General features: G+C 39.4%; 6 protein-coding genes and 1 long non-coding RNA gene across 8 annotated transcripts; 1 reads left to right on the top strand and 6 right to left on the bottom strand.

The window, feature by feature from the left end:
- Positions 1-6,315: 6,315 nt before the first annotated feature.
- LOC110892708 lies at positions 6,316-10,492 on the bottom strand. The gene is made up of 3 exons (XM_022139859.1): positions 9,508-10,492; positions 8,874-9,343; positions 6,316-6,339 (listed from the first exon to the last, which is right to left on the bottom strand). The coding sequence occupies exons 1-3, from the start codon at positions 10,490-10,492 to the stop codon at positions 6,316-6,318; spliced, it is 1,479 nt and encodes a 492-aa protein (XP_021995551.1).
- Positions 10,493-21,565: 11,073 nt separating this feature from the next.
- LOC110894629 (anthranilate synthase beta subunit 2, chloroplastic) lies at positions 21,566-25,554 on the top strand. 2 transcript variants are annotated; one of them, XM_035980891.1, is made up of 9 exons: positions 21,574-21,650; positions 22,588-22,672; positions 23,354-23,636; positions 24,197-24,267; positions 24,354-24,391; positions 24,480-24,590; positions 24,768-24,867; positions 25,004-25,139; positions 25,247-25,554. In XM_035980891.1, the coding sequence occupies exons 3-9, from the start codon at positions 23,355-23,357 to the stop codon at positions 25,349-25,351; spliced, it is 843 nt and encodes a 280-aa protein (XP_035836784.1). In that variant the 5' UTR covers positions 21,574-21,650; positions 22,588-22,672; position 23,354; the 3' UTR covers positions 25,352-25,554. The 2 variants fall into 2 exon arrangements, with proteins under 2 accessions (XP_021997542.1, XP_035836784.1); XM_022141850.2 differs by lacking the exon at positions 22,588-22,672 and having other exon boundaries at positions 21,566-21,650; positions 25,247-25,533.
- Positions 25,555-25,967: 413 nt separating this feature from the next.
- On the bottom strand, positions 25,968-27,563 carry LOC110894631 (probable ribose-5-phosphate isomerase 3, chloroplastic). Its single transcript, XM_022141851.2, has 2 exons — positions 27,442-27,563; positions 25,968-27,121 (listed from the first exon to the last, which is right to left on the bottom strand). Exons 1-2 carry the CDS (start codon positions 27,561-27,563, stop codon positions 26,128-26,130), a joined length of 1,116 nt encoding a protein of 371 aa, XP_021997543.2. The 3' UTR covers positions 25,968-26,127.
- Positions 27,564-46,187: 18,624 nt separating this feature from the next.
- LOC110896586 lies at positions 46,188-47,470 on the bottom strand. Its single transcript, XR_002568012.2, has 3 exons — positions 47,306-47,470; positions 46,717-46,770; positions 46,188-46,455 (listed from the first exon to the last, which is right to left on the bottom strand). It is a non-coding gene; the product is annotated as an uncharacterized LOC110896586 (long non-coding RNA).
- An 11,445-nt stretch (positions 47,471-58,915) lies between these two features.
- Positions 58,916-60,365, bottom strand: LOC110894632 (E3 ubiquitin-protein ligase PUB24). The gene has a single exon (XM_022141852.2). The coding sequence runs from the start codon at positions 60,219-60,221 to the stop codon at positions 58,995-58,997; it is 1,227 nt and encodes a 408-aa protein (XP_021997544.1). The 5' UTR covers positions 60,222-60,365; the 3' UTR covers positions 58,916-58,994.
- A 2,038-nt stretch (positions 60,366-62,403) lies between these two features.
- LOC110892709 lies at positions 62,404-63,225 on the bottom strand. Its single transcript, XM_022139860.1, has one exon. The coding sequence runs from the start codon at positions 63,223-63,225 to the stop codon at positions 62,404-62,406; it is 822 nt and encodes a 273-aa protein (XP_021995552.1).
- A 3,995-nt stretch (positions 63,226-67,220) lies between these two features.
- On the bottom strand, positions 67,221-68,632 carry LOC110892710. The gene is made up of 2 exons (XM_022139861.1): positions 68,146-68,632; positions 67,221-67,897 (listed from the first exon to the last, which is right to left on the bottom strand). The coding sequence occupies exons 1-2, from the start codon at positions 68,630-68,632 to the stop codon at positions 67,221-67,223; spliced, it is 1,164 nt and encodes a 387-aa protein (XP_021995553.1).
- Positions 68,633-71,617: the final 2,985 nt, after the last annotated feature.

The following is a 71,617-nucleotide window of genomic DNA, read 5'->3' as shown; positions in this document are numbered from 1 at the left end:
ATTCGTTAAAATCATATGTCATTCTTATATATAAGGATTCTTTAGAAGATTCCAAACCCAATTATATGATCTCTGAATCATGGGTTGAGAGCATCAATTAAGATGGTCATAATTTACCATACGTGGTAATATGGTGCCTACGAGCCCAGCTCACTTCCATATGAGCCATAAGGCAGAGGTAGCTATGACTCCCTGTCTGATGAGGGTAAAGAACTTGGTTCAAACCTTAAAAGTCTCGATTCTCTGAAATCATAGCTTAAAATTCAAATTGTCCATGTGACTAAGCCTTATGTGCTAATATATATTGTTATTGTTTACAATTAGGATAAATTTTAATTGAAATCCTAAATTAATACGATTAATAAGTTAACCAAATATGGTCTCTGATTACCATGGTTAACGAGTTACCCTAAGGGGTAATTCCTTAAAAAAAAACTCCCAAATAAAACATTGTCCTTGTTTTCTGCAACAGCTCAATCCAAATGGCTGACTCAAATGAAATAAATAGCCATCCAGTGGAGCAAAATGGGAACGGCCAGATTACGTTAACGGGTGCTGAATTAAAAGCGATCATAGACGGCGCTGTTACACAGGCTTTGGAAAGGCAATATGAGGAATACAGTGGTACTCGAAGTAGGACCCACTCTGCACCACATTCAAAGCCCAAGACACATTCTGAGGCTCATAGCAAGCCTCCTCCCAAAAAGAATGGACCCAAGAAAGATGGTGATGACCGTCAGTCCACCAACCATCAAAGTGACCCATCTCAACAATTAGTACTGCATCAAGAACCCCGTAACAAGGGTTGCACCTATAAGTACTTCGTGTCTTGCAAGCCCAGGGATTTTACTGGGGAAAAGGGGGCCGTCGACTGTATGACTTGGCTGGACGAGATGGACACGGTGGTAGATATCAGCGGGTGCGCTGAAAGGGATGTAGTTAAATTTGTGTCACAATCCTTCAAGGGTGAAGCGTTAGCATGGTGGAGATCTCTGATTGAGGCCACCGGAAAAATCCCATTGTATAATATGTCGTGGGATCAATTTGTCGCCCTAATCAAGGATAACTACTGCCCTCAACATGAGGTGGAGAAGATAGAATCTGACTTTCTATCGTTGGTGATGACGAACCTAGACTGTCAAGCTTACCTGACAAGCTTCAATACGCTGTCCCGGTTGGTTCCTTACCTGGTAACCCCGGAACCAAAAAGAATCGCTCGCTTTATCGGAGGTTTAGCCCCGGAAATCAAGGCAAGCGTAAAAGCTTCTCGGCCAGCTACCTTCAGGTCTGTAGCTGACATTTCCTTATCCCTCACTCTGGATGCGGTTAGGCAGAGATCGCTGAGGAATAAGGAGGCCGAGAAAAGGAAGCGTGAAGACGATGGTTCGCGGAAGTCGAACAAGAAGCACCGTGGGAGCGGTGACAACAAGAAAGGGTCGGAGTCGAGGAAGGATGGGCATAATTCTGGTGAAAAGCCCAAGTGTAAAATTTGCAAGAAGCAGCACTATGGAAAGTGCAGACTGGAGTCAAACTCTCAGACTCAGTCAAAACCCTTTGCTTGTGGAATTTGCAAGTCCACGGATCACAAAACCCTGGATTGCAAAAAGATAAAAGACGCAACGTGCTACCGTTGCAATGAAAAGGGGCACATCAAGACCAACTGCCCAAAGTACAACAAGAAGCCTGAGGAGGTTAAGAAGACTAATGCTAGAGTCTTCAAAATGGACGCGAAAGAGGCTGTGCAAGACGATAATGTCATAACAGGTACCTTCCTTGTAAATGATGTCTTTGCAAGAGTACTTTTTGATTCAGGCGCAGATAAGTCTTTCGTAGATCATAAATTTTGTGAATTGCTAAAATTACCTGTCAAAGCCTTAAAAGTGAATTATGAGGTAGAGTTAGCAGATGGAACCATAGAGACCGTCTCAACTATGTTAGATGGATGTGTTATATCCATTAAGAACCATTCTTTTCCTCTGTCTCTACTTCCGTTTAAGTTGGCTGGTTTTGACATAGTACTGGGTATGGACTGGTTATCTCACAACCAGGCCCAAATTGTATGCAGCAAGAAGCAGGTAGTGATAAAGACTCCGACTGGCGAATCACTTACCATTCGGGGAGATACCCAGTATGGGCTGCCTGAGCAGGTGACTATGCTCAAGGCTTCAAAAGGTTTAAAGAAGGGCTGTGTCATCTACATGGCACAAGTAATTATTGATGACCCTAAACCAAAGATAGAAGACATCCCTGTTATTTCTGAATTCCCGGAAGTTTTTCCGGAAGAACTACCCGGTTTGCCACCAGATAGGCAAGTGGAGTTCAGGATTGATATCATCCCCGGAACGGCACCAGTTGCCAGGGCACCTTATAGGTTGGCACCCACCGAGATGAAAGAATTGAGGACACAGCTAGACGAATTGTTAGCCAAAGGTTTCATCAAACCTAGTTCGTCCCCTTGGGGAGCGCCAGTTCTGTTCGTAAAAAAGAAGGATGGGTCGATGCGTCTGTGCATCGACTATCGTGAGCTTAATAAGGTCACGATCAAGAATAGATATCCTTTGCCTAGGATCGACGACTTATTCGATCAGTTACAAGGAGCCAGTTATTTCTCGAAGATTGATTTGAGGTCAGGCTACCATCAGCTGAAGGTTAGAGGTGAAGACGTGCATAAAACAGCATTTAGAACTCGTTATGGTCACTACGAATTCCTAGTGATGCCTTTTGGGCTCACTAATGCACCGGCTGCATTCATGGATCTCATGAATCGCGTTTGCAAGCCATACTTGGATAAATTCGTTATCGTCTTCATCGACGACATTCTCATTTATCCTAAGAACCAAGCCGATCATGAGAAACATCTCCGATGTATTCTCAAACTTTTGCATCACGAGAAACTCTATGCCAAATTCTCCAAGTGTGAATTTTGGCTTCGGGAGGTCCAATTCCTTGGACATGTGGTCAGCGAGCGTGGTATCCAGGTGGATCCCGCTAAAGTTGAAGCGGTTATGAATTGGCAAGAGCCGAAGACGCCTACGGAGATCCGCAGCTTCCTGGGATTGGCAGGATATTACAGGCGCTTCATTGAAAATTTTTCAAGGATTGCTGCGCCCCTAACTTCCTTGACCAAGAAAAAGGAAAAGTTCGTTTGGGGCCCTAAACAGCAAGAGTCCTTTGAGATTCTGAAGCAAAAGTTGAGCAACGCTCCTGTACTGACTTTACCTGAAGGCACTGAAGAATTCGTAGTTTACTGCGATGCTTCACACACCGGTATGGGGTGTGTGCTTATGCAGAAAGGCAAGGTTATTGCCTATGCGTCACGACAATTAAAGGTGCATGAAAAGAACTACACCACCCATGATTTGGAATTGGGTGCCGTCGTGTTCGCGCTGAAATTGTGGAGGCACTATCTTTATGGAATCAAGTTTGTGATCTATTCTGATCACAAGAGCCTCCAGCATTTGTTTAACCAGAAGGAATTAAACATGAGGCAACGCCGTTGGATGGAGACCTTGAATGATTATGATTGTGAAATCAGATACCATCCCGGCAAGGCGAATGTAGTCGCCGATGCCTTGAGTCGTAAGGAAAGGGTGAAACCCATCCGAATCAATGCCAAAAGCATAGAAGTGAGGAACAACCTAATGGAAAGGTTGTTAGGTGCACAGAAGGAAGCTGTGTTGGAAGCCAATTACCCGAATGAAAAGTTAGGAGTAACTGAGGAGCAGTTGACTCTTAGCAGAGACGGAATTTTAAGATTAAACGGACGAATATGGGTTCCAGTTCATGGAGGACTACGAGATGTTATCCTCCAGGAAGCCCATAGCTCCAAATATTCCATTCACCCTGGAGCTGATAAGATGTACCAAGATCTGAAGGCAAATTATTGGTGGATAGGCTTGAAAAAGTCGGTAGCCGCCCATGTAGCCAAATGCTTGACTTGTGCACAAGTCAAAGCTGAGCATCAAAAGCCGTCAGGCTTGCTACAACAGCCTGAACTTCCCGAGTGGAAGTGGGAATGTGTAACTATGGATTTTATTACCAAGTTACCCAAGACGAGGAAAGGAAATGATACAATATGGGTTATAGTTGATCGACTGACTAAGTCAGCACATTTCTTACCCATCAAAGAGACTTATAGCTCAGATATGTTAGCCCAGCTATACGTTGATAAGATTGTAGCCTTGCATGGCATACCTGTGTCTATTATCTCTGATAGAGATACTAGATACACGTCACATTTTTGGAAGAGTTTCCAACAATCTTTGGGCACACGTCTAAATTTTAGTACGGCTTATCATCCTCAGACTGACGGTCAGAGTGAACGTACTATTCAAACGTTGGAAGACATGTTGCGGGCGTGTGCGATCGATTTGGGTGATAGTTGGGATAAGAACCTCCCACTAATCGAATTCTCCTACAACAATAGCTGCCATACCAGTATTAAGGCTGCGCCCTTCGAGGCATTATATGGTAGGAAGTGTAGATCGCCCGTCTGTTGGGCGGAAGTAGGGGATGTCCAGTTAACAGGACCAGAGATAGTGTTCGAAACAACGGATAAGATTGTCCAGATTCGTGACCGTCTCAAAGCTGCCCGAGATAGGCAGAAGAGTTACGCTGATCCAAGGCGTAAGGATTTTCACTTCGAAGTAGGTGACAAAGTCCTACTTAAAGTGTCACCCTGGAAGGGGGTGATGCGGTTTGGTAAGAAAGGCAAGCTAAGCCCGAGATACATAGGACCTTTCGAGGTTGTCGAACGTGTCGGGTCAGTTGCCTACAAGCTGAACTTACCAGAAGAGCTCAGTGGAATTCACAATGTGTTCCACATCTGCAATTTGAAGAAATGCATCGCTGATGAATCACTGGTAATGCCACATACAGATGTGCGTATAGATGAGAGCCTGAAATTTGTGGAAAAACCATTGTCGATTGAAGATCGACAGGTTAAGAAGCTTCGTAGGAAGCATGTACCTATTGTAAAGGTCAAATGGGATGCCCGTAGAGGTCCCGAGTATACGTGGGAAGTCGAATCCACGATGAAAGAAAAGTACCCTTATTTATTCCAGTAAATCTCGGGTCGAGATTTATTTTAAGGGGGTGAGGATGTAACACCTCGGAAATTCACGTCCTATAATGTGTGCACACGTGTCAAATGTTTAAACGTGTGGAAGAAATATTATAGAAGGACTAAAGTTGACAAACATGCAAAGTATGTGAATATACGTATTCTAAGTGTCAACTGTGAATAAACATAATGTACATTAACCCTACACGATGCTCATACCTCCAAACGAATAAATCATGGATCATACGAAGCTAAAAGTGAGAGAGTTCAAATTACAGGGGCTAAATGTGTCAACATGTTTAAATTATACCTCTGAGTGACCTTTTGACAAACCCGAAGCCTTGTAACGGTTAATTATGCTCACTAGAATACACGGTTTAAATTTCGTAAAGTTTCGGTAACGTATGAGAAAGTTGTGATCTGATTCGTGTGCGAGGGGTTAAAGTGTCAACATTGAAAATTAGGCCTTTTCGGGTAACAATAAAAGTTAACCGGGGACTTAACAAAGTGGGAAAATGTCTTAAAGCCCTTACATGTTAATTTCAAGGGCTCAATGTGCAAAACAAGACATGAAAACGACCTTTAGAAGGGCCAGGGACCAAAACTGCAATTAAATAAAAGTTTTGTTGGATGACCCTAGGGGCTCGCGTAGCGCGAGCACTAACTACTCATGCAGTAGCGCTACACCACTGCCATGTCTGGACAGAAACTGATTTTCTTTGATCTTTTGCCTGCCATAGCCTGTATGCTCGACCTTTAACCAAGTTTCCTCATCCCTTGACCCCTAAAAACAACCCCTAAACTTGTAGGACACCTGTGGGAATGTTGTGGTGAGTCCTAGACTTGTTTGTCAATCATCTATGGTGTCTTAGTCCACTATATAAAGGACCTTCAAGTCACAACCTTTCCTCACACCATTTACAAGCAATCTGAGCATTGGAGGAGCTTACAAGCAGATCAAGGGCCTTCCTAATCAACCATTAATCATCTAATAAGTTGCCTAACCCTTCTAAATTAATTCTAGCTGTATAAATAGCTTAAAAGTCAATATATCGTGCTTAACGGTTGACTTCGTGATTAAGTGTCGATAGCTCAGTCGTATGTCAAATTAAACGTAGCGTTAGATAGGTAATTATATGGGTATTAAACCCTTATAAGGGCAAGTACCAACTCCAGACCTAACTAGGTCGTTTGTCGGGTCAAACGTTGACCGAAAAAGTCAACAGAATTACAAAATACGATTTAATGCACGATTAATGATCCGAGAGGTGTGTAACCTGTTTTAACCTTAATATAACATGGTAATAAGTATAAAAACTTGTCTACGCTTGCCCGACTCGACAAATTTCTGTTTAAACCCGGTTCGGAACCGAAAGGCGCAAAACCTTGACTTTTGCTTTGACTTCGGTTCTGACCCGTTTTAGTTTGATTCGAAGATGCCTTAGTGCTTCATTAGGGTAGGGTTGCATGATAGGATAAGTCTCTGTACTTGTTTCGTTGATTATCCGAGGCATGCACACGTTCCCGTTAATCGCTTAAATTGAACCATAATGCCCTTATGACCATACAACGAGAATTTTGAAAATGTAGAAGTACAATAATCTTAGTTACTGATCATTAAACATGTACGTAAATTTTCACGTCAATCGGAAGTCTAGATTAAGAGATACGCGCATTAGCGTAAATAATAAGCTTTTTATTAATTAAACGGCGCGATTAGCGCATAGCCTATCTAAACCCGATTTTCGGTACCAAAACTTTTACCCACTGATGTTAAATAATATTTTGGGATTTTTGAAGATTTTTAATTATTTTTAAACTGATCTTAAGCTAGGCTTATCGCATTAATTCGGTTAATACCGAATATGACCTTTTAGGCCATAAAACGAGTTTTACGAGTCCGTTTGATACCAATCCAATTGCCACTGATTTAAAATAATAAATAGAGTGTTTTGAGCCTGTTATGCTGATCAGAAAACTCAGAATGGTATTTTAAACCGTACGTCGCTTAAAACGGCTTCATACGCGTATTAAACGCATAATTTGGGTTTAAAGCCATTTTGGGTAATGAGACTCTTCACCAACTGTTGTGGTCTGTTAAAATTAATAATTTTGCTGATTAAATCAGACCCGTATCTCAGAAGTATTATAAATCTCTTTTATAACCCTTAAAATGACCGAAATACCCCTACGGGGCATATTTAGGGATTAAACTCGTTATGGGCATTATGGAAGATATCATAATGATATCACAACATAATTAAAGCGTATTAACTTAGGAAACCTGTTCGCGACCCTTTCGGTTACCCGTTATGCATTATACGCGTTCGGTTCGGTTTATGTAACTAGTTTGCATAAACTAGCCGAAACGGGTCAAACGATATCATTTTTATCTCAAAACCCAGAATGTGAATAGTAAACCCATATTAAAAAAGTCATCAAACTTGTCGGGTCTAAATCATATTCTATCCGGTCTTCGCTTAATCGTGCGTACGAACCGTATCGTTAAAACTGACCGGTCTAAGCTTAAGCCTAAATAAAGACCCGTTAGTATTCTAATAAGGTTATATTAAACCTTCGTTCCAGATTAGGAGAACCAGTAAAAGCTACGTGCATTTTGCTTATTGTGATTAATACTTGCATCAGGTAAATACTCTTAACTTATTTTCCCTATACGGGCTTGGGTTACGGTACATAGCGTACCGCTTGATCGAGCATCAAATCTCCACGCTTAGTGGGTAGTTGAATAATTTGATCGGCTCGTTTAAACAGTCTTGTTTACTTTACAGCCTTTGGGGGGTTAATGACCATGTCCCGGATATCCCTGGCATCATCTTACGAGATGGCCACGACCTGAGCACGGGGTGTAGGCGTACTCCCGTGTATAACTCACTTAAAGTGGTGTGTCTATTGATCTTTAACCCGGACAAGATCCGGGCTACTGAACGCATAAGTAACATGTAATTCGTTCACAAGATTATAATATTAAATAATTCTCCCAAGTTAAATAAATGTTTATGCCTTGTGCATCCAAACCAATTTTTAATCATTTTCCAAAATGAGTCGGTTGATTGTATTTACCAGTGTAAACTGACGTATTTTCCCAAAAAGACTGAATGCAGGTACTAAGCGAAATTGGCTGGATTGTCTCTTAAGCATCAATAAAAAGTCTCGCAAGCTTAGGATGCCAGAAGTCTGTTGAACTATAAATGTTATTTTGTTTCGATCCTACTGTGGATAAACACCGGATATTGTGACTTTGATTACAATAAATAAATTCGGTTGTATCTTATTTTAAATTTGCTTCCGTTGTGCATTATTATATTGTGTTGTTTGACTATTACGTTGCCAACCACGTCACGATACTCCCCCACCGGGCCCACCGGTGACACGTGGAAATCGGGGTGTGACATATAACGAATTTGTCTAACATGGGCCGACAAACTCGATTCATAAGATCCATGAATGCGGCAGGCGCGTTCGTTAATCCAAAGGACATTACTAAGAACTCATAATGCCCGTATCGCGTTCTAAAAGCCGTTTTCGCCACATCCTCATCTCGCACTCTTAACTGATGGTACCCGGACCGCAAATCTATTTTTGAAAACCATCTTGCCCCTTGTAACTGATCGAAGAGATCATCGATTCGGGGCAATGGGTATCGGTTTTTCACTGTCAGTTTATTCAACTCTCGGTAATCGATGCACATGCGCATCGAACCATCTTTCTTTTTGACAAAAAGCACAGGCGCTCCCCATGGCGACACACTCGGGCGTATAAAACCCTTGTCGAGCAATTCTTGTATTTGTACCATTAACTCCCGCATTTCAGTTGGGGCCAACCTATAAGGGGCCTTGGCTACGGGTTTGGCATCAGGGTACAATTCAATCTTGAAATCCACTTCGCGTTCTGGTGGAAGCCCCGGTAAATCTTCCGGAAAAACATCAAGAAACTCGTTCACGACTTCAACCTCTTCTATCTTAGGGGTATTCTGCTTAGTATCCACCACGTAAGTTAGAAATGCCTTGTTTCCATTTCGTACGTACTTGTATGCTTGGACTATAGAACAAAGCTTCGAGTTGATATTCCTTTCCCCTTGTATGCTTACTCGTTTTCCTTCCGATGTTAACACATGAATTATCTTCTTCTCACATTGAATTTCGGCCTGATGTTTAGCTAGCCAATCCATGCCAACTATAACCTTAAATTCCCCCAAAATCATGGGAATAAGGTCAATGGCAAACTTCTCGTCTTCAATGATTATTTCACAATCTCTACAAACTTCGTGCAACAAATAACTCTTACTATCGGCTATTTCTACTTCTAATGGTACATGCTTTCGATTTTAAAGGAGGGGTGTGACACTAATTCACTTGATACAAACGATCTACTGGCACCGGTATCAAATAACACGTACGTAGGCATCGAGTTCAATGAGAATATACCTGATACAACATTCGGGTGGTCCTTCGCTTCCTCGGTTGTGATCTGAAACATCCTCCCCTTAGCTCTTGGGGCTTCCTCCTTTCTTGCTTCCTTATCGGTTTTCTGTTGAAGCTTGGGACACTCAGCCTTAATATGACCCGGTTGGAAACAGTTGTAACACGTTCTTGAAGGATTAGGACACCTATAGTATGGGTGTCCCTCTTGACCACAATTGTAACAGCCCTTCTTCCCTTTCAAACACTCCCCCGTGTGTAACTTTCCACACGTTTTGCATTTCGGAACACTACCCTTCGCCTTATCCTTCTTGCTTTGATCTTGAAATTTTGGTTTCTTTGAAGGGCTCGAGCTGGAAACATTTTCAGATACTCTCTTTTCGCCTCTTTCTGCTTGTCTTCTTATTTCAATTTCCCTATCTCGGGCCAAGTCAATGAGCTCATTCAAAGTTTCACATTTAGCGGGAATTATGAACTCCCGATATTCAGCCTTCAACATACCGTAATAACGGTTTATCTTCATTCTTTCCGTTCCTGCTATATCTTTACAGAACTTCAGCTTGTCAAGGAACACGTTGGTGATTTCATCAATGGTTTCATCTTTCTGACGAAGATGTAAGAAATCTTCTTGGATCTTGTCAATGGCAGATTGCGGACTGTGGTACTTTAGAAAAGGTTCCTTGAACTCTTGCCATGTCAAGACTTGAACTTTTTCTTCCCCAATCTCCTTACTATAGACATCCCACCAATCTTTAGCTCGGAGTTGTAGCAAACCGGTGGCGAACATCACTTGATCCTCCTTCTCACAATGACTCCTTATGAACACCGCTTCAGTACTTGCAATCCACCTTTGGCATGCTATAGGATCAATTTCTCCTTTGAACGGTAACGGGTTGCACGCCATAAATTCTTTGTATGTGCATTTGCGAGTTCCTTTCTTTCCTTGCACTTCGCTAATCATTCCCTTCAACTCTTCCATCTTACCCGCCATCATTGTTTCCCCTTTTTCCTTTATTTGTTTAATTAAAACTTTTATTCTTTTTAACAAGTTTAGTCCCTTCACTTTCTTAGTTTGTTTATTTATCATTCAACTTTTCTTCCTATCAAGTTACTAGTATAACTACTTAACTAGGTTAAATATAACTTGTCTAGACATTTCAAATAACATAAATAAATTGCATATTTTGGGGTGTTACACTACCGGTCGACCGAACAGGCTGTCCGAATGGATTGTCCAGCCGAACGAACAAGCCGTCCGATCGAACTTACCGTTCGATCGACCAGGCTGTTCGACCCATCAACACTTGTTTCCATTTCATGCATTACTCATCGTTACGCTATCGAACTATTCAGGCTAACCCGACTCTCAAGCGCTCCCTTCAATCCATCAATCGCTGTGAGTATACTCGAACCCTTTTTGCTTTAGCACTTTTGGGTGTTATGTACGTTACTTATCTAAATCACAATCGAACACACTACTCAACTATTTAAACGCTAACCGTCCTGCATGTATTACGTGACTAAATGAATGCTTGTTGTTATGTTTACACGTGGAATGCTGTCTACCTGCCTTAACGACGTAGTACTATAGTTTGGACTCAGCACCCGTTCACACGGGGGTTGTTAAGGACAATTACTTGTATGGATTATGGTGGTAATCATGTATTGCGAACTGTCTCGGACAGTCAACCCGCAGTCATTGGTATCGATAGATCCATGTCGAGAATTAACATGCTTCGTTTTCCTCTGTGTACTTGCTGGTTATGCGTAAACTATTTCGAACTCTATATGCTATTATCAAACTTGTATGCTCACCTTTACATTATATGTATTGACTTTATTTTAACGTATGTGACAGGTGTTTAAGATGCATTCTTTCTAGGGAAGCGAGGCTAGAATAAAGCGTCTAGAGCCCCCAACAAATAGTTGTCTGTAGCAGTCAAACTAGGGGTCTTTAGAAGTAGAAACAATATTTTATTTTATGTAAATCTGAGTTGTCGGAAGAGTATACTTGACTGATTGTTATCTGCAATAATTTATTTTATTATTTGGGATACGGTATGGGACGTATCATTTAACTGAATAGTATTAATAGTTGTTGTGGAAACTTCTAGACAATCTGTTTCGCTCAGTGCCATGCCCCGATGATTCCGCCATCGGTTGGGGTGTGACAGAATGGTATCAGAGCCATAACTATAGGGAATTAGGCTAGACACGACCTAGTCCGGGTCGCTGTCTTAGAGACCTAGACTATAGTTAGGAACCAACAGACCAAGCTTATGTGCTATATTCTGTTACTCTTCGGTATCATTGCACTCGAATTCTCAATTAAAGTCAAGCGATTTGGTCGGGATTAGGTGTGAAAACCGCAAACTCTCGACCGAATTACTTGGCCAATGCTGATTTTATCAGATTATCAATGATTTGCTCATTATTTTCAATAACAAACGAGGAGATTATACCAAATCAGGAGTGAAATCCATATTTTGATGAATAATCTCCTCTATTTTACTAAAAACAAGGAAGAAATTGCTAAGCTAGGGGTGAAACCCTAACCTTGGCAACTTGTTCCGATTTTCATTTTCTCACCAAAGCCTCGACGGACTCCAATGACCTGAACTCACGAGTATGACCTAGGGAATGCGTGCGGAATGCCCAAGAATCGAGGCAGAAACACGATCCCGAAAGTCAAAAAGTGACGACAAGTCTACTGCGAATAGTCGAATCGCTTTGGGTAGTCAATGTCTAATAGCCGCAGACAATCTATCTCTTGATTTTATGTGTTTCGATTCTGAGCATCGCAACTGCGTCACTCTGATAATTCGTCGATTTTATGTGTTTTGTGTATAATTATCTGTTTACGTGTTTAAATTTTTGGAGAACTATTCGATTTTCGCTATCACCTCGATCAACACACGAATCGCATTGCTATTCTATCTCAAGACGATAACAAGTCGCTGCAATCTAGACGACATTATGCTATACTATACGATTATGCTATGCTACTCGATATGCTATTCGCAATCGCTATGAACGAACGACACGCGTGCTTGGAAGGATAGGTTTATGTATTCTGACTGCATCTGTGCTTAAATGTGTATGTGCTTATGTGCTTCTGTGAATATGTGCCCTACGTGCTTATGTGGTTCTGTGGTTATGTGATTATGTGCTTTTCGTGCCTATGTGGTTATGTGATCCATGCTTTATTCGTGTTCTTAAGCTATAGTTAGTCTAGACGTGTGAGGTGAGATTCGATTTGTTGTGTCCGAGACCTACGACGATGTCTATTGTAGACTATGTCGTCATCTGGACACCGAACCCCTCTTACTCGCCAAGAAAAGAGAGATAAGCGTCCCGCTGCTATCATCGCCAAGCAAGTGGCTAAAGCTGTAAGCGAGGTGTATGAAAACGTCAGCAAATGGTCTGAGGAATCGAGAACAGATGCTCCTAGAGATGCTAACAAGACTGCTTTCAGCTTCAAACAGTTTAAGGCATGCGGACCAAAAGAGTTTACTGGAGAAGATGGCCCTACCGCCATGTTTCACTGGTTTGATTCGATCGAAGTCACTCTGCGCCAAAGCGGCTGTCCTGAAAATCTCTGTACCCTGAATGCAACTGGCGTCTTCCAGTCCCGAGCTTTAGACTGGTGGACGGCCGAACGAAACAAACGCGGAAATGATGCAGCTTATGAGCTGACTTGGGAAGAGCTAAAGGCCATTATGATGGACGAATTCTGCCCTCCCCATGAACGCCAAAAGCTGGAGGACGAGTTTTGGAACATCAAGCAGAAGGACGGAGACAACGCTGCTTTAACTGCTCGCTTCAAGCAGCTTAGCATTATCTGTCCCGATCAGGTCAAGACGCCAGACATAGCCATCAAGAAGTACATCCGAGCTCTACCCGACTGTGTTGCCGACTTTGTTCATGCCGCCAAGACATCATCAATCGAGGAGACTTACTTGCTTGCCGCCGAGATCAATGACAAGCGGGTAAAGTCTGGTTTCTGGGATAAACCATCCAAGTCTCTGCATCAAGTTACTACTGCACCTACCGCCGACACCACCTCTGCTCAGCCCTCCAAGTCATCACGCCGAAAGAAAAAGCACAACAACAGCAGCTCCAGCAACAAGAACTGTGCTGTCACAACCACTGCTGCCCCTCTTCAAGCCGTACCGGCTCAGCAGCAGATGCACCACCGACCGTCTCCAGTGACCAATGCACCGCCAGCAAAGCGTGCATACACAGCCCCCCACCCGCTCTGCCCGACATGCTCATATCATCACCCGGTGGGACTCGCCTGTCGTTTCTGCGCTCACTGCAACATCTACGGTCATTTCACTGCGAACTGTCGCTATGGTCCTCGTCAAGCCCCAGTTCAAGCCACTGCTCACCAAGCTCTACTCCCAGCCCCTCAAGGCCAACAAGCAGCTCAAGCGCCCGCGGTCAATGCTCGAGTCTGCTTCGCATGTGGTGACCCTAACCACTTTGCGAACATGTGCCCGAATCAGGTTGTGAAGCAAGAGCCTCAGCAGCAGCAGTAGCAACAGCCTCAGCAGCAGCAACAAGCAGCCCGTGCCAAAACCTTCAACATCAATGCCCGTCAGGCCCAGGCTGACAACAACGTGGTTAATGGTACGTTCCTTGTGAATGGTATTTATGCATCGTGTTTGTTTGATACGAGAGCCGATAACTGCTTTGTGTCGTTTGAATTCGAGAAGCTCGTTAGTCGTAAGCGCTCTTATCTCCTCTTGTCATTCGAAGTCGAAGTCGCTACTGGAAGAACTGTCGCCGTTAATTCTGTTCTCCATGATTATACTCTCGAGCTCAACAATCACATCTTCCCAATCGACCTTATTCCGATGCAGCTCGGAAGCTTCGACGTCATAGTAGGCATGGACTTTCTTTGCAAAAACCATGCTGAAGTTGTGTGCTTTGATAAAATGATTCGATTCTCGCTCGCGAATGGTGATCTGCTATGTGTGTACGGTGAAACGGCTTCGAAAGGTCTCAAGCTCATGTCATGTGTCCAAGCTAGCAAGTACCTCCGCAAGGAATACAGAGCTTTCTTGGCTAACATTGTAGTAGCGGAGAAGGAAAAGAAAAAGAAAGCCGAAGTTAAAGATGTTCCAGTGGTTCGTGAATTTCCTGAGGTGTTCCCTGATGATCTTCCTGGACTACCGCCAAGTCGTGATATCGACTTTCGTATTGACCTCATTCCTGGAGCTAACCCCGTTGCCAAAGCCCCTTATCGACTTGCGCCATAAAAAATGCGGGAACTCTCGAACCAACTCCAGGAATTGCTTGAAAAATGCTTTATTCGCCCGAGCACCTCTCCATGGGGCGCGCCAGTCCTTTTCGTCAAAAAGAAGGATGGGTCGTTCAGGATGTGCATCGACTATCGGGAGTTGAATAAGCTAACTATCAAGAACCGTTACCCTCTGCTCGAATCGATGATTTACTTGACTAGCTGCAAGGTGCTACGTGTTTCTCGAAGATCGATCTATGTTCAAGTTATCATTAGTTGCGCATCCAGGAAGACGACATCCCCAAAACCGCTTTCCGAACTCGCTATGGCCATTATGAATTCGTTGTTATGCCTTTTGGTTTAACCAACGCACCCGCAATTTTCATGGATCTGATGAATCGCGTGTGTAAACCATTTCTAGACCGTTTCGTAATTGTTTCATCGACGATGTCTTGATCTATTCCAAGTCGAAGGACGAACACGCGCAACATCTACGTTTGGTTCTCGAGCTACTCCAGGGGAACCAACTCTATGCCAAGTTCTCCAAGTGCGAATTTTGGTTGGAGGAGGTTCAGTTTCTGGGTCACATCGTTAATAGTCAAGGTATACATGTTGATCCCGCAAAGATTGAAGCAGTTAAGAGCTGGATTACGCCTAAGAACCCATCTGAAGTTCGTTCTTTCCTCGGACTAGCGGGCTATTATCGACGATTTATCGAAGGATTCTCTAAGATCGCTGTGCCGCTTACCGCTCTTACCCATAAAGACAAGCCTTTTGTTTAGGGAACCGAACAAGAGTCTGCCTTTCAAACCCTAAAGCATATGCTTTGCAATGCTCCTGTTCTCACGCTGCCCGACGGAAACAACGACTTCATTGTCTATTGTGATGCTTCCAACCTTGGTCTTGGTTGCGTTCTCATGCAACGGGATAAGGTTATAGCTTACGCATCTCGTCAGCTCAAAATCCACGAGAAGAACTATACCACCCATGATCTCGAGCTAGGCGTAGTTGTCTTTGCATTAAAGATTTGGCGACACTACCTGTATGGTACCAAGTGTACGATCTTCACCGATCACAGGAGTTTACAACACATCATCAATCAGAGGGAACTTAATATGCGTCAACGCCGATGGGTAGAACTTCTCAACGATTACGACTGTGAGATTCGTTATCACCCAGGCAAAGCAAATGTTGTTACTGACGCGCTCAGCAGACGGAGTTATATGCTCAGCATTCGCAATACCCAAACCCAGCATGACCTCGAAACCCTTATTCGCGAAGCTCAACATGCTTGCTTTAATGAACGCACTCTGAAGAAAGATAGAATCTATCACGATGGAGCCCAGCTTGTGAGCAAATCGAATGGGATCTTCTATTATCTAGAACGAATTTGGATCCCTAAGCGGACCGATTTGCGAAAGATTCTGATGGATGAAGCCCACAAATCCCGATATTCTATTCACCCCGGTGCTGATAAAATGTACCAGGATCTTCGCTACAAGTACTGGTGGTCGGGCATGAAAAGGGATATCGCTCTCTATGTTGGAAGTTGTCTGACTTGTGCAAGAGTTAAGGCTGAACACCAAAGACCTTCTGGCTTACTCGAACAACCGCTAATACCTATATGGAAGTGGGAGAGTATAGCTATGGATTTTATAACCAAACTTCCGCCCACGCCATCAGGTTATGACAATATTTGGGTAATAGTCGATCATCTGACCAAATCAGCCCATTTCTTGCCAATACGGGAAGACTACAAGGTAGAACGATTAGCCCGAATCTACACCAACGAGATCATTTGTAATCATGGTACACCTCGCGACATCATCTCTGACCGTGATGCTCGGTTTACCTCGCGATTGTGGGAAACGTTTCAAGCAGCTCTTGGCACGTCGCTTAACTTAAGTACCACATTCCATCCTCAAACCGACGGACAGACTGAGAGAACGATCCATACTCTTGAAGACATGCTCCATGCGTGTGTCATAGACTTCGGTGGTAATTGGAATAAATACCTGTCCCTAGTCGAATTCTCGTACAACAACAGTTATCATGCCAGCATCCAAATGGCACCATTCGAGGCCCTATATGGAAGAAGATGTCGTTCGCCTATTGTGTAGCACGAGATCGGTCACTCGCAACTAACCGGTCCCGAGTTACTACAAGAAACGACTGACAAAATCCTCCAGATTCGAGACAACTTGTCAAAAGCCCGGGATAGACAGAAAAGTGACGCCGATAGAAGACGCAAGCTCCTTGAATTTGGCGTTGGTGACTACGTACTCCTAAAGGTATCACCTTGGAAGGGTGTGGTCAGATTCGGCAAGAAAGGGAAACTAGCGCCTCGATATGTTGGACCTTTTAAGATTCTGGAAAGGATCGGAAAAGTCGCCTACAGACTCGAACTACCGGATGAGCTTAGTAACGTCCACCCGACTTTCCACGTGTCAAACCTCCGAAAATGCCTAGCTGATCATAATCTGATTGTGCCCCTCGACGATCTTCAAGTAAACGAAACGCTACACTTCGTGGAAAAGCCTGTCGAAATCATGGATCGCCAAACCAAGCAACTCAGACGCTCGCGCATCCCATTCGTGAAAGTCCGATGGGAAGGCAAACGAGGCGCGGAGTTCACCTGGGAACTCGAAAGCGACATGAAGGCCAAGTACCGGCATCTGTTTAAATGAAGATCCGAAGCGTCAAATTGGTAAAATAATTCACGGTGTTGTGCAGCTTTCAGCCTAATTTCGGGACGAAATTCCCTAAACAAGGGGAGGCTGTAACACCCCGTGTTTTCGAATGTCAAAGTCAAAGTCAAAGACCAAGTCAAGTTGACTTCTTTGACTATAAGTAGTCTATTTCATTTTTTATTTTAGTTGTATTATGTGGAGTAAGTGTTATTAATCAAGGAATCGAAGTAATCGAATGTTTAATCAACGCAATCCGCTTAACGACCTTGAATAGCAGGACGTAACAATGCGATAAAGTCAATTAATCAGTAATCAAGCTAATCAAATCATCATCGAACTCGAAACTCGACTCATGCGAACTTCGGTGTATTATGCGTGTGTGTGTGCCTTATGTCTTAATTGTGCGTGTTTACTTTATGTTATGTGGGTGGTGGCCAATCGAATCAAATCGAAACTCGAAAAGCCATCGAACGCAATCACATCGAATCGAAATCGAAGTCGGACATGAAATATAGATGCTTATATGTAGATATAGTGGTTGTGATTAAAAGTAATTTGAATAGGAAACTCTATCGTATTCAAATCGTCTTCAATCGAAATTGAAATATCAAAAATCGTCGCCCGAATGCTCAAATCAGGCTGTTGATCGATCAGGTTGTCAGCCGATTGAACAGCCCAACCGATCGGACAGACCGTCCGATCGAACAGGCTGTCCGGGATCGGGATGCCTAGCCGATCGGCCAGCCCTTTTCACTTTGGGAAGCCTATAAATAGCCCTGTCATTGTCATTCTTTCCACTTTTGGAAACTCTCTGACCGACCAGCTCGTGTTCTTCACCTTTTCTCAGATTTCTCTCAATCCTGGTAAGATTTCGTCCTAAATCTTGTACGTTTTTTATCTATGCACACTTCTACACCTTTCTATCTTTCAAATCTTGATTTCTAACCGTGAAATCATCAAGATCTAAGTGTTCTAGGATGATGTCATCATGGTGTTCTTGAAGAACTTCATGTTTTGGCTTCATTCCACCAAGAATCACTTGGATCTAGCCGATTTCCACATAAATAAACAAAGATCTATCTTAGATCTAAACATTACGCGGTGTGAAGGAGTGAAAGATGGATTTTCCAACCTTCTTTCAACTCTTTTACACTCAATACCTTCAAACCGGTAGAAACGGAGCTTGAACCAACTCACTAATCATTCTAACAGTTAAGTGGTTCAAGATTCGGATTCTATCTACGAGGTTCACCGATTTCGGGATAAACGTTAAACTATCGTTCCGAACAGTTCATAGGCCGGATTTGGGTGATTCCTACCCGAGCAGGTGAAGCAAGTAAGAACGAGGGTTCTATGGTTCAACTCGTTGTCAAAGTACTTCGATATAATGTCAAAACTATCAGAACTGCCAAGTGTTAAACGAACAGGCCGACCAGGTCAGGATGCTGACCGATCGGACAGGCTGTTCGAACGAACAGCCCAGCCGATCGGACATGTCAGCCGATCAACCAGGCCAGCCGATCGGCTGGCACATGGCCCCACACTTTAACAAAACTCATGAAGTCTGGTATTGAACGAAGTGCTATTCGATCGAACCACGGTTTGATTAGAATTACTATTCGGATCATGAGATACTATGCTTCAACACTTAATCGATTTTCAACTCATTCGATGCATTGGAGTGCCACCCGATCGAACATGCCGTCCGACCAGGTGACACCCTGCTAAGAACACATTGCTGAAGTACCTAACCGATCGGTTGAACTAGCCGATCGAACGACCTATTCGATCGATCGGCCTGAAAGGTAAGAATACTTCAATGTTTTCAAATACTACAACAAAAACTTCAAAAGTTCAAACCATCATAGACAAACACATCCTACTCAAAGGAAGAAACAATCCACTCGAACAGCCCAGCCGATCGAGCCTACCGGTCGACCGAACAGGTTGTCCGAACGGATTGTCCAGCCGAACGAACAAGCCGTCCGATCGAACTTACCGTTCGATCGACCAGGCTGTTCGACCTATCAACACTTGTTTCCATTTCACGCATTACTCATCGTTAAGCTATCGAACTATTCAGGCTAACCCGACTCTCAAGCGCTCCCTTCAATCCATCAATCGCTGTGAGTATACTCGAACCCTTTTTGCTTTAGCACTTTTGGGTGTTACATACGTTACTTATCTAAATCACAATCGAACACACTACTCAACTATTTAAACGCTAACCGTCCTGCATGTATTACGTGACTAAATGAATGCTTGTTATTATGTTTACACGTGGAATGCTGTCTACCTACCTTATCGACGTAGTACTATAGTTTGGACTCAGCACCCGTTCACATGGGGGTTGTTAAGGACAATTACATGCATGGATTACGATGGTAATCATGTATTGCGAATTGTCTAGGACAGTCAACCCGCAGTCATTGGTATCGATAGATCCATGTCGATAATTAACATGCTTCGTTTTCCTCTGTGTACGTGTTGGTTATGCGTAAACTATTTCGAACTCTATTATTAAACTTGTATGCTCACCTTTACATTATATGTATTGACTTTATCTTAACGCATGTGACAGATGTTTAAGATGCATTCTTGCTAGGGAAGCGAGGCTAGAATAAAGCGTCTAGAGCCCCCAACAAATAGTTGTCTGTAGCAGTCAAACTAGGGGTCTTTTGAAGTAGAAACAATATTTTATTTTATTTAAATCTGAGTTGTCGGAACAGTATACTTGACTGGTTGTTATCTGTAATAATTTATTTTATTATTTGGGATACGGTATGGGACGTATCATTTAACTGAATAGTATTAATAGTTGTTGTGGAAACTTCTGGACAATCTGTTTCGCTCAGTGCCATGCCCCGATGATTCCGCCATCGGTTGGGGTGTGACAACCACCTCACCCCGATAGCCACCACCGCCGCCGCCACCCACTCGCCACCGTTATCACCCACAGCTGCGACCAACCGCCAACGCCACTCGCCGTCGCAACCCACCCCCATCGTCGACGCCACCACCACCAACCGCCGCCGCCACCACCAACCGCCACCTTTGCTTCCACCCACCACCAACGGCCACCTTGTCGCCACCACCACTCGTCGTCGTCGCCGCACCGCCACTCGCCACCACCACCCATCGCCGCAGCCGACACCCACCACCGCCACCTATAACCACCCACAATCACTACCACCGACCACCACCACCACTCACCGCTAATTTTATTACTCCGTTTTTCTTGTCTACCGAACAATACATAATAATAATTCATTCCATTCACATGATAACCAAATAAGATATGGAATGGTAATGATCCATTGCATTCCCTCGTTTATTCCATTACCTCGTCCATTACATTCCTTCGTCTATTCCATTACCCCATACCAAACAGATATTATTATTGTTGTTGTGATTCGGTTTACATGACTAACGACAGGTTTAATAATAAAGTTGTATGAAAAAGGAGATGGTTTTACAAAAAAAAATATTATTAAAATTCATTTTTAAATATTAAAATATTAAAATATATCAAATATATCAAAATTCATTTTTAAATATTAAAATATATCAAAATGTTTGAAATACAATGTTTATTCATTTATATTGAAATTTTAAAAAGTTAACAAGTTAATCTGTAGATCATGTATAAGTTATATTATCTATACATATATAAGTTAAATTAAAACATATCAACAAGTTAGTTTAATGATTTATAAAATATAAGTTCTTATAAATCTTTATTTTTATGAGTTTACACAAACACACTAATCTATATCTTCATTTTATTAGTTGAAAGTGTTTTTTTTTTTTTTTAATAAAAAGTTGTTAAAACACATTAGCAATTGCATTTTTTTCTTTTTTAAATTGAATCACAGAAAAAGGTAAATTTGTAAATACTTAAAGTTAGTAAATTCATATCTTCCTTACATTATTTATTAAATTTTAAAATACTTCCTAATAAAAATTATTAATAAATTCATACATCAAAAGATACAATGCACTTGGTAAATCCGTTAAACAAATTCATCAACCATTTTAATAATAAAGATACTAAAAGTATAACTTTATTACTTTACCATTTAATTCAAAATATTTTTATATTTATATATACTTCTAACATATTAAGTCCCCAATTCCCAACAAATTATTTACAGTTTCATCTTCCCTAGTTCCCTCCCAACAGACAGAACTTCAACCAGCCATTGCAACATAAGGTAACAAATTCTTTTGTTTTTCGATATATATGTATGATTGATTGGTTATAGTTAAACGATTGTTAGTTACTTTTGTTAATCGATGATTAGTTAGGTCATCTTGTGTGTTTGGAAAAATTCTGTACAATAGTATATACTTTTGTAATTAACGTTATAACTGTTTTGAGTATAAAGCGTATTATATAATTACGTAACATTATGTAATCACGTAATCATGTAATTGTATGTAAAACCCGTAGGATATTAGAAGTATAACTTTTTAATGATTTTTAATTAAGATATTAATCATTTTAATTAAGATATTAGAAGTATAACTTTAATGATTTTTCAATTTATGTAGTTCTAATTCACTGTATTGATTTTTATAAGCTCTTATGTTACGGAAACTAATACATTGTTGTCATGCACTATGCACCTAAATTTAGATTTTTTAAAACTTAACTTTCATTGAAAACACCAAACAGAAGGCAACCTAAATAGGATAATCACCAAGACGGAAATAGGAAGCCGAAAACCATATAAACCTATATTTAGATGTAAAGTCTTTTAAAACTGTGCCATTATAGTTAATATATATTTCCTAGTTCTACTCCCCATAAAAGAAATTGTACAAATTAACTAAAATACATTAAGCCTAAAATTACCAATGTCCTACCCGAACCTGACCTATTAGCATCTCTAATCCCTAGCATGTCGCGTGCGTGTTTTGTTGCTAAAAAAGGTTATCTTGTTCCCACATCCCTTTTCACTCTATCTATGTATAGAGGGAGATAGAGAATAAGTCCCCAATCCCCAACAAATTAATAAATAAAAACACTCATAAAACATTAAACAAATAAGGCAATATACTAATTATAAAATAAATTAACTAAAATACGTTAAAGTTAATAGTTTGACCAAATTGAATTTTCTGAAAACAAACACTATTAAAGTTCAGACCCCCAACAAATTCTGTGCAAGCTTCATCTTCCCCAATTTCATCTGAGAACACAGAACAGAGCTTCCATTGCAACCAACACAAGGTCACTTCTCTCTCTCTCTCTCTCTCACACACACACACACACCAAAACCTGGTTGTTGTTTTTTTTTTTTTTAATAAATTGTTTATGGCTTGATTATAAGAACAAAAAATAGGTTTTTAATAAACGGGTCATGTTTGGGTTGATTTGTTCAATCCACTTAATTAAACAATTAAACCTGTTTTCAATTCGTTTATTAAATGTTAGAAATATGGACCCTAGCTGTGTGAGGATTTAGGAATAACATCTTGTGTATAATAATTGGTTAATCAGATAATTAGTAAAAATCATAAGCATAGTTGAATAAGATTATTATGCTCAGATGTTCTAGGTTATAGTTTATTCAGGTATACTGGTTAAGATTTTATCAATGACTTAGATAGTTCCACATTCAGTGGTAAACAATAACACCGCGCATGTTAAGGGGCATAATTTTATGTTTAGCAGGGTAGGGTTTGCTATTCAGAAGGGGGTAGCGGCGCAACTTGTTGCTCGTCTACCTGCCATTAGTCTGTAATCGTATCTGTTTTAAATCGTTTCGTATTTATTTATTAATGAGAATTTTGAATATTGTTAAAAATAAAGCAATGCATTTTGTCAAATGCTTGAGTATATTCTTTCTGTTTGGATCGAATATTTGATGTTAGCCTATAGTTTGTCAAGGCGTTGGCTTTAAACTTGCAGGATGATGATGGTGGCTTCTACATTGCCTCAAAACTCATCCATTCGAGTTAGATCTTCATTGCTGCCACAGAATACCCAATCTCTCAACAGGGCCCCACAGTTCCTCCCTGTAAATGATGTTACGATGCGCGGTGCACGGTCAAAGGAAGCTAAAGTTTTTCCAAGATTATGCCATGCTGTTTCCGAAAAACAATCTTCGAACTCGATCGGTGCCATGGCCAAAAATAACAGTCCTATAGTTGTCATCGACAATTATGACAGCTTCACTTATAACCTTTGCCAGGTGAATTAATAAACATGTTTGTTGTAATTTTTTTGAGTAAAATTCCATTTTTGTCTCTGAGGTTTGGCCAGTTTTGCGACTTTGGTATAAAGGTTTGTTTTTTCGCATCTGGATTCAAAAGGTTTGACATCTTGCCATTTTCATTCGGTCCGTTAACTCCATCCATTTTTCTCCGTTAAGTCAAGGGTATTTCCGTTTTTTTTTTGCTAACTTGAAGGGCAATTTGGTCGTTTTCATTTTATGTAAAAAGACCATATTGCCCTTTGAGTTAACAAAAAAGACGAAAATACCCCTGACTTAACGAAGAAAATGGTTGACGTTAACGAGCCGGATAAAAATGGCAAGATTTCAAACCTTTTGGATCCAGATGCGAAAAAACAAACCTTTTGGACGAAAATCACAAAACTAATCAAACCCCACAGACGAAAATGACATTTTACTCTAACCTTTTTGTCATGTATCACTGCTTTCTAAACAGTTTCATGTGGCGGTTTGCTTGCTTGCACACAACTATTTGTTGACTTTTATAATATATACTAATGTGTCTCTATAATATACAGTATATGGGAGAGCTGGGCTGCAACTTTGAGGTTTACAGGAATGATGAGCTTACCGTTGATGAATTGAGGAAGTAATCACTCTAATAGCTTCATCATCTATGTATTTTAACTGGATACTAGTCAACTGATTTTGGGTATCTAATGTTCTGTTTTATAGGAAAAATCCGAGAGGTATTCTTATATCACCGGGACCAGGTAAGAACATGATTGTTCCTATTTCGTTTCCGGGACTTTACCGTCACAATATCAATCTACTTCATACAGTACAATTCCCTTTCCACAGGCGCACCGCAAGATTCCGGCATATCATTACAGACCGTGCTGGAACTTGGACCTGAAGTACCTCTGTTTGGTGTATGCATGGGATTACAGTGCATTGGTGAAGCGTTTGGAGGTTAACTTTTTGAATTATAGTCATTAGCTTCTTTCTTTGTTTCTTGTTTTCTGAATAAAAGATGATTCAGTCTTCTTAACGGCTGTATGTTTGCTTATTCTTGCGTGATCTTTACTATTACTGAATTTTTTTATATATAATTTTGTCGTCTGTGCTAACAAGGTAAAACTTTTATAGGGAAAATTGTGCGGTCTCCTTATGGTGTCATGCACGGAAAAAGTTCACTGGTTTATCATAATGAGGGCGGGGAAGATGGTTTGTTCGCAGGCATATCGAAGTACGTTCAGTCAGTTCCGACATTTGATTGTAGTTGTTTTTTTGGATATATTAAAACTATAGTTTCTGCACTATAGAACCTTTTTAGCCTTAAAGGGGGTTATACTCTTACTAATTTTGTTTGCATTTTTGTCCAGCCCGTTTACCGTTGGTAGATATCACAGCCTCGTGATCGACAAGGAAAGCTTTCCTAGTAATTCACTTGAAATTACAGCATGGACCGAGGATGGGCTTGTAATGGCTGCTCGCCATAAAGTGTATCGACATTTGCTGGTACAATTTTTTTTTTTTTTTTTTTTGGCATAAGGGTTCATTTGAGAATGTTGTTTTGTTTTCTCATATATGATTGAATTCTTGATATGATGTCGTCTTGATCGCAGGGTGTGCAGTTCCATCCGGAGAGCATTATAACGCCCGAAGGCAAAACAATTGTTGCCAACTTCATCAAGCTAATCGAAAGCAAGGAAGCTGTTTCTGCTCCTTAGTTTGATCAACAACTGCAGTATATTTGGTTGATCATATTTTGAAACTTTGGTGATTATGGATCAACTTTGTTTAGAACGTTATGTTTCAAATGAAATTTAGGGGTTGCCGTTCTTGATACGGCCCATAATTAATGGTTGAAATAACCCGTTTTTGGTTTGTTACATCCAACCTCTTTAATAAACAGGCTGTGTTTAGTGTTAAATAGATTGACCCCTCAACCTCTTCATTACCCATTTATCCTTTTAACTAGACATGTACAAAAAAACCGGTTCGAAAGAAAAAACCCAAATAACCGGATCTGGTTTGTAAAAAAAAACCGGTTTTTTGAAAAACCGGTCACAAACCGACTCGACCCGGCGGATTGTGGATACCAATTCGTTATCTCGATATTTGAAACCGGTTAAAAACCAGTTTTGTAGAAAAAAAACCCGGTTTTTTTCTTAATCCCAAACCGGTTTAAAAACTGATTCGAACCGGTTGTTACCGGTTTGGGTTCACATCTCCTCTAACCATTTTAAAAACCTAACCGGTTTTTTAATAATCGGTAACCGGACCGGTATTCAAAAAAAAAACTGATTTGTCTCTAGATAACATGTTTGACTATACTATACGGGATTACAGAAGTTTTTGACACCGTTGCCTCAAAAACACAATTTCGGATACACAAGTCAAAATGATTTGGGACATAAACCTCTAAATACATGAGAAAGATAAACATCTCAACACTGTCGCACATTCATCTGATCTTTCAGTTACTAAACACATGAACAACATCTCACTTACTCTTCACACTAACACCATCTTTTCCGGCGATGATAACCGCGGTGGTCATATCCAGAAACAACCCATGCTCCACCACTCCTTCAAAAGCCGAAATCTCTTTTCCGGCAGCCCAGGCGTCCTTAATCGCAGTCTTGAAATACAAATCCACAATGTAGTTCATGTTATCAGTAACATAAGGCTTCCCATCATCACTCAACCTCAACTTTGCATCACACCCTTCTTGTTTAAACAACTCTTGCAGCCTGATCAAATTATACTTCCAACAAAACTGCACAACCTCAACCGGCATTGCCAACCCGCTCCCACCAAGGCCCGAAACAAGCTTCGAGTCATCGACAACTACTACAAACTTATCCGAAGCTGCTTCAACCATCTTCTCCCTAAGGAGTGCACCACCTCTGCCTTTAACCAAGTTAAGATCAGGGTCAACTTCATCTGCTCCATCGATTGCAAGGTCGAGCTTCGGGTGATCATCGAGGACCGATAAGGGGATACCGAGCAATGCAGCTTGTTCTTGGGTCCGTTTCGATGTGGGAACGCCTATGATGTCTTTTAGCTCGCCTGAGGCGAGTAATTCACCGATTTTCGATACCACAAAGGCGGCGGTGGAGCCTGTACCGAGGCCAAGGACCATGCCGGATTGGACGTACTCGACCGCCTTATCGGCGGCGAGTTTTTTGAGGTCGTCTTGGGTTAGTGGTTGGATAGGGGATGGGGAGGAGAAGGCTTTGAAGGTGAGGTGTTTGGGGGGTTGAGAGGGAGGAAGTGGGTGCGGGTGGTGGTGGTGAGGGTGGTGTTGTGGTGGCGGAGGAGGGTGGAGGAGGGTGGACGGGAGAGGAAGGATAGGGAAGACATGGTTGACGGAAGTGGTAGGTGAATGTGGTGTTGGGTTGCTGACAAATGGATCTGTTCTGGTTCTGATTATCCGATGATTAATCAAGTGATTGTTTGTAGTTCCAATTTGTCCTTTATTGAAAAAGGGTCTCCTTTTTTTTTTTTTTTTTTTTTTTTAAGAATGCAATTTTCAATTTGGCAATCAGACTTTGTTTCTTCACGTTTTGACCCATTTTTAAAAAAGAAAAAAGCTTGTTTATATATCAACTAGTAGCAATAAGATCCGTGCGCGTTGCTGCGCGTTACATCGCAAACATCGAATGAATTAGTCCAAACGTTATGTGATGTGTTAACGATATAAAAACACGTGTTTCGACGTATCCGATTGAACTCAATGTAAACTATTCTGTCAACCCCTCTGGTCTCAGACGCAACAGTTCCAAGTCTTGCAGCTTCGGGCCTACCAACAAACCCTCCACCATTACTCTTCAGATATGTTCGGCGAGGTAAGCATTCAACATCAGAGGCTCTTGATTCAGAACCTGCCTCTACATCTGGTACGTCCATACTTCCACCACCTGACACTGAACCCATCTCCCAATTGCCAGAAACTGTTACCTATGATCCTCCTGGTGCACCATATCCTGATATACCTATTTCCTTCCGAAAGGATCCTAGACATACCACCCGTTATCCCATCCAGGATTATGTTTCTTACACTCACCTCTCTGCAGAATCTCATGCCTTCACCACTTCCCTTGATTCCTATCCGATTCCCAAAAATGTGATGACAACTCTTGCTCATCCAGGACGGCGTCAGGATATAGAAGAAGCAATTGGGGCTTTACGAAGTAATTATACATGGGATCTTGAGCCGCTTCCTCCTGGTAAGTGTGTTGTTGGTTGTCGCTGGGTTTTCACTGTTAAACTTAACCGTGATGGTTCTCTACATCGTCTGAAAGCTTGTCTGGTAGCTAAGGGCTACTCTCAGGCTTATGGTATTGATTATAACGAGACTTTCTCCCCAGTTGCCAAAATGCTCCATGTTCACATTTTTTTTGCTCTTGCTGCTATTTATCATTGGCCGCTCCACCAGCTTGATGTCAAGAACACCTTTCTTAGCAGTTCTTGAGGAGGAGGTTTATATGGAGCAACCACCAGGGTTCATTGTTGAGGAGGAGGCATCCAAGGTATGCAAACTGCGTCCTTCTCTATATGGCCTTAAACAGTTACCAGGGCATGGTTTGGTTGGTTTTTTAATGTTATGGGAGAATTTGCAATGGTTCGTAGTACATATGATCACTTCATATTCTTCAGACATTATTAGGGACGAAAGATCATCTTAGTTGTTTATATAGATGATATCATAGTTACAGGGGATGATGAAGATGGGATTACCACGCTCAAACAATTCCTTTGGTCTTAGTTTTAGATTAGCGACTTCGGCGATCTATGGTACTTCTTTGGCATAGAAGCATCTCGTTCCCTACAAGAAATACTTCTCTATCGACGAAAGTATGTCCTTGATATGCTAACTAAGTATGGCTTACTGGGTTGCAAACCGGTTGACAGTCCTATGCTTCCCACAAGGAAGCTCCTTCAAGAGGACGAAAGTCTAATGAAAGACCCTGAGCTATACAGACGATTGGTTGGAAAACTTAGCTACTTAACTGTGACCCGACCAGATATCTCATAGGTCGTCAATGTCCTAAGTCAGTTCATGGCCACTCCATATACGGGACACAGGGATGCTGCCATTCATGTCTTATGCTATCTCAAGAGCACACCAGGTCTAGGGATCTTATATTCTGATCAGGGTCGTTATCGTGTGGGCGATTTTACAGAAGATGGAAATGGGCGTATATCTGGATTCTCAAACACAGACTGGGCAGGTTGTCCTATTTCTCGTCGATCCACCTATCACACCCCGATATTTCCACGTATTACCGGTGGGCCCGGTGGGGAGTATCGTGACGTAGTTGATATCGTCATAGTCAAACAACACAAATTTAAATGCACAGCGGAAGCAAAAGATAGATTCATTTCAACCGAATAAATTGTAATATTAAGTATCACAAGATAGTTGAAAATGATCCACAGGCGGATCGAAAGAACAAGGAAATTGTTCAACAGACTTTAACATCTAGAGCTTGCGAGACTTGATTATTGATGCTTGGAGTAGCCAGCCAATAGTATAGTACCTGCACTTAGCCTTTTTGGAATACGTCAGTTTACACTGGTAAATACAACTTAACTGACTCATTTTGAAAAGAGTTTGAAAATTTATTTGAATGCACTTAGGCAAAAATATCTTCTATAACTTGGGACAATTATTTTAAAATAATCTTGTATACAGTTTTACTTATTTGTCGTCCATTAGGGCCGGTTTGTAGGGCCGGACAAGATTAACTGACACGCCACAGGTATAATGCCCATAAGGTTGATTCCTTTAAGTGGATTACCAGTTTTTACATAATGCAACTGTCAGGTGTACGCCTACACCCCATGCTTAGGTCGTGGCCATTTCTTTGAATGATGCCAAGGATATCCGGGACATGGTCATTTAACCCCCAAAGGCCATACACCAAATAACACGGATTAAACGAGATATGTAAATGCATTAATCACAATCCGATTTAAATGACTACATACCCGAACAAGCGGTATTATTATAATACCGTATCCCAAGCCCGTATAGGGAAAATAAGTTAAGAGTATTTACCTGAGCAAAGTATAAATCAAATACAACAAGTGCACGTAGCTTTTACTGGGCTCCTAATCTGGAACGAAGGTTTTTAATAACCTATTAGAATCCTAACGGGTCTTTAATTAAGCCTAGACTTAGACCGGTTAGTTTTAAAAGAAGATACGGTCCGAAACACATGATTAAGCGAGGACCGGATTAGAATGTGGTTTAGACCCGACAAGCTTGGATACTTGTTTAATATGGGTAAACTAAACACATTCTGGATTTTGAGATGAAAATGATAAGGTTTGACCCGTTTCGGCTAATTTATGCAAACTAATCACATAAGCCGATCCGAACGCGAAAATGCGTAACGGGTAACCAAATGAGTCATATGCAAGTTTCCTAAGTTAATATGCCTTAGATATGTTGTGACATCCGTAAGATATCTTCTATTATGCCCAAAACGATTTTAAACTCAAACTATGCCCCGTAGGGGTATTTTGGTCATTTTAAAGGTTATAAAAGAGTTTAAATATCAAAATGAGTTACAGGTCTGATATAATCAGTAAAAATATTTAATTTAACAAGTTATAACAGTAGGGTATTACTTATATGTGAATTTTATCATTTATAACCAAACTATGCACCGTAGGGGCACTTTGGTAATTTCACATAAGCTAAAAAGGTCAAAACAGGAAATCTGAGTTTAAAGCTTTTGCTTACTGTTAAAATATAAATATTTACTGAAAATATCAGTAGGCATCAAACCTTATATGTTTAAAATAGTTTTAATACATACTATGCGTTAAAAATGCTTAAAAAGGCGTTTTTAAGCGATTTCCTGGTTTTATAAGAAAAGCTGATATTTTTATTATCCAGAAGGCTTAAAATATTCTATTTATCATATTGGATCAGTAGAAGAAGGTTTGGTATCAAAAAGATTTGTAAAACTCATTTTATAGGCCGAAAGGGCAAAACCGACAATAACCGAATCAAGCATAGAACCCTATGTTATGCTCAGCCTAAAAATAAATAAAAATCTTCAAAAATCCCAAAATATTATTTTATATCAGTAGGTAAAAAAGTTTGGTATCAAAAATTGGGTTTAGATAGGCTATATGCTAATTATGCCGTTTAATTAATAAAAAGGTTTTTCATTTACGCTAATGAGCATAACTCTTAATCTAGACCTCAAACTGATGTCATATTTTAGGGACAAGTCTATAAATCAGTAACTAAGGTTTCTATTCTTTTATATTTTCAAAATCATGTTTTAAGGTCAAAAGGGCATAATAGTCAATATTTAAGCATTTAACGGAAACATGCATATGAATCAGATAACTAATGAACCAAGTTGTATAATCACAGAGGGTTATACTAACATGTAACCTGGTCCTAATAAGGTTCTAAGGCATTTCTATACCATGCTCTAATGGGTCAGAACTGAAAGTCAAAGCAAAAGTCTACTTTTCCGACTTCCGGTTTCGAACCGAGCTTAAACTGAAAATTGCCGAGTTGAACATGTTTAGACATGTTCTTACATTAATTACAAAGTTATATTAATGACAAAACAGGTTGCATAGCTTCTACATTGCTAATTATGCATTTATGCCAAAATAAGCTTTCTGTTGACTTTTTATAATTACCTTTGACCCGACAATTGACCTAGTTAGAGTGGGAATCAGAGGGTGCCCTTTTAAGGGTTTATTACCCACATAATTACCAACTCATAGGTACTTTCAATTCGAGATTTGACTGGACAAATATTGATTAATCTCGAAGTCAAACCTTAATTACGATGGTTTGACTTTAAGCTAATTAACTAAGCAAAACTGAATTACAGAAGGTTAATGACACTTACCAACGTCCTATGCACGGCTAATGATCACTAGGAAGGGTCTTGAGCTCCAGGAACCTCCAGAAAAAGAGTTGTGAAAGTTTTGAAATGAAGTGTTCAAAGTTTGCAAGTTTGGAGCTCTTATATAGGAACTTTGATGCCATTAGATCATGACAAATAAGTCTATGGGATGATTCCTGATCATCCCAAGTGTCCCTAGGCCCTTCTAAACCATCAAACAAGCCCCGGGTATTAAAAACCAAGCTTCTAAGTCGGTTAAACGGCTTTAACAAGCACCTGCCTGTGTTTTCCGATGCTGTAAGGGTCACGCGGCCCACGTAAGGTCCATAGGGGACTTACGTGGCCGGTATGAGGGTCGGGTCCAGGTCACATAAGTTTCACTTATTTGCAATTTCAGCCCCTGGTCCTTCCAAACATGGTTTTCACTTTATTCTTTGCATTTTCACCCCCTTAAATTGACTTTTAAGGGTCTTAAGACTTATCCAAACTTCGTTAAGTCCTCGGTTAACCTTGTGATCACCCGTAAGGCCTTAAATTACAACGTTGACGCTTTTAACCCCTCGCATACGAATTTTATCATAACTTTCTCATACGATAACGAAACTTTGTGAAATTTTTATCACACATTCTAGTGAGCATAATTTATCGTTACAAAGCTTCGGGTTTGCTAAAAGGTCACTCAGAGGTATACTTTAAACATGTTGACACATTTAACCCGTGTAGTTTGTAATCTCTCACTTTCTTCCACAATTAGCTTCGTATGATCCATGATTCATTCGTCTAAGGGTATAAACATCATGTAGGGTTATTTAAAGATATATTTATCCATTGTTGACATTTTGAACCCTTTTATTCACGTAGTTTCTTTGTTTGTCAACTTTAGTCCCTCTAAAGTAATTCTTTACACGTTTTAAGCTCATGACACGTGTTAATATATTATTGGACATAAATTTTCGAGGTGTTACATCCTCACCCCCTTAAAAGAAATCTCGACCTCGAGATTTACTGAAATAAATGAGGGTACTTTTCTTTCATTGTGGACTCTACCTCCCACGTGTATTCGGGACCTCTGCGGGCATCCCATTTAACCTTGACAATTGGCACTTGCTTCCTTCGAAGCTTCTTAACCTGTCGATCCTCGATCGACAAAGTTTTTTCCACAAATTTCAAGCTCTCATCAATATGCACATCTGTATGTGGTATGACTAGCGATTCATCAGCTAGACATTTTTTCAGATTGCAGATGTGGAATACATTGTGAATACCACTGAGCTCTTCGGGTAAGTTTAACTAATAAGCCACTGTTCCTACACATTCGATGATCTCGAATGGTCCTATATACCTTGGGCATAACTTACCTTTCTTACCAAATCGCATCACCCCCTTCCAGGGTGATACTTTAAGCAAGACTTTATCACCAACCTCAAACTTTAGAGGTTTTCGCCTTTTATCAGCATAACTTTTCTGCCTATCCCTGGCAGCTTTCAGGCGGTCACGAATTTGGACAATCTTGTCCGTCGTTTCAAGGACTATATCAGGTCCTGATAACTGAGCTTCTCCTACTTCTGCCCAACAAATAGGCATTCTGCATTTCCTACCATATAATGCCTCAAAAGGCGCAACCTGAATGCTTGTATGGTAGCTATTGTTATAGGAGAACTCGATCAATGGCAGGTGGTTATCCCAACTACCACCTAAGTCAATCACACATGCACGAAGCATGTCTTCCAAAGTTTGGATGGTACGCTCACTCTGTCCGTCCGTCTGAGGATGGTAAGCCGTACTAAAATTTAAGTGCGTGCCCAAAGATTGTTGGAAACTTTTCCAAAAATGTGAGGTGTATCTAGTATCCCTGTCAAAGATAATAGATACTGGTACGCCATGAAGAGATACAATCTTATCTACGTACAATTGGGCTAATATGTCGGAGCTGTGAGTCTCCTTGATGGGTAGGAAATGTGCTGACTTAGTCAATCTATCTACTATCACCCAAATAGTATCATTCCCTTTCTTTGTTTTTGGCAACTTGGTGATAAAATCCATTGTCACCATTTCCCACTTCCAGGTGGGAAGTTCAGGCTGTTGTAGCAAACCTGACGGCTTTTGATGTTCAGCTTTGACTTGTGCGCACATCAAACATTTAGCTACATAGGCGGCTATAGACTTCTCCAAGCCTATCCACCAATAATTTGCCTTCAGATCCTGGTACATCTTATCAGCTCCAGGATGAACGGAATATTTGGAACTGTGGGCTTCCTGGAGGATGACATCCCGAAGTCCTCCATAAACTGGAATCCATATTCATCCATTTAACCTCAGGATTCCGTCCTTACCATAGGATAACTGCTCCTCAGTTACTCCTAGTTTTTCATCAGGATAGTTAGCTTCCAATACAACTTCCTTCTACGCAGCTAACAACCTTTCATTCAAGCTATTCTTTATCTCAATGCTCTTGGCATTGATATAGGTTTCACTCTCTCCTTCCTGCTTAAGGCATCGGCGACTACAATCGCCTTGCCAGGATGGTGTCTTATCTCACAATCATAATCATTCAAAGTTTCCATCCACCGTCACTGCCTCATGTTTAAGTCCTTCTGATTAAACAAATGTTGAAGGCTCTTGTGATCAGAATAGATCACACACTTGGTTCCATACAAATAATGCCTCCACAGTTTTAGTGCGAATACAACGGCACCCAACTCCAAGTCATGGGTGGTGTAATTCTTCTCGTGTACCTTTAACTGACGTGAAGCATAGGCAATAACTTTGCCTTTCTGCATAAGCACACATCCCATCCCGGTGTGTGATGCATCACAATATACTACAAACTCATCAATTCCATCAGGCAACGTCAGTACTGGAGCGTTGCTCAACTTCTGCTTCAGAACATCGAAAGATTCTTGCTGCTTAGGCCCCCCAGTCAAACTTGCTATTCTTTCGAGTTAGAAGAGTCAGGGGTGCTGCAATTCTTGAGAAGTTTTCAATAAATCGCCTGTAGTATCCTGCCAGTCCTAGAAAGCTGCGAATCTCCGTAGGTGTCTTTGGCTCTTGCCAGTTCGTAATAGCTTCAATCTTAGCGGGATCCACTTGGATACCACGCTCACTAACAACGTGTCCAAGGAATTGGACTTCTCGAAGCCAAAATTCACACTTTGAAAATTTGGCATAAAGCTTTTCTTGTTGAAGCAGTTTCAGAATGCAACGGAGGTGCTTCTCATGGTCAGCTTGATTCTTTGAGTAAATGAGAATGTCATCGATGAAGACGATGATGAACTTATCTAGATAGGGCTTGCAGACGCGATTCATGAGATCCATGAATGCGGCAGGTGCATTAGTGAGCCCAAAAGTCATCACTAGGAACTCGTAATTGACCATAACGAGTCCTAAATGCAGTCTTGTGCACATCTTCATCTTTAACTTTCAGTTGATGATAACCTGACCTCAAGTCGATCTTTGAGAAATAACTTGCCCCTTGTAGCTGATCGAACAGATCATCGATCCTGGGCAAAGGATACCTATTCTTGATAGTAACCTTATTAAGCTCACGGTAATCGATGCACAGACGCATCGACCCATCCTTCTTCTTGACAAATAGGATTGGCGCTCCCCAAGGAGACGAACTAGGTCTAATGAAACCTTTAGCTAGCAAATCATCTAGTTGTGTCCTCAATTCCTTCATCTCTGTTGGTGCCAACCTATAAGGTGCTCTTGCAACAGGTGCTGCTCCGGGGATGATGTCAATTCTGAATTCTACTTGCCTATCTGGTGGTAAGCCAGGTAGTTCTTCAGGAAATACCTCAGGGTATTCAGAAATGACTGGAATATCTTCAACCTTGGGCTTCTGCTCATCAATAGTCACCTGTGCCATATAAATGACACTACCCTTCTTCAGACACCTAGATGCCTTGAGTATAGACACTTGCTCAGGTAATCCATACCGGGTATCTCCTTGAATGGTAAGTGACTCACCAGACGGAGTCTTGACCACCACTTGCTTCTTATTGCAGACGATCTGGGCTTGGTTATTAGATAACCAATCCATGCCTAAAACTATGTCAAATCCTGCTAATTTCAAAGGAAGCAAGGATAATGGAAAAGAGTGGTTCCTAATGGATATAACACATCCATCTAACACAGTTGAGGCTGTTTCTATGGTTTCATCAGCTAATTCAACCTCATACTTCACGCTTAAGGTTTTAACAGGCAATTTCAACAATTCACAAAACTTATTGTCTACAAATGACTTATCAACACCAGAATCAAACACCACTCTTGCATAAACATCATTTATGAGGAAGGTACCTGTGATCACATTGTCTTCCTGAACAGCTTCCTTTGCATCCATCCGGAAGACCCTTGCATTGGTCTTCTTGACTTCCTCAGGCTTTTTAGCATATTTAGGGCAGTTGGTCTTAATGTGTCCTTTTTCATTACAATTATAGCACGTAGCATCCTTAATCTTCTTGCAGTCTACTGTTTTGGGCTCCTTAGACTTGCATAACCCACATGCAGGTGGTCCTGACTGAGACTTGGTCTTAAGCCTGCATTTTCCAAAGTGGCGTTTTTGGCAAGTCTTGCACTTTGGCTTTTCCTCTGTCTGCTGATTACCTCTGTTGGACCCAGACTCCTTCTTGTGGTCCGGATTACCTTTGTGCTTCTTCTCAGATCTTCGTGAGGTATCATCCTCACGCTTCCTCTTACCCTCTTCGGAGTTCTTTAGCGATCTTAGCCTGACCGCATCTAAAGTAAGAGACAGAGATAGATCAGCTGCTGACCTAAACGTAGCAGGTCTTAAAGCCTTAACACTGGCTTTGATTTCTGGGGCTAAACCCCCAATGAAGCGAGCAATCCTTTTGGGTTCCGGGGTTGCCAGATACGGAACCAGCCTAGACATGGTATTGAAACTGGTGAGGTAAGCTTCACAATCTAAATTCTTCATCACCAATGACAAGAAATCTGACTCATTCCTTTCAACCTCATGCTGAGGGCAGTAATTCTCTTTAATGAGAGCAACGAACTGATCCCATGACAGATTATATAGTGGGATCTTCCCAGCAGCTTGAATGAGAGACTTCCACCAAGCTAATGCCTCTCCCTTGAATGATTGGGATGCATACTTCACTATATCCCTTTCAGCACAACCGCTGATGTCAACTACTGTGTCCATCTCATCTAACCAGGTCATACAATCAATTGCCCCTTTCTCCCTAGTGAAATCTCGGGGTTTGCAGGAAACAGAGTACTTATATGTAACACCTCGAAAATTTGCGTCCTATAATGTATTGACACGTGTCATGAGTTTACATGTGGTAATAGATACTAAATAAGGACTAAAGTTGACAAACATTGAAAGTATGTGAATCCGAGGGTTCAAAATGTCAACAAGGGATAAATATACTCTACAGTAACCCTAAATGATGCTCGTCCCTTCAAACGAATAAATCATGGATCGTACGGAATGAAATGTGGAAGAAAGTGAGAGATTACAAACTACAGGGGTCAAATGTGTCAACATGTTTAAGTTATACCTCTGAGTGACCCTTTAACAAACCCGAGACTTTAGAACAGTAAATTACGCTCACTAGAATGTACGATATAAATTTCGCAAGGTTCCGTTTTAAAATGAGAAAGTTATGACCAGATTCGTATGTGAGGGGTTAAAAGCGTCAACATTGAAAGTTAGGACTTTTCGAGTAGTAATAAACTAACCGAGGACTTAAAGGCGCGAGTAAAAGTAACGAGGCCCTTATACGTAAATAAAAGAGGCCCAAAGTGCAAAGTTACCCCTTCGAACGGCCAAAGGCCAACTGCAATAATGAAAAAGATTTGAAAATCTTGTTAACAGGTCTCAGGCGGGCCGCGTAAAAGTAGCAAAGGGTCTTACGCGGGCCGCGCTGACAGTAAAGATATGGGCTCTGACATTGAGATTCAGGCGGGCCGCGTAAAAGTTGAATGATCATTTACGCGGGCCGCGTCTGCCTCCCAAATGCAGAAAATTCGGACATAAGCACTGTTGAGTGTTTTAACCGACTTATATCATTATTGCAAGAGCATGGGCGCCCCCTAAGCGGCCCCTAGCACTCAGGGACACATGTTGATGATCTAAGAACACTTGTAGCACTTGTTGTCAAAGATCTAAGGACTTATGAACACTATAAAAGGCCACTTTGTTACAACAAGTTCTTGACACCTTCAAACAACACTTCTGATCAATTCTGGAGCTCAAGTGTCTTCATTACTCATCCCTGGTCGTGCATAGGACTCTTAATAGGAGACCAGTAAAAGATACTTGCATTTGTTTGTTGAGATTATTACTTGCTCAGGTAAATACTCTTAACTTATTTTCCGTTATACGGGCTTGGGTTACGGTATATAAAACACCGCTTGGTCGGGCAATTGACCCTAACTCATTAGTAGTTGGGTATTATCAATGTGACCCGTTTAAAAATTGGTTTTGTTGGCTTTACGCCTTTGGGAGCTTAATGACCATGTCCCGGATATCCTTGGCAGCATTTTACGAAATGGCCACGACCTTGACACGCGGGTGTAGGCGTACACCCGACAATGTGTCTATATTTATAAAGGTATAACCGTTGGTTTTCCCGCCACGGCTTTATGCTATGTGGCGTGTCTATTAACCTTAAACCCGGCACGACCCGGGCGACTGAACGCATAGTGAACATGTAATTCTTTTACAAGATTTAATTGATTAATTATCCCAAGTTATAAAGAGTTTGTGCCTTGTGCATTCAAATAAATTTTATTAAACCTTTTACAAAAGTGTCGGTTGAATGTATATACCAGTGTAAACTGACGTATTTTCCTCAAAAAGATTAAATGCAGGTTCTACACGAAATAGGCTGGCCACTCCTTAGCATCGTTAGAGTCTCGCATGCTTGGGATGCCACTATCTGTTGAACAATATTTCTATTTTATTTTGATCCCCTGTGGATTTATTTCGACTACTTGTGATACTTGGATATTACATTCGATGGTTGAAATATATCTATCTTTATGCTTCCGCTGTGCATTTAAATATTGTGTGGTTTGACTATATTGTTGCCAACTACGTCACGGTAATCCCCCACCGGGCCCACCGGTGAAACGTGTGGAAATCGGGGTGTGACAGGTTGGTATTAGAGCCAACGTTGAGTGAATTAAACACTATCCTTATGTGTTTAATCTCAATGACACAATTACACATACTCGAGTCTAGACAAGAACATAGGGCAAATTCGAATTGTTGTTCTAGTTTGTCTTTTATTGTTTGTTGTTGATTTAAAATTGCTTAAGCAGGAAATATGCCACCAGCAATCAGAAGAGGAGGAAGAGGCAAAGGGCCGATCACTACTCACAATGATCACGAGGCCGGACCTTCCAACATGCGAGCTCCTTCCAGCACAAGGAGTGAAGAACCTCAGAGGCGTAGAAGGAACCTCTTTGAGCCCGCTAGACGGTCTACCTCACACAGTTCGACGCCTTCATACCATCACTCTTTTGGGCCAAACTCAGAAAATGAGCCCAGTAACCCTCAACCTTCGTTCATACCTCTCCAGCGTTCTGTTTCGCACCGTTCCTATGGCGACCCTACTCCTTTCTTCCAAGGCCAGTTCAACCCGGCAGATTATGTTCAAGAACCAGTAGGTTTTAACCCTTTAGGACCAGAGGACCATTTCTCCGAAGATAATGCGATGGATATGGACGAGGATACGGATCCCATCGAACCTGCAAGAGGTACCCCCAACCATCCTATCGAGATCTCTGATGGGTCATCCTTCCATGGAACACCCTATCAGGGTCCAGACAGTTACCAGGCGAGGTTTAACCAGTGCGAGTGGTACTTTGCACCCTCTCACCATTCTTCACCTCACCAGCAACATCAACAGTAACAGGATCCTTCCGAGGATTCGTGTTTCGTGGCAGTTACGCCACCGCCTCCACCACCACCAGTTCAACAGGCACCTCCGGATCCGCCAAGGCGTAGGAGATCAGGCGCGCGGATATCCGCACGAAGAGGGGATTTTCATTTCAGCACCCCTCGACACTCCAGTGGCAGTCATTTTCCGCCACTGCCAGAAGACCCACAAATGGGTGAACCTTCGAGCCACCCTGCAGAGGTGAATTCCGCACCAGTTGCGCCACCTCCGCCACCATTTGGCTATGATAACCCGATACCAGCATACGTTGGATCCACAGCATATAACCCATTTGAGTTGCCGACTCACACCCACTATAATTACGCAGATGCCGACCCATACTTGGTAGCGGCCAATTACAACACCCTCCATCCCGAAGGACCTTATGGAAATCCTTGGGGATTGGGATACGCAGCTCATGGGTATTCAGCACTTGCTAGACCTCCGGTTCAACAACCGTCACAGCAGCCACGTTTTTCCCCACCGGAGCAGGAAGAAATCCTTCACCGTTTAAATAGGGTAGAACGAGACTTTGAGCAAGAACAATCCTGGATTCCTTAAAGGCCTAGCAAACCTGTTAAAAGGGAAGAAGAAGCGAGATCATTAGTCTCTAGATGTATTACTGTATTTCCTATTTTAATCAAGTCCCTGTGTGGACATTTATTTGTTTTAGTCCCTGTGTGGACATTTATTGCCTTTCAGTCCCTGCGTGGACTTATCTTTCAGTCCCTGTGCGGACATCTATCCTAGTATTTAGTCCCTGCGAGGACTTGTTTTCTGTATAACCTCTGTGTAGGTATTTCGTCTTTTAAAAGTCCCGTTCAGGGCAATGTGTAACTTTTTATATTTATTGGAATGTTAAGTTTATAAATTTCATCTCTGTCATCATATGCATAATTATACGAAATAAATAAATCAAAAAATCATTCCTTTTAAATAAATCTGCCAACCAAGTATTAAATAAAGAATCTTAGTGGTGAAACCTAGCCTGGTGTCGTTATAAGACCCGACCCAGATGGTAAGACCTGATTAAAGGATTCAGATTCCGATTAACCGCTGTAAACATGTTAACCCTCCTGGCAGACGTGATTCGTTAAAAATCACACGTGTCATCTTACACAAGGATCCTTCTAAGGATCCCAAAACCTAAATTAATGATTTATAGATCATGGGTTTATATCATCAAGAAAGATGATCACTTATCAAACATCCATTAGAGATGTAGTGCCTACGGGCTATACTCATTGTCATATAAGACAAAGGACAGCTGTAGTCTATGACTCTCTGTCAGAAAGGTAAGGAACTATGTTCAAACCTCCATGCCTTGATTCTCTGAAATCCTGGCTTATAATATAAAAATGTCCCTATGACTAGGCTTCTGTGCCACTAACAATATTGTTGTAATTAGGATAAGTTATGTTCAAATCCTAAATAAAAGTGAGTAACAAATTAACCAAATATGGTCTATGTTTATCATGGTTAATGAATTGCCATAAAAGACAATTCCATGATAAACTCCTAAATAAAATTTTGTCATTATCTTCTGTAGCAGATCAAGTTTACAATGGCTAACTCGGAGGAGAATAATAGTCATCCAAAGGAGAATGACAATGATAACGCCCAAATTAATATAACGGGCGCTGAATTAAAAGCTTTGGTAGACGACGCTGTTAAGACGACCTTAGAACGACAATATGAAGAGTATAGCGAGTCTCGAAGCAGGACCCGATCTGCACCACACTCTAAACCAAGAACCCATTCTGAATCTCATAGCACACCACCCTCTAAACCTAAGAAGGATGATGATCGTCATTCATCAAATGAGAATAGTGCCCGTCCTAAGAAGATAGTGTTCGATAATGCACCTCGCGCCAAGGGTTGCACGTATAAGTATTTTGTTTCCTGCAAACCCCGAGATTTTACTGGGGAAAAAGGCGCTGTGGATTGCATGACCTGGCTGGACGAAATGGACACTGTTGTGGACATAAGTGGTTGTGCTGAGAGGGATGTGGTGAAGTTTGTATCCCAGTCATTTAAGGGTGAAGCCCTAGCGTGGTGGAGTTCATTGGTTCAAGCCTCAGGAAAGGCTGTTTTGTACAGCATGTCATGGGAGCAATTTGTTGCTCTCATCAAAGAAAACTACTGCCCTCAACACGAGGTCGAGAAGATAGAATCTGATTTCCTATCACTGGTCATGAAGAACCTGGACTGCCAGGCTTATCTCACAAGTTTCAACACCCTGTCAAGATTGGTTCCGTACCTCGTGACCCCGGAACCTAAACGGATCGCGTGTTTCATCGGGGGTCTGGCCCCGGAGATCAAAGCTAGCATGAAGGCTTCTAGGCCTGCTACATTTAGATCCGTAGCAGGTATATCTCTGTCTCTTACACTGGATGCAGTGAGACAGAGATCATTGCGAAATGCTAACACTGAGAAGAGGAAACGTGAAGATGATGATTCACGTAGGTTAAACAAGAAGCATCGGGGAAATCGTGACCACAAGAAGGGGTCAAAGACCAAGAAGAATGACCGACAGTCGGGCGATAGGCCCAAGTGCAATGTTTGCAAGAAGCACCATTTCGGAAGGTGCAGGTATGAACAGAAATCCCAGCCGAAGGCATGTGGGATTTGCAAGTCCTCTGAGCATAGGACACTTGAGTGCAAGAAACTCAAGGATGCAACTTGTTATAGTTGCAACGAAAAAGGGCACATCAAGACTAACTGCCCAAAGATAGTGAAGAAGGCTGAAGAAGGGAAAAAGACCAATGCCAGGGTCTTCCAGATGAATGTTCAAGAGGCTATCCAGAACGACAACGTCATAACCGGTACATTTCTCATTAATGATGTATTCGCAAGAGTATTATTTGATTCTGGAGCAGATAAATCCTTTGTGGATAGTAAGTTTTGCGAGTTATTAAAATTGCCTGTTAAAGCCTTGAGTATGAATTATGAGGTAGAGTTAGCTGATGGGACTGTGGAAACAGTCTCAACTGTCTTAGATGGATGTGTTATATCCATTAGGAACCACTCATTTCCTTTATCCCTGCTACCCTTTAAACTAGCTGGTTTCGACATAGTGTTGGGTATGTATTGGTTATCGCATAACCAAGCCCAAATTGTGTGCAACAAGAAACAAGTGGTGATCAAGACTTCGTCTGGAGAACCACTTACCATTCAGGGAGATACTCGGCATGGATTGCCTGCACAAGTGTCTATGCTAAAGGCATCCAGATGTTTGAAGAAGGGATGTGTCATTTATATGGCACAGGTGACTATTGGTGAGGAGAAACCCAAGATTGAAGACATTCCAGTTATCTCTGACTATCCTGAAGTTTTCCCGGAAGAACTGCCTGGTTTGCCACCAGATAGGCAAGTAGAATTCAGTATTGACATCATTCCAGGAGCAGCGCCTATCGCAAGAGCACCTTATAGATTGGCACCCACGGAAATGAAAGAATTGAGGACGCAGCTAGATGATCTGCTAGCCAAAGGTTTTGTTAGACCCAGTTCGTCTCCATGGGGAGCACCAATCTTGTTCGTCAAAAAGAAAGATGGTTCGATGCGTCTATGCATCGATTACCGTGAACTTAATAAGGTTACAATCAAGAATAGGTATCCTTTGCCCAGGATCGACGATCTGTTTGATCAATTGCAAGGAGCGAGCTACTTTTCCAAGATTGATCTAAGGTCATGCTACCATCAATTGAAGGTCAAGGACAAAGATGTGCACAAGACTGCATTTAGGACTCGTTATGGTCATTTCGAGTTCTTAGTGATGCCTTTTGGGCTCACTAATGCACCTGCCGCGTTCATGGATCTCATGAATCGCGTTTGTAAGCCTTATTTGGATAAATTTGTCATTGTCTTCATCGATGACATTCTCATATACTCAAAAAGTCAAGCTGACCACGAGAAGCACCTTCGATGTATTCTTAAACTGCTTCATCAAGAAAAGCTTTATGCCAAATTCTCTAAATGTGAATTTTGGCTACGAGAAGTCCAATTCCTTGGACATGTAGTCAGTGAGCATGGTATCCAAGTGGATCCCGCCAAGGTTGAAGCCGTCATTAATTGGCAGGAGCCGAAGACGTCTACGGAGATTCGCAGTTTCCTAGGTCTAGCAGGATACTACAGACGCTTCATCGAAAATTTCTCAAGGATTGCTGCACCCCTAACTTCTTTAACTAGAAAGAATATAAAGTTTAATTGGGGCCCTAAACAGCAAGAAGCTTTTGACATCCTTAAACAGAAACTAAGCAATGCTCCTGTGTTGACATTGCCGGACGGAATGGAAGAATTTGTAGCGTATTGTGATGCATCACACACCGGGATGGGTTGTGTGCTTATGCAGAAAGGCAAGGTTATTGCCTATGCTTCACGACAGTTGAAGGTGCATGAAAAGAATTACACCACCCATGACTTGGAGTTGGGTGCCGTTGTATTTGCACTAAAACTATGGAGGCACTATTTATATGGCATTAAATTCGTGAGCTATTCTGATCACAAGAGCCTCCAGCACCTGTTCAATCAGAAAGATTTGAATATGAGGCAGCGACGTTGGATGGAAACTCTGAACGATTATGACTGTGAAATAAGATACCATCCAGGCAAGGCCAACGTATTCGCAGATGCCTTGAGCAGAAAAGAAAGAGTGAAACCAATAAGGATCAATGCTAAGAGCATTGAAATCAAGAACAGTCTGAATGAACGATTGTTAGCTGCACAGAAGGAAGCTGTGTTAGAAGCTAACTATCCTAACGAAAAGCTAGGAGTAACTGAAGAACAGTTATCCTATGGCAAAGACGGAATTCTGAGATTGAATGGAAGGATATGGGTTCCTGTTTATGGAGGTCTTCGGGACGTTATCCTTCAGGAAGCCCACAGTTCCAGATATTCCGTTCATCCTGGAGCGGACAAGATGTACCAGGATTTGAAGGCAAACTTTTGGTGGATAGGCTTGAAGAAGTCTATAGCCACCTATGTAGCAAAGTGTTTGACTTGTGCTTAAGTAAAAGCTGAACATCAAAAGCCGTCAGGCTTGCTACAACAGCCTGAACTTCCCGAGTGGAAGTGGGAAATGGTGACGATGGATTTCATCACCAAGTTGCCAAAGACAAAGAAGGGAAACGATACGATATGGGTAATAGTTGATAGACTGACTAAGTCAGCACATTTCCTACCCATAAAGGAGACTCATAGCTCCGATATGTTAGCTCAGTTGTTTGTAGATAAGATTGTAGCCCTTCATGGCGTGCCTGTGTCTATTATCTCTGATAGAGATACCAAGTACACTTCACACTTCTGGAAAAGTTTCCAACAATCCTTGGGCACACGTTTAAACTTTAGTACGGCTTACCACCCTCAGACAGATGGACAGAGTGAGCGTACAATCCAAACGTTGGAAGACATGCTTCGTGCATGTGCGATCGACTTAGGTGGTAATTGGGATAACCACCTACCATTAGTCGAGTTCTCATACAACAACAGCTACCATACGAGCATTAAGGCTGCACCTTTTGAAGCCCTATATGGTAGAAAGCGTAGAACGCCCGTTTGTTGGGCAGAAGTTGGAGATGTCCAGATGACAGGACCTGATATAATATTTGAAACAACGGACAAGATTGTCCAAATTCGCGATCGATTGAAAGCTGCCCGAGATAGGCAGAAAAGCTACACAGATTTGAAGCGTAAGCCTTTCAATTTCGAAGTAGGCGACAAAGTGTTGCTTAAGGTATCACCCTGGAAGGGGGTGATGCGATTCGGTAAGTAAGGCAAGTTAAGCCCGAGATATATTAGACCCTTCGAGGTAATCGAACGTGTCGGATCGGTTGCCTATAAATTAAACTTACCGGAAGAGCTTAGTGGTATCCACAATGTGTTCCACATCTGTAATCTGAAGAAGTGTTTCGCTGATGAATCACTAGTTATACCGCATACAGATGTACACATTGATGAGAGCTTAAAGTTCGTTGAAAAACCTGTGTCGATCGAGGATCGACAGGTTAAGAAACTTCGCAGGAAGTATATACCGATTGTGAAGGTAAAATGGGATGCCCGTAGAGGTCCCGAGTACACGTGGGAAGTAGAATCCACGATGCAAGAAATGTACCCTCATTTATTTCAATAAATCTCGAGGTCGAGATTTCTTTTAAGGGGGTGAGGATGTAACACCTCGAAAATTTGCGTCCTATAATGTATTGACACGTGTCATGAGTTTACACGTGGTAATAGATACTAAATAAGGACTAAAGTTGACAAACATTGAAAGTATGTGAATCCGAGGGTTCAAAATGTCAACAAGGGATAAATATACTCTACAGTAACCCTAAATGATGCTCGTACCTTCAAACGAATAAATCATGGATCGTACGGAACGAAATGTGGAAGAAAGTGAGAGATTACAAACTACAGGGGTCAAATGTGTCAACATGTTTAAGTTATACCTCTGAGTGACCCTTTAACAAACCCGAGACTTTGTAACAGTAAATTACGCTCACTAGAATGTACGATATAAATTTCGCAAGGTTCCGTTTTAAAATGAGAAAGTTATGACCAGATTTGTATGTGAGGGGTTAAAAGCGTCAACATTGAAAGTTAGGACTTTCCGAGTAGTAATAAACTAACCGAGGACTTAAAGGCGCGGGTAAAATTCACGAGGCCCTTATACGTAAATAAAAGAGGCCCAAAGTTGTAACGTCTAAACTTTGAAAAGGGACAAACGAGCTTCATTAGACAAAAATACCAAACGGGTCGAATAATTTTATAAGCAAAATTCTGCATTCAACTTCATTTTAACTAAGTAAAATAGTTATAAAAGAGTTCATACCACACATGTTTTACAAGTTATTAACCCCGTCTTTAACTACAAGTTAACATCTAACCGCTACCGGGTTAACTTACATACAAAAGACCCGTTTTAACAAAAATGTTTAACCCAAAAATTTAAACCAAACTAGGATCTTCGCGGAAGCGTGCATCATGAGTGTGTTCGATCCAAGTAGCGCCGCTAACAAGTTCCTTTACCTACATACAACCGTTCCGTTAGACAATTTAAAATACAAGTTTATTCAACATCCATTTACTAGTCAACTTCGAAGAGCGTATAAACCTTCTTCCAAACATGAATTTCTTAACTTGATACATAATCACTTCTACTAACTCAATTCACATTCTTATCACATTTCGTCCTTAACTAACTCATTACAAGTATACGATCTCAACATGTACAAAGATATTATTTATAATTGTGCATACTAATAACATTTCGTAAGCGAGAAAACTTACCTTTGTTGTGGTTTGTTTGCGTTCCGGAATGACTTGAGCTTTCTTCTTTAATCCCTACAATCCAAAATTACATACTTTAAGCTCATGTCATTCTTTTCATTCCATTATCAACTTATTTTCATCAACACACAACAATTTCTCAATTCTAACCATTTAACATTGTAAAATCCTACAACCGTTTCATTCAAGCATTTTAGCAAACACTTGGCGTGCGTAGTAATAATTTAACATAGAGTACAAGTATCTTATGCATATTATAACCCATTCATGTCAATAACATTAACAATATCAAATTTAGTCAAAACATCATACAACCATCATCCTAGCTTGAATTCTCTTAACAATGATTCATTATAAGTTTACCATATGAACATCACCATACTAGTTTACACCAAATTTCATGTTTCATATCATAACACTTTTACTAAAAATGGGTTTTCACTTTTACCCATCAAATTAGTCTAATTCAAGTTTAATTCATGATCTATGAGATGTTCCTAACCCTTATTCATCCTAATTCCATACAATCCCATGGATTTATTCAAAACCCATTTCATTCATGATCATCAAATTGCAAATTTCAACATACCTTATGTTAAGAATACTAAGATGGTTAGGTTGGGGTGAACATGCAGGTGATTAGCTTCAATTTCTTCCTTTAATTGCTGAATTTTAGAAGTAAAAAGGGTTTCCCCTTCTTCTCTTGATCTCCTGGCGACACACACATCTAATGTGTGGGTGTGTGCCTATTTTAATTTTTATCTCCATAACCCACCTTTCATCCTTGTCATTTTTAGCCCCTTCCACTTGTAATGTTTACAATTAGCTCTTATTTCTTTTCTATTTGGTTATTTCTCACATAATAATTTAGTACATACTCTTGTAGTTATTAATCTTGTTACAATTATTCTCATACTAGGGTTATACAAACTATAACTTATTTATTTATTTTTTTTTGCATATTATATAAAACATGAAAGCACTTAACCATAATTTTGGGGCGTTACAAAAGTGCAAAGTTACCCCTTCGAACCGCCAAAGGCCAACTGCAATAATGAAAAAGATTTGAAAATCTTGTTAACAGGTCTTAGGCGGGCCGCGTAAAAGTAGCAAAGGGTCTTACGCGGGCCGCGCTGACAGTAAAGATATGGGCTCTGACATTGAGATTCAGGCGGGCCGCGTAAAAGTTGAATGATCATTTACGCGGGCCGCGTCAGCCTCCCAGATGCAGAAAATTCGGACAGAAGCACTGTTGAGTGTTTTAACCGACTTATATCATTATTGCAAGAGCATGGGCGCCCCCTAAGCGACCCCTAGCACTCAGGGACACATGTTGATGATCTAAGAACACTTGTAGCACTTGATGTCAAAGATCTAAGGACTTATGAACACTATAAAAGGCCACTTTGTTACAACAAGTTCTTGACACCTTCAAACAACACTTCTGATCAATTCTGGAGCTCAAGTGTCTTTATTACTCATCCCTGGTCGTGCATAGGACTCTTAATAGGAGACCAGTAAAAGATACTTGCATTTGTTTGTTGAGGTTATTACTTGCTCAGGTAAATACTCTTAACTTATTTTCCGTTATACGGGCTTGGGTTACGGTATATAAAAACCGCTTGGTCGGGCAATTGACCCTAACTCATTAGTAGTTGGGTATTATCAATGTGACCCGTTTAAAAATTGGTTTTGTTGGCTTTACGCCTTTGGGAGCTTAATGACCATGTCCCGGATATCCTTGGCAGTATTTTACGAAATGGCCACGACCTTGACACGCGGGTGTAGGCGTACACCCGACAATGTGTCTATATTTATAAAGGTATAACCGTTGGTTTTCCCGCCACGGCTTTATGCTATGTGGCGTGTCTATTAACCTTAAACTCGGCATGACCCGGGCGACTGAACGCATAGTGAACATGTAATTCTTTTACAAGATTTAATTGATTAATTATCCCAAGTTATAAAGAGTTTGTGCCTTGTGCATTCAAATCAATTTTATTAGACCTTTTACAAAAGTGTCGGTTGAATGTATTTACCAGTGTAAACTGACGTATTTTCCTCAAAAAGATTAAATACAGGTTCTACATGAAATAGGCTGGCCACTCCTTAGCATCATTAGAGTCTCGCAAGCTTGGGATGCCACTATCTGTTGAACAATATTTCTATTTTATTTTGATCCCCTGTGGATTTATTTCGACTACTCGTGATACTTGGATATTACATTCGATGGTTGAAATATATCTATCTTTATGCTTCCGCTGTGCATTTAAATATTGTGTGGTTTGACTATATTGTTGCCAACTAGGTCACAGTAATCCCCCACCGGGCCCACCGGTGAAACGTGTGGAAATCGGGGTGTGACATTATAGGTACAAGACTTGGTACGCGGTTCATCATCGAACACTATCCTCTTGGATGGAACACTGTGTTGGTTTGAGGAATGTTGAACATCCTCTTTCTTGGGTTTAGGTTGGGTAGAGGATGGCTTGCTGTGGGCTTCTGAATGAGTCTTAGGGACAGATTTAGAGTGGGGTACCGATGAGGTTCTACTATGAGTTCCACTAGATTCCCTGAACTGTCGGTCTACTGCCTTAGATACAGCAGTGTCAATCAGCGTACGAAGCTCTTCTCTTGTTATATTGATCCTATCATTATCGTGGTTTTCCACGGGATGACTGTTTACTTCCTCCGATCTAGTCATGTAGCTTAATTGCTACATAAAATTAAATAAAGACAAGGTTTATATAGAAGCTTATACAATTTTATCGTTCTTGACGATTTATTAACCATGGTTTTTAATAGCCATTTTAGTTAATTTGTGAAATATATAATTATTCAGGATCTTTATCATAACCCTAAATTATAAGTTAATACTAGCACAAAAGCCCTAGTCACGTAGACAAGTTTAGCTTATAAGCCCAGATTTTATGGAATCGAGGCATTAAGGTTTGAATCAAAGTTCATTACCTTTTCTTGACAGGGAGTTGTAGGCTACCACTGTCTTTAGTCTCAAAGGATGTTAATTATAGCCCGTAGGCACTTCATCTTTAAGGGATGATTATTTTAATAAGGAAAAATGGAGTAATCTAAATTAAGAATGACTTATGCGATTTTATCGAATCACATTTTATCAAGAATGCTAACATGTTTTCAGATGTTAACAAGGATTTGAATCTTTTGAATAGGTTTTACCATCTTGGCCATGTCTGCAACGACATATAGACTAGGTTTTACCTTTAAGATTCTTTATAATACTTAAACGCAGAACAATCCTAATTTGAGATATTAACAAGGATCTGAATCTAATTGTGGAACTACCATCTTGGCCCTGTCTTAAGGTGACACATGGCTAGGTCTTGTCCTTTTCAGATTTTTGCCATTTTATTATAATGGTGGATCTTATAATAGGATTGTTATTTTAAATCTAACCGTTCCATTAAAATTTAAACAAGTACATGGTTGCCCTAAACGAGACTTCTAACTGAAATGTCTTGCCCATGCAGGGGCTAAACAGAAAAATAACAAAGGAAACAATTAAAGGACAAAATAAAACGAATTAGGATTAGTCCTATTTTCTTTGTCTAGACTCGAGAATGTGCAACTGTGTAACTGAGATTAAACACAAAAGGCTAGTGTTTAATTCACTCAGTGTTGGCTCTGATACCAACCTGTCACACCCCAATATTTCCACGTATTACCGGTGGGCCCGGTGGGGAGTATCGTGACGTAGTTGATATCGTCATAGTCAAACAACACAAATTTAAATGCACAGCGGAAGCAAAAGATAGATTCATTTCAACCGAATAAATTGTAATATTAAGTATCACAAGATAGTTGAAAATGATCCACAGGTGGATCGAAAGAAAAAGGAAATTGTTCAACAGACTTTAACATCTAGAGCTTGCGAGACTTGATTATTGATGCCTGGAGTAGCCAGCCTATTACGTAGAGTATCTGCAGTTAGCCTTTTTGGAAAATACGTCAGTTTACACTGGTAAATACAACTTAACTGACTCATTTTGAAAAGAGTTTGAAAATTTATTTGCATGCACTTAGGCAAAAATATCTTCTATAACTTGGGACAATTATTTTAAAATAATCTTGTATACAGTTTTACTTATTTGTCGTCCATTAGGGCCGGTTTGTAGGGCCGAACAAGATTAACTGACACGCCACAGGTATAATGCCCACAAGGTTGATTCCTTTAAGTGGATTACCAGTTTTTACATAATGCAACTGCCAGGTGTACGCCTACACCCCGTGCTTAGGTCGTGGCCATTTCTTTGAATGATGCCAAGGATATCCGGGACATGGTCATTTAACCCCCAAAGGCCATACACCAAATAATACAGATTAAACGAGATATGTAAATGCATTAATCACAATCCGATTTAAATGACTACATACCCGACCAAGCGGTATTATTATAATACCGTATCCCAAGCCCGTATAGGGAAAATAAGTTAAGAGTATTTACCTGAGCAAAGTATAAATCAAATACAGCAAGTGCACGTAGCTTTTACTGGGCTCCTAATCTGGAACGAAGGTTTTTAATAACCTATTAGAATCCTAACGGGTCTTTAATTAAGCCTAGACTTAGACCGGTTAGTTTTAAAATAAGATACGGTCCGAAACGCATGATTAAGCGAGGACCGGATTAGAATGTGGTTTAGACCCGACAAGCTTGGATACTTGTTTAATATGGGTAAACTAAACACATTCTGGATTTTGAGATGAAAATGATAAGGTTTGACCCGTTTCGGCTAATTTATGCAAACTAGTCACATAAGCCGATCCGAATGCGAAAATGCGTAACGAGTAACCAAATGAGTCATATGCAAGTTTCCTAAGTTAATATGCCTTAGATATGTTGTGACATCAGTAAGATATCTTGTCACACCCCCAAAAACCACATGCGGAACACCACCGCTTGGAGGCGTGACCGACCAGGATCCAGCCACCAATTATACTGAGCATTGATTAATAGTAGAAATATTTGCTATCCAAAGTAGTTAGCAACATCGTAGTTTAAGTTCGATAATTAGTTTAACAAAACAGCGGAAGCAAAAACCAAATAGTTTTAAAGATAGTTCTTAGTTCAAGATAAGTAAACCCAACACACGGGTTTTGACGAACACTACACATCCCCAAGCAGCAGCTCCTCAGTCACTAGTTACCTGCAAAGCATGCAGTAAGGGGTCAACAATAATGCTGAGTGAGTTCACTAGTTGTCCAGTTTTAGTTTACCAAGAACTTAAGTTGTTTAGATAAAGCATTTATAATCACGTTGTGGGGAGCTACCCCATCTGTAAGCTCACTAAACTGTAGATACCGAAACTGTTGACGGAAAGTTGTTGTGCCCCGAGTCAATGTCTATCGTCATTGACCAAGTTGCAAGGTCTACTAGTTCACGCCCGATCTCCCCCGGTCACGGTGTGAGGTTGTCAAACCTAATAGCGCTATCAACTAATAACCCGTTCGCCCCCGGTGATTAATCGGTACTGTAAGCAGGGACTTAAAGTGATAGAGTTTCGTTTAGCATGGCTAGTTGTGATTTATAAATAATATCCAAACGTATCTCCCCCGGAGATAGTAGTTACCCATTCTGATTTCCCCCGGAAGTAATGGTTCAAAAGTGTTTTTCCCAAAGTTGGTAGTTTGTCCGTGTCCCTCCACGGGACGCATGCTTTTAGTGTGTGAACTCACCTTGGGTTGCTCGGCAGATTAGGTTACTTTGTCAAACACGCTGGTCACCACGTCCTAGCCTGGTCACCAGTAGGTCAGGTTTGGTGTACAAGCAATCACGTATAATTTACACATAACTAATACGTAGCATGCATACAAACAGACATGGGGTTATTGGGCCGGCCCTAATATTTACACAATCAAACAGCAACACATAGTCCAGTCAACAGGTAGCCCATATTAAACACATTATGGCCCAATAACCAAAGTGGACAGCCCAGTCGCAACAAGGTGGTCTCGAGTCGCAACCAGGAGGTCTCGACTTGTGCTGGCTGGTTTCGAGTGGTGCAGGCTTGACTCGCAACCTCAGAGGTTCCGAGTCTGGTCTCGAGTCGCAACCGTTGCGGACTCGAGTTGTCACGCTGTGGTCTCGAGTCGCAACCGTTGTGGTTTCGAGTCGCAACCGTTGCGGTCTCGAGTTGTCACGCTGTGGTCTCGAGTCGCAACCGTTGTGGTTTCGAGTCGCAATGCTGTCCTTGTCTTGTTCACGTGCAGATTCAGATATAGTCAGCCTAATGGTACTAAGCATCAGGCCCAAATCAGGAAACAACCAATAGGATTTAACTAACAACTTACCCAAACTATCTATTAATCAATTATGGATCAAATCATAAGGGTTTTCACATATTCAACTATCATGCAATCATGTTCATAACAAGTTCATCATTTTAGGGTTTTCACTTTAACATGATCATACATTTTTATGAACCAAAATCACATATTTTAACAAGATCATCATGCAAGAACAAAGAAACATACATTTTGTAACTTTAAACATGACTTGATTGGTTTAAACATTCCTAAAATATCATTCTTTTATTTATTTTGATCATTTTGCAAGACATCAACATGGAAAGGTTCATACACCCACAACCATTCACAATTCATACAAATCATGCAAAAGATTTCTAACTATTATTCTTTTAGTTCATCAAACACATATGATCTACACATTCTACATTACTAACCGGTTGTGAAGAAGGTGCCGAAACGAAGGAAAGGAACCGAGAAAATGAAGTGTCCGAGTGATGATGATCTTGACCGTGTTTCTTGTTGTTGTCGGTTTGATTCCAAGCTTGAACCGAGAATTTTTGGAAGAGAAAGTGGTGTTGTTGAGGGTTTTCTAGTGAGAGAGAAAAGGAGTGTTTGTGTGTTTGTGTAAAATGAAGGAAGTGGGGAAAGTTTGGGATTTTATATAAGGTTTCAAAATAGGCTTAGGGGTTTCGACCCAAACCGGTTACGGCCCACTCGAGACCGAGTGGCCCACTCGAGACCGAGTGGTCTCGAGTCATGGTCTCGACTCACTAGTATATTCGCATAAAAAAAGTATATATAATACATACATACAACACATATCATGCAAAAAGTCACGTTTCCATTTAATAATATATATATACACAATGATAATACAAAATGTTCGTTCGGAAAAACCTAGAGTGTCACATTATCCCCAAGTTTTAAGAACTTTCGTCCCGAAAGTTAAGGCAGCCACTGTCAAGCTAGAGTGTTTCAACGGGGTGTCACATATCTTCTATTATGCCCAAAACGATTTTAAACTCAAACTATGCCCCGTAGGGGTATTTTGGTCATTTTAAAGGTTATAAAAGAGTTTAAATATCAAACTGAGTTACAGGTCTGATATAATCAGTAATAGTATTTAATTTAATAAGTTATAACAGTAGGGTATTACATATATGTGAATGTTGGACCCAGTTTTGGCCTTAACAACTTCTTTTTACGTAATATGGCAAGTGATTTCAGTATATGTGAAAAAGATGTGCGGAAATAGAAATCAGACTTTCAAGAAACAAGACCTACAGAATTATCAAGTTTATATCACTTTGAAACAAAATAGTTTAACAAGTTGATTGTAAGATTATTATCTAATACAAATGAATCTTGAATTCTGTGGGTGAGAAGAGCAGTGGAGTTTGGGTGTTTGTATGTGAATGATAAGCTTCAAACTCAATTATCTTCTGCCTCCCGAGCCTTCTATTTATAGACGGCTGTGTACATGAATAAATAATTGTTTATTCATGCAATAAGTCCTGCATAAAGTAGCAATTTGACATATTCATTGAATCCAACATTCAAGTTGCATTTGTAATCATGATAACCAATAATGTCATGCTTCAGTCATTGGTGGCAGGATAGAGTTGTGATTTTAGACAAGTGGGGTTTTCATCAGAATTTCTGATAAACCACTTCATCAGAAATTCTGGTGAACATATCATCAGAAAGTCTGATGATCAGAATCGTCAGAAACTGATGATATTTCATCAGAAATATCATCAGATCCATCAGAAATGACCTTCTCTGATAATCCAAATCAACTCTTGATCAACTTGTGATTCTTTGAAGTAGATGCTTTGCATTTCGGTTGTCCCATCTGATCTTCTTCTTCTTGTTATGATTTTCAGGACTGTTATCTCTTCAGAGATCCAGTTGATTGAGATTTTCTTCAATACTTACAAATAAAGTTTCCTAACAGTGAATTTTATCATTTATAACCAAACTATGCACCGTAGGGGCATTTTGGTAATTTCACATAAGCTAAAAAGGTCAAAACTGGAAATCTGAGTTTAAAGCTTTTGCTTACTGTTAAAATATAAAAATTTCCTGAAAATATCAGTAGGCATCAAACCTTATATGTTTAAAATAGTTTTAATACATACTATGCATTAAAAATGCTTAAAAAGGCGATTTTAAGCGATTTCTGGGTTTTATAAGAAAAGCTGATATTTTTATTATTCCAGAAGGCTTAAAATATTCTATTTATCATATTGGATCAGTAGAAGAAGGTTTGGTACCAAAAGGATTTGTAAAACTCATTTTATAGGCCGAAAGGGCAAAACCGACAATAACCGAATCAAGCTTAGAACCCTATGTTATGCTCAGCCTAAAAATAAATAAAAATCTTCAAAAATTCCAAAATATTATTTTATATCATTAGGTAAAAAGGTTTGGTATCAAAAATTGGGTTTAGATAGGCTATATGCTAATTATGCCGTTTAATTAATAAAAAGGTTTTTCATTTACGCTAATGAGCATAACTCTTAATCTAGACCTCAAACTGATGTCATATTTTAGGGACAAGTCTATAAATGAGTAACTAAGGTTTCTATTCTTTTATATTTTCAAAAATCATGTTTTAAGGTCAAAAGGGCATAATAGTCAATATTTAAGCATTTAACGGAAACATGCATATGAATCGAATAACTAATGAACCAAGTTGTATAATCACAGAGGGTTATACTAACATGTAACCTGGTCCTAATAAGGTTCTAAGGCATTTCTAAACCATGCTCTAATGAGTCAGAACTGAAAGTCAAAGTAAAAGTCTACTTTTGCGACTTTCGGTTCCGAACCGAGCTTAAACAGAAAATTGTTGAGTTGAACATGTTTAGACATGTTCTTACATTAATTACCAAGTTATATTAATGACAAAACAGGTTGCATAGCTTCTACATTGCTAATTATGCATTTATACCAAAATAAGCTTTCTGTTGACTTTTTATAATTAGCTTTGACCCGACAATTGACCTAGTTAGAGTGGGAATCAGAGGGTGCCCTTTTATGGGTTTATTACCCACATAATTACCAACTCATAGGTACTTTCAATTCGAGATTTGACTGGACAAATATTGATTAATCTCGAAGTCAAACCTTAATCACGACGGTTTGACTTTAAGCTAATTAACTAAGCAAAACTAAATTCGAGAAGGTTAATGACACTTAGCAAGGTCCTATGCACGACTAATGATCACTAGGAAGGGTCTTGAGCTCCAGGAACCTCCAGAAAAAGAGTTGCGAAAGTTTTGAAATGAAGTGTTCAAAGTTTGCAAGTTTGGAGCTCTTATATAGGAACTTTGATGCCATTAGATCATGACAAATAAGTCTATGGGATGATTCCTCATTATCCCAAGTGTCCCTAGGCCCTTCTAAACCATCAAGCAAGCCCCAGGTATTAAAAACCAAGCTTCTAAGTCGGTTAAACGGCTTTAACAGGCACCTGCCTGTGTTTTCTGATGCTGTAAGGGTCATGCGGCCCGCGTAAGGTCCATAGGGGACTTACGTGGCTGGTATGAGGGTCGGGTCCAGGTCACACAAGTTTCACTTATTTGCAATTTCAGCCCATGGTCCTTCTAAACATGGTTTTCACTTTATTCTTTGCATTTTCACCCCCTTAACTTGACTTTTAAGGGTCTTAAGACTTATCCAAACTCCGTTAAGTCCTCGGTTAACCTTGTGATCACCCGTAAGGCCTTAAATTTCAACGTTGACGCTTTTAACCCCTCGCATACGAATTTTATCATAACTTTCTCATACGATAACGAAACTTTGTGAAATTTTTATCACACATTCTAGTGAGCATAATTTATCGTTACAAAGCTTCGGGTTTGCTAAAAGGTCACTCAGAGGTATACTTTAAACATGTTGACACATTTAACCCCTGTAGTTTGTAATATCTCACTTTCTTCCACAATTAGCTTCGTATGATCCATGATTCATTCGTCTAAGGGTATAAACATCATGTAGGGTTATTTAAAGATATATTTATCCATTGTTGACATTTTGAACCCTTTTATTCACGTAGTTTCTTTGTTTGTCAACTTTGTCCCTCTAATGTAATTCTTTACACGTTTTAAGCTCATGACACGTGTTAATATATTATTGGACATAAATTTTAGAGGTGTTACACCACCACTGGGTATTGTGTTTTCGTTGGGGGAAATCTTGTGTCTTGGAAGAGTAAGAAGCAACATATTGTATTCACATCAAGTGACGAATCAGAGTACAAAGCTATGTCAGATATAGATATAGCCAAAATTCAAGTATTCCATGAAAGAACTAAACATATTGAGGTTGATTGCCACCTAATCAGAGATCGGATAGTTGGCACTCAAAAGGATCCTCCATCTATTCAGCCAATTCATGTGAAAACGGAATTCCAACTGGCGGATATCTTCACACAACCTCTCCAGAAGACACAAACAGACTTTATATGTACCAAGTTGGGCATGATTAACATCTATGCTCCAACTTGAGGAGGAGTGTTACTTGTAAATATTAGTTAGTATGAGGCCCTAGTAGTTATCTAGAGGTTCCTATGTGTAAATATAGGTGTCCTTACATGTAGTTAGTATTTTCTTGTTGGTCATTCCTCTCTTTATAAATAGAGGGGTCCTTTTCATTTGTATACACACATTCAATCAACACAATCAAATTTCCTTCTTAATTTCATACTAGTTCCTGTACAATGCATTAGAATTAATAGCAACCTTAGGACTGTTGATGATTTTAGTGCAATTCAATCATTTTACTTAATTGAGATTCGCTTAAGCCCAAACGGGATTCTTATTAGACATTGATAATAGTAGGAGGTGTGAAGTACACACTCGTTGAAGACTAATCTGATATTGGTTCCTAGGAACCTTAAGGGTTCTAAGGGACGAATCCCCCTAAACGAAGGGGATTCCAATGTCCAACGCCACTTGTTGGTCCAAGTTATAGAGCCCCTACCGGAAAAAACATATTATTTTACCTTATTGAAATCCATTGGTAAGTTTAATGAAGTTGACCATATGAGGAACTAATTATTAGTAGTAAGTTATACTGATCGATCACCTTTGGTAAGCGAGAGCAGCAACAACTTTATCCAACAGAGGCAAGTGGATCAGTTGCAACGACGGACAATAATAATTTTCATCATTGATAATTGGTGGTTAGTGTAGTTGGTCATCAATAGTAAATGCAGATCGGTCAATCATCATCAGTAACTAAGTTACCGTTAGCGTTACTACTGAAAGAGTTTCTACTAATAGTTTTCGGTTTTATGTAACTGAATAACTGCCGAAAGTTATAAACGCCAGCCGACATACCCTTTTACGTAGAGTTGTGATGTTTCAATGGTTAGGATTCCTCGACTATAAATGAAATTTGGTTTATTTTCTTGTACACGTTTTTCAGAATATAATCTACATATTTGTTCTTGTTTTCTCTCTAAATTATCCGATAGAATTTTTAAGAGTTCCATCATATATTAATCTAAAAGTGATATTGACACGATTTAAAGAGATATCTAGACCCTTACGAATAACAAAACATGCATAGACTCAGGGGTGGAGCTAATGTATTAAGAGGGGTAGCACGGGCTACAGCTCAACCCCATATTTGTAGTGTATTTTTTCGGTTTTATACAAAAGATACCCCTATAAACAAATACGAGGATACCCTGGATGGAATGCCACTTCCAAGGTCAAGAATCTAGCTAACCGTGAAATCTATATTAGAAAACTGGATATTTGCGACTGTAATTTCAGTTGTAAATGGGTTGCAAATAGTCTTCTGCTACCAAAATTTAGGGACAATAGTTCATAAAAAGCTCTGAATTCAACATTTACATAATTTTCATGAATTATTTAATTTTGTTTGATGTTAACTCAAATCATTGAGAAAACAGGAACGTAATATAAATAAAACCAAACAATGGATGTGTTTAATAACCAAAACGTATAGAATATACATAATTAACTGGTATACCTTGTTAGAAGAGTAACATCTAAACAAGGAGAGTCTTTCCACACATTTGAGTGTCTTTTAAGGATCTCTCTAGCTTTTTCCCTTGGGTAAGAATGTAGACCATTTACTTGAAGCACCATACATAGTTTCTCAACCGTTCCAACCCTCACCATCTCCTTAAGCACCCAATCTGTCCCGGAGAATTTCGATATCAATGAAATAATCATCAACGCTCGCTCGTCTACCTTTGGAGAAACCTTTGTGATTCTCTTCGTGATCACGGCGATTCCCGCAGCATGACCAAGAAGTTGAGCCCGCCCATCGGCTGAAGAACACAAGTGAAACAACACTGCCATGATCAGCTCGGTAATCGCCTTTTTGGGCGACCCAAGTTCAAGCTCAACAAGCTCGAAAACCGCTCCTGAATCAATCATCATTGAGCAGTTTCTTGGCCAAGTGCATGTGGTAAGCATGACATGCAAAACCTCCTTGATCCCATGTTCAAGATTATTAATCTTGAGATGTCGAAGAATGAGTACAATCGTCTTGAAGAAATCGCGGTTCAATCGCTCAAGAACAAGTGATTTCGTGTTGTGTATGATATCTTTTAGTAAAACTATTGCGTGTAACTTCATGGTCGTGATTTGATCATCATCGTCATCATCATCTAAATCCAAAACCCATGTTAAAGAATGTATTACAAGATCATGTTTCGAAATAATCGACCGAGTATCATCACGCGTAAATCTCACAAGATAAACAACATTAAGGGCTTCTTGTAAACCAACAATCGTACAGTTCTGATAACAAGAAACAATAACTGTAATCATGGCTCTAACCACACCAACTTCTTTCAAGAAAGCCCTATTATTCTCACTCTCAGAAGCAAGACTCACCAAACTTTTAAGTGATGAAACTTTCAACTCCGGTAGGTTAACATTCTTGATTAGGTTTCCGGCGAGTGCCTTCCCCTGAAAAGATGAATAGTTCGCCGGAACTTGATCCGAAACACGCCATGATTGAATAAGACGGCGGAGGTTGTGGTTGGGTGTGTAATCAGGGACAATGGGTAGTGGTTGGTTGGTGACCGGACATGTGTTGTTTTGGCTGTGGGACTGCCAGCGTTGGATGCTCTCTCGGTCGTAGGTGATGCCGGTGGCGACAGTCACCGGATCTTTCATGATTTGGAGGGAGATTGGACAGATGAAGTGGTGTGGGATATCAGGATCATCCATGATTGGTTGATTTGCAAGAAGAAAATGATTGTTGGATTGTTGTTATATGGATTTGGTGATCATGTGTGTGTATATTGGGATGGTAAGAGATTGCGGCTAATTTGTTCGGACGTGTGGGTCTCTTCTTCTTTGAGTTGTTAGACTTTGGTTCATGAACTTATCCATCAAATTTCGTCCCTACTATATAATATGATATTCATGAATTTACCCGTGGCGGATCTAGGATTCGTGTCAAGCGGTAACGTTTTATAAATAAGCGGTAACGAAATAGAAAAAAACGTCAATTTTTTCCAAAATTTACACTAATTTTACACTAGCGCCGGAGCGCCAAGGGGTAGCGGGCATTACCCCTTGTTATACACTAGATCCGCCCCTGGAAGTTACACCACCCGCGGTGGGTTTTTTTACGTTTTTTCCCTCAAAAAACGCTCAAACATGCCTCAGAACTGCCCCGGGGGCATTTTTTTTTAAATGGTGGGGCGTCCTTTTTTAAACTTCTTCACTTGTTTCTTTGACCAATAGTATTTTTTGATTTTTTTTATTTTTTATTTAATTCTATTAGAATATGTAATCATTGCAAGATTTCAAGCCCCACTACACCCCCTTTTAACATAATGCCTCACAATACTAACATATTGACTGGACCACCACATGACGCAAAATACCCAAGGGTGTTCCCCCTCCCACTACACATTGTCTTATTTGAAAAAATGATAGTTATATATCCTAATTTTGTTTAAAGTTTAAACATTTCATTGATTTTTTTAAATCTTAAAATTCTTTAATGTATGTACATAACTTTTATTTTTATAAAGAAATTATACATTAAATACAAAATTTGATGTTTTGTTAATTTGACGAGTGTTCATATATAATTTTATTTTTTTAATCGACATTTTAATATGGCGTAAAGTATTGTTGATTACAACGGTGTTTCAAACCAATTACAATGACACATTTAAAACATTTAAAAAAAAGAAAGGGATAGCATTGTCCTTTTGTGGGTTAAAGGGGGAGAACCCGTTGTGATATGTAAGTTGCATGGTAAATACTAAAGTTTAATATACTAAAGTGTGTGAATAATCAACATGTGATTTATTTACAAGTACATACATTAAATTGTCATACGTAACCGTAAGTATAGTTTAATATCAAATAAACTAAATACAGTTAGAATACACATATAGTGTATTATGTGCATGGTTGCAGAAGTTGCTAAACGCTCCCTAGTTGGTTGAATGGGGAGTTGCGAGTACTTGGCTTAAGCGGAGAGTACTTAGGGTGTACTCAGACATGTAAAATTATAAAGAAATTAGTTTTCGGGAAATTATATATGTGTCAAATATCATAAATTTACTAATATTTATAACAAAATACGTGAATATCAATATAAATAAAAAAAATACATGTTCAAATAGTAAAGTACTTCAAAAATTGATATTCATTCCTTGAAAAATAATATTCATTTTTTAATATGTAAATACAGAAATTATGTTTTATTGCCAGAGTTGATCTACTAGATTTGATTCTGGTCGAGGTTGACCGCGTTTAATCGACTCTGAGTAATTAGGCGGAGTTAAAAAAAAGTCATCTTGGCAGTCTACCTCCGAGACCTTGTTTCACAACATTGATTATGTGTATTCACCGACGAATACATGTACACACCTACGAATACAATCAAGTATTATTAGAATCAAACATAGTATATTCACTAGTGGATACACTAAAATGCCCCGAATCAACATGTAGTATATTTAGAATTGAATACTACAAGTAATACCAATATATACATATTATATTGTTTTCACTAATTTCATACATCAAATCTTTGTGAGGAGTTTAATTCACTATTGTAATTGGTTTTGACACACTTTTTATAACTATGAATCATAACTTAACAACAATGCATGGAACTTTGTAAGTTTGATGCACTATTAAGATGGTTTAGAAATATAGATTTTTAATAATTCGTCAAAACTGTTATAATAGTGTTTCTATCATTACGGAGTCTAATGTATTGTTATAATGGCTTCTTGTGCACGTGGTCATACATTGTGAAGTCCTTTTTTTTTTTTTTTTTTTAACGGCCAACAAATGTTTTATTCCATTATGCTAGCAAGAAGCTAGACAACACCAAAAAAATATGCAGTACATAACATCATAACTTTTATCCACCTAACTTCTACCAGCCAATTTTATACAAGCTAAATGCACCCCACACAACCCAATCCAAATGCTGCTGTCTTGCTCTAGCCTTAACCCATAACAAGCTCAATGTTTTAATTTCTCCAATAACCTTCTGTAGAGACCAAAGAGTGTTGTTAAAGACAGCCTCATTTCTGCACTTCCACACGCACCAGAGTGATGTAAGACAGATCGCATATATCGCCTTCCGAGCCTTCACCGAACCCGTCACATACTTATGAATCTCTAAAATGTCTCTAATTCCAAAGGCGTAGATAGGCGGGATCTTACACCATTGGGAGACCACATGCCAAACCGCTTGAGCAAAGCCGCAATTGACGAACAAGTGTTCAGCGGTCTCAGGAAAATCACCACACAACGGGCATAAATCCGTAGCCACATTTATATTCCTTCTCAACAACGCACACCGAGTTGGCAGCCTATCTAACTCTGCTCTCCATGCCATTATTTCTACTTTTCGAGGGACCCAACTATTCCTTGTGACTACATACGGAACTATACTTAAGCGTTGTACTTGCAGTTTCTTCTTCACACTTTGTACGGTAAAGATGCCCGACCCATCCAGCTCCCACCTCCATTCATCCTGTCTATTTGATAGCGATGCAACCCCGATCAGAGCAACCAACTGTTGCAGCTCCGCGCTCTCACCTCCATCCAATACGGCTCGCTTCCACTCCCAATTCCAACCAGTTCCATCAGCTCTAAGCCGGTCTGAGACAGTTACTGTTTTGCACTTTTCCAGCCCAAACAAAGCTGGAAATCTAACTGCCAAGGGCTCATTCGACACCCAACTATACATTGTGAAGTCCTAAAACATATTCGCAGTGTTAATGGCTAATTAAATTAGAAGAGTCGATCACACGGAACCACATTCAATGGATGCCTCAGTTCATGTATAAGCCAATTGAATGAGTCAAACTTCGATTTCTCAAGCTAATGAACTAGTGAAAAAAAAAAAAAAAAAAAGACAAAGTCAATCAACGAAGAAATGTTAGGAATGATAACGTCAAAGACCAAGTCATATACATAAATCAAAGAACTAAAGATCAATCACGAAAAACATAATTATCAAATAAAAGGAAAGATTACAACTCAACATAAAATACTTGAAAATTGAAATATGCTAAGGGTTAAAAACATCACTAAAACAAGTTTTATAAAATTAATAAAGTTTTTATAATATGTTTTTTAAGGGTTATTGGATTTAATAATCCTAACTTTCACATGTTGGCCGATAATAATCACAACTCTAAAAATTCCATCTAACGATCCCAACTTGTTTTTAAGAGTTATTTGATTTTAATAATCCTAAGTTTCACCTGTTGGCCGATAATAATCCCAACTCTAAAAATTTCATCTAACGATCCCAACTTGTAAGAATTTAGCGCTCATCGATCCTTTTCAAATTGTAAGTGCACTTAATTTAATTAAGGAGGCTACATGTGCACTTGAATCAGAGCCGTCTTCGAAAACTCTTGAAAAAATTTAGGCCTCGGACGACGAAAAGAATTGGGCCCAAAATTTTGGTTAAGGGTAAATGAATTACAAAAATAAAAACTTAATGATGGAGCAAAGACTTAAACTTGAGACCTTTACATTATTTTTGACATGGGTTTTGTCACTACACCACCCATAATTTTTTGCATAATAAACAGATGAATATACTAAATATATAATTTAATAAATATATACAAGCTTATAAAGACTATTCGGGCCCTTTGAAATTTTGGGCCTCGGGCGTCAGCACGAGTTTGCCGGGCCCAGAGCCGGCCCTGACTTGAATCTATTGAGTAGGCCAAATTCTTATATGTTATAAGACCATGTGTAGTGGTTTAGCCAAATAATGCCCCCACCATGGGGCATTATTCGACACGTGACAGTCCAGTCAGCATGGGGCGTTATTGTAAAAGTGGCGTAGTGGGAATAATGCCCAAATAATGCCCCTTCCAATCATTAAACAAAAAAAAAAAAAAAAAAAAAAAAAAAAAAAAACTAGTTTCTCATTGCCCAGTCAACCCTTCTACAATCCATTTTAGGCGTTTTCTTAATCACGCCAATACAATTTTTTTTCAAAAATAACCCCCCAAAACGCCCTATGTAATGGGGGGGGGGGGGCGTTTTTTTTTTTTTTTAAATAATGCCCCAAAACCGCCCCACTACGGGTGGTCTAAAAGGATCAATAGGGACTAAATTCTTACAAGTTGAGATCGTTGGAGGGAATTTTTAAAGTTAGTATTATTAACAGCCAACAGGTGAAACTTTTGATTATTAAAATCCAATAACCTTTTTTTTATAAAAACAAATCAACTCATTTAAGGATTTTTTTTATAAAACTAATAGAAAGCTTTACACTTCTATAATGTACATAAAAATAACTTATATTGAAACTGTTGGTAGGAAAAATATTCCTATAGAAGAATTTTCTAATATGGTTTTTAGTACGCATTCACTAAAGAATTACTTTAAAAACATGATAGGCTAGAAAAACTTTTACCCAAAATGGTCTTGCTTTTAAAATTATTCCTTCTTCTATTTAAATATGTATAATTAATATATTTGCATCTTACCAAAATAAAACGCACAGATATATAGATAGTCTAGTTTAGGGCTGTAATTGAACCGAACGAACACAAACAAGGCTATGTCCGTGTCCGTTCATTAAGGAAATTAACATGTTCACGAATTGTAACGCATACCGAACATAAGTTTATGTTTGTGTTCGTTCGTTAAGGAAATTAAGTTGTGCGTGAACATTCGTGAACATTGGTCTCGAGCATGAACGAATAATAACGAACATAAACAAACATTTAACTTGAAAATAAAAACATTCTTAACCTTAAATATAAGTAGTTAAATACAACCATCAAATTATATATCAAAACAGAAGAAATCTACTACAACCACCAAACGATAAATCAAGTTTAGCTAACTTAGACATAAATATCCAGAATTACTTAGACATAATTATTCAGAGTTTAATTAACGTAGACATAATTATCCCAAAAAATTGTCTTAAATGTCCAAATATTAGCTAACTTAGAAAAAAATAGAGGTTCTAGTTTTCAGTATGTTTAAATGAAAGGTTTATTATTTATTAATTTTTTAATATAATCAAACAAACACGAACAAATGTAACCGAACGAATATGAACGAACGTAACTGAAACGAACGCAATCGAACGAACGAGACCTTTGTGCGTGTTCCTTCACCAAGCTAACCGAACAAAATTTTTTGTTCGTGTTCGTTCTTTAACTAATTGAACGAATATAAACAAAGTTTCCGTCAAACGGTTCACAAAATATTCGTTGAACGTTCACTTCTTTTACAAACCCTAGTCTAGTTTAATCATTTTAACTTTTTTCATATTCCATACACTAAGTTATTAAAAAAGAATTTCTCAGGGTCTTTGTTTAAATAGTATTGGTAAGTTCCCCTAAAGCAACAAGTGAAGATTCAAACCCCATTATAAAATTTATAAAATTTAGACGGATTTTAAGTAGCGTAGGTTGCAATCTAAAGAGAGAAAAAAAACTACTATTCTCTTAACTAAAATATGTAGTTTTAAAAATGTGTATTTTTTTGTCATAGTTATATTTAAAAGAAAATTAGCAATAAGACCCGCGCGCGTTGCGACATATCTAATTGAACTCAACGAAAAAAAAAACAGACGAAAAAACGTTGAACCTCACACGCACGTTGCTGCATGTGGACTCGTAAAATTTCAAACGAAACGTAAAACGAAAAACTTGCGAAAGATGAAAAGTATGGAGTGACCAAAGTTGAAAATAAAAAAGTGTTGGGGTTAAATTGAAAGATTAAAAAGTTTTGGGTTAAAACTAAAAAAAGTCAAATGGATTAAATTACAAAAATAAAAAACCCTTTGAATTAAAAGTGAGAAATGCTTTTTTTTTTTTCTGAAAAACTCTCAATACAAATATTACAACTACATAAAGCAGAAACAAAATCTTGATAACTTATAGTTTGGAAATAAGGATTTTAAAGTTAGTGGATGACTATGATTTTGTCTTGCCAGTCAAACAAGAGTTCGGTGGTCAAAAGGGTTGAAAAATTGGGTTGTCCTCATGTGTATGGTCCATATGAAGACTTGGAAAATAAGACTGCTACTTTTATTTTACTTCATAGTCCACGACTCCACACATAGATTTAGACAATTTTATTTTCTTTTTAATAATATAAAATAAATATCACTGTTCCTTACTGAAAGTCTTGGTGTTATAATAAATTACTTATTATTATAATATGTTGGTTTTGTTATTCGTTTTAGGTTCAGGGCCAGCCCCATTGTTTTAAAAAACTAGGTTATTATTTAGAGTTATGACAAAATTTGAGAGCTATAAATTTTTTTTTCTAGATTTTTAAATAACTAATGTATTATTTAGACTTATGACAAAATTTGAGAGCTATAAATTTGAATAATATAATTCTATATCATAATTATAAGGGCATGTGTAGTCATAAAGCCCTTTTAGGGGCGTTATGCGACATGTGGCATGCCACGTCACCCCGGGGCTTTATGGGGCGTTATGCAATTTGAGGCCGTAGTCATAAAGCCCTTGTGTAATCATTACTCATTTTTTAATTTTTATTTTTTTAATTCATTTGTAACTTTTTTAAAAATAAAATTCATTTCATTAAATAAAAAAAGTACAATAAAATTAAAAAACATTAAACTAGAAAAAAAAATTAAACTAGCATAAAAAAAAATTACACAATCGAAGATTATATTTTTTTTTCAATCCGCTCCTTTTGTGCCAACGCCATTTTCAAAGCTTTTCACGTTAAGTGGTCATGCGGTTTGGAGTAGAACTCAAAGTCGTGAGCCCATTGTCGATCCCGCATAATCTCCGTAACTTCGCGGTTCTCCTCCAAACGTTTGTTACCGAGTTCGTGTATGTCTTGAAGTCGCTTGTTTATCTCCGAAAATGCGTTACTCATATCCGTTCCCATAGACATCGACGACGACTCGGCTTTTTTCGCCCGGCTTTTTCTTCCGGACGGTCTTGGTAGCTCCTCCACCGGCTCGTCATCCGGAATATCCTCGTTCAAGCCGGTGTTTCGAGCGTCAGAGGTTGGCGTTTCGGGTTCACCCGACTTGTTTGTTTTGGACCTCTTTGATGGCCGTGCATTTCCCGAACGACCACTTGGAGTAGATACGATGGCCCATTTGGGGCTATGGCGAAGGATTTGCCAACACTTCATGTACGGGAAATGGCCATTAGCCTCCGTATACTCGACCAATGCCTCTTGCGTAATGTCTTCATCGCTACTTCCACTTTTCCATCCGGAATACAAGCGTTGGTACACGGTTTGAAAGTTTGTGCATTTCCTGTTTATATCGGTCCACTTCCCCGATATAGAGTACGGTAGGCGGTATTCCTCTCCTCTACCCATGAGCTCGAAAAAGAGTTCTCGTATTCGGTTCCAAAATACGGTTTTACTTTGATTGTTTGCTAAAAAAACAAAATAAAATGTTAGTTCAAAATTTAAAAAAATAAAAACTGAAAATAATAAAAAACAGAAAATAATAAAAAACAGAAAATTAATAAAAAACAGAAAATAAAAACAAAACAGAAAATAAATAAAAAACAGAAAATAAAATATAAAACAGAAAAAAAAACAAAACAGAAAATAAAAAAAAAAACAGAAAATAAATAAAAAACAGAAAATAAATTTAAAAACAGAAAAAAAATAAACATACATATGACCGGGTCCTCCGAAACATCGATGAAAGCGCGGGTTAACGCATACTCCTCTTCGGGCTCCCACGTTATCACATTTTTTTTCGCTCGGGTGTTGGTTTCCACTTTCTTTTTATGTGCCCGTTTTGCTTTTCCTTTTCCTTTTTGCGTCTCCGGTTGCGTATCCGGTACCTCGGGTTGCGTCTCCGGAACAACATCGGGTTCGTGTAGTGGGGAGCCGAAAGCTTGAGCCGACCCAAACGCTTGAGACGACCCCATCCCATCCGTGTTTTGATTTGGGTTCCACCCGTAGAGATTAGGGTCCCATGATAGCGGTTGGTTCAAAAGATTCATGAACCCGAGACTTTGTTGATTGTAATCGAGAAAACCGGAGCCGAAAGGGTTGGGTCTGGTGGGAACCGGCGCCACGGGGCGAGTAGGATTACCACTTTGGTTTGGGTCCGCACTAGATCGGGGAGGAATGAAGCCACGGTTGAATGGATTCATTGTATAAAATATCAAGAATTTTAAAAAAATATGAAAGAGATGAGAATGTTTGAGTGTGTGTGGTAAAAAAATAGGGGAGGAGAATGATTTAAAGGAAAGTTTGAAAAATAAATTGATTTTTTTTATTAAAGTGACCGTTTGTAAACGGTCAAAAATTCAAAATCCTCTCCTCTTCACGCTGCGATAAACATCGCGCTTCCAAAAAGATTTTGGGCATAGCGCCCTTTGGGGTGGTGTAGACGGCGCCATTACGGCGCTATAAGGGGCCAAAACGCCCCACTACGCATTACCTAATATTATTTGTAGAAAGAAAAGTTTCGGTAATCCAACCTACTCACTTTTATAATATGATTTAGTTTTGAAGAAATCTTAAAATTTTGGGGGAACACACTTTAGTGTCACTAGCATTAATGAAAAATAATCATAACTAATCGATTATGAGAAAATTTTGATGTCAATTTTGATCACAAGAAAATGGAGATCCAATTCTACATTATAAATTCAAACCATTTTATCTTCAAAAAACATTAATGACATTTGGAAAAAGGGTCCGGATTTTCTTTTTGCTTAAGCCCCCAAAAATAATTAAGTCGATTCTATTCAGGTTTGATCTTTTAATTAGCTAACACAATCTTTTTAATACAGCTAATTATTTGTATCAACCAAGTTGATTCTATTCAGGTTTGATCTTTTAATTAGCTAACAGATACCAATAGGGTGGTGGTCCATTAGCAAAATCAAAACCTTTAAGACACCTAGGTTGGGAAGGGGAAGATCTTGGGTTCAAGTCCCACAGACGGCAGGGAATTAAAGAAATTAGCCGTTCAAAAAAAAAAAAAAAATAGCTAACACATATGCTGTTTAAACCCCTCATCTCAAATTCGAATCCCTTCGAAAGGTGCTCCCCATATTTACATAATTTGCACTTAAGATGAATCGAACCTAAGACCTCCCCAGGAGAAAACCAGGAAAACCCCATAATCACTGCCTATACATATTGGCAACCAATTAGATGAATTAATAGAAGTCAATATATACTTTCAATGTAATGGAAAATTACCACTCTCCATCATGAACAATAAATGGAGAAAAAATGTCAATAACGAGTCAAATGACGAATTGGCAGCTTACAGACATGATTTAGGATTTGTTTTTTGGTCGGAAACGATAAACGTTCATATTCTCTAATAATATATATTATTATACTTGTAATCGCTCATAAAAGTAGATCATTAATTTGAAATAAACTGTAAAGGAATATAGTAGTTACAGTTAGATAAAACATATAACCTAACATTGTATACATAACTGAGATTTGTTGCAGTTATTTATCGTAGGAGTATTGAATTTTAATAATCCTAACTATTTGTCGTTGACTGTAAGGAGTCCCAACTACAAAAAAAAAAAAAAATAAATAACTAATGTCAGTCTCAACTATTAACATACTAGGTTATCACCCGCGAACTTCGCGGGTTAGACCATTTAAATTTTATCAAACACAACTCTATATACATTTTTAAAAGAGATATTGGATTTAAATGACCTGAACTTTCATCAATTGGTCGATAACACTCTCAACTTTCGATTTGTACCACACCACTCTCTACTTTTAACTTATTAGCCGATAACACTCCCAAACTAACCTAGTGGGCATTGAGTAATGAACTATTAAATCATGGTATGTCTACTATGAAGAGGAACCGTTGAATTTAGGATACACTATACAGTTAGTAGTCATAGGCATAGTTAAAGCCAACTTAGAGTATTAGAATCAAATAGGCCGAACAAAAAACGTCGTCTTTATTTTTCTTTATAATAGATAGGTTATCACCAATGAATATTCGCGGATTCAGATATTTAAAATTTGTTAAACACAACTGTATATATAATTTAAAAGACGAATAATGTTTGAAAAAAAAATCAAAAAATGTGTATGAATTTTATTTACATCAAAAAAGATGAATCGTCAATCAACGTTGACCGCCTTCCAAACCACAATCCATTATGTCAAGACCGTTATCCGTCATCTCAGCAATGACCGCCAATCAACATTAACAGCCTTCCAAACCACCATCCATTTTGTCGGTACTACGATCCGTAATCTCAGCATCGACCTGTTGAGGCTCAGAAAAGGTCAAAGCCAAAATTTGTTCAAATTGAGTGAAGTCTACGGATAGTGGTGTTTCAATGTACGTATTTTGCGGGATATTTTTTGTAATAATAAACATATTAAATTTATTAAAATTGTGCCATCTATTGCGTGAAGGGGTCACGAAGCTGTCCAGAAGTGATAAAATAATATGTTTTCGAGGTATTGACAAAGAACATTATATGTTTATGATTATCATAACGAACATACTTAATATAGTTTATAAATTTGTATATATTTTTTAGTACGTTGGAAGTTTTTTTTGAAATTTTTTCATCATTATCTAAGATTAACAGTTTTAACATTTCATACTTTTAACTCTTAAAAACGCCACAAATAAAAAACAGTTTGATAAAACCCAGTTTTCGAAATTGAGTTAGATGAATATATGATCAATATACGATAAACTCAATTTACGTAATTGAGCTAGATGAATATATGACCAACAAATGGTTATAATCTTTTTATATAGATGCAAAGTAATTGAGCTAGATGAATATATGACCAATGAATGGTTATAATCTTTTTATATAGATGCAAATGAAAGTTAGCGACGTATAGTTTCATATCACTCTCCATGTTCTCCCTTGTAATCCCTTGTAGTGTACGGCTACCATCTATTTGCCAACATTCATGGTACCTATAATTTGAAAAGACGACATTTAACATGAATATGGTAGATAAAAAAAATAAACAAAAACTCATTTGAACAACCATAGTTGCAGCCTTTCTTATTTCTCTACTAACATTTTACTTTTTTATCAGTCAAACACAACTAATATTCCACACCAAAACATAAGATTTACATTAAGATTATATTTGAGTTTTGACTTGTG

Source organism: Helianthus annuus, chromosome 12 (genome assembly GCF_002127325.2).
Source record: "Helianthus annuus cultivar XRQ/B chromosome 12, HanXRQr2.0-SUNRISE, whole genome shotgun sequence".
Classification (NCBI taxonomy): Eukaryota; Viridiplantae; Streptophyta; class Magnoliopsida; order Asterales; family Asteraceae; genus Helianthus; species Helianthus annuus.
This window is presented reverse-complemented; position numbering and strand designations above follow the sequence as displayed.

What these genes read in the sequence shown, in the direction of transcription:
- LOC110892708 (XM_022139859.1), bottom strand. Translation starts at nt 10,492, where the DNA reads ATGGCGGGTAAGATGGAAGAGTTGAAGGGAATGATTAGCGAAGTGCAA. An exon ending in CCACCCGAATGTTGTATCAG is followed by an intron (nt 9,344 to 9,507) that starts GTATATTCTCAT and finishes TGTTGCACGAAG; the next exon opens with TTTGTAGAGATTGTGAAATA. An exon ending in CTGAAATGCGGGAGTTAATG is followed by an intron (nt 6,340 to 8,873) that starts GTACAAATACAA and finishes AGGTTAAAACAG; the next exon opens with GTTACACACCTCTCGGATCA.
- LOC110894629 (XM_035980891.1), top strand. Translation starts at nt 23,355, where the DNA reads ATGATGATGGTGGCTTCTACATTGCCTCAAAACTCATCCATTCGAGTT. An exon ending in ACCGTTGATGAATTGAGGAA is followed by an intron (nt 24,268 to 24,353) that starts GTAATCACTCTA and finishes TCTGTTTTATAG; the next exon opens with GAAAAATCCGAGAGGTATTC. An exon ending in TCTTATATCACCGGGACCAG is followed by an intron (nt 24,392 to 24,479) that starts GTAAGAACATGA and finishes CCCTTTCCACAG; the next exon opens with GCGCACCGCAAGATTCCGGC.
- LOC110894631 (XM_022141851.2), bottom strand. Translation starts at nt 27,563, where the DNA reads ATGGGTTCAGTGTCAGGTGGTGGAAGTATGGACGTACCAGATGTAGAG. An exon ending in CTGAAGAGTAATGGTGGAGG is followed by an intron (nt 27,122 to 27,441) that starts GTTTGTTGGTAG and finishes AAAAAAAAAAAG; the next exon opens with GAGACCCTTTTTCAATAAAG.
- LOC110894632 (XM_022141852.2), bottom strand. Translation starts at nt 60,221, where the DNA reads ATGGATGATCCTGATATCCCACACCACTTCATCTGTCCAATCTCCCTC.
- LOC110892709 (XM_022139860.1), bottom strand. Translation starts at nt 63,225, where the DNA reads ATGTATAGTTGGGTGTCGAATGAGCCCTTGGCAGTTAGATTTCCAGCT.
- LOC110892710 (XM_022139861.1), bottom strand. Translation starts at nt 68,632, where the DNA reads ATGAATCCATTCAACCGTGGCTTCATTCCTCCCCGATCTAGTGCGGAC. An exon ending in TTCGGAGGACCCGGTCATAT is followed by an intron (nt 67,898 to 68,145) that starts GTATGTTTATTT and finishes TTGTTTTTTTAG; the next exon opens with CAAACAATCAAAGTAAAACC.